Source organism: Pongo pygmaeus, chromosome Y (genome assembly GCF_028885625.2).
Source record: "Pongo pygmaeus isolate AG05252 chromosome Y, NHGRI_mPonPyg2-v2.0_pri, whole genome shotgun sequence".
Lineage (NCBI taxonomy): Eukaryota > Metazoa > Chordata > Mammalia > Primates > Hominidae > Pongo > Pongo pygmaeus.
The window spans coordinates 33,194,995-33,267,083 of record NC_072397.2 but is presented as its reverse complement, the minus strand read 5'-3'; the positions used below and the strand labels follow the sequence as shown (position 1 = coordinate 33,267,083).

At 36.7% G+C, this 72,089-nt stretch overlaps 1 non-coding gene across 1 annotated transcript; it reads left to right on the top strand.

The window, feature by feature from the left end:
* The first annotated feature begins 50,661 nt into the window (after positions 1–50,661).
* Positions 50,662–50,821, top strand: LOC129026010 (U1 spliceosomal RNA). Its single transcript, XR_008497395.1, has one exon. It is a non-coding gene; the product is annotated as a U1 spliceosomal RNA (small nuclear RNA).
* The last annotated feature ends 21,268 nt before the right edge of the window (positions 50,822–72,089 follow it).

Genomic DNA, 72,089 nt, shown 5'->3' with positions numbered 1-72,089 from the left:
AGACCACTTGGCTCCTTGACCTCATCACCTCTCTTCAGGAGAGCAAACGGTTCTGTCTCCTTAACATTCCAGGCACCACTAGTATATGAAAACAAACAAAAAACCAAAAAAATTCCTCCAGCTAGTTTAGCGTTTGCTCTAACAGCTGCCCATTTTTGTACTTGAAACGCACGGCATTCATGATGTAGGCACCAAAGGGAATATCCTGGTCTGTAGGTTGTGAAGACCACAGGAGAAGCACGTATCTGGAACATGGCCCTTGGTTTCTCAGGCTTTCCAGGTGAGGTGATGCCCCACTCTGCTTCATCTCACACTCCATGTTCTGCATCCACTGTCTAACCATTCCCAGTGAGATAAACAGTGTGTCTCAGTTGGAAATGCAGGAATCACTCACCTTCTTCATCAATCTATCTGGGAGCTGCAGTCCGGAGCTGTTTTTATTGAGCAATCTTCCCAGCAATTCTCATTCATTTTTTTTTTTTTTTTAATGGGGAAGGAGCCATTAACTGGAAATGCAAAACTATGCAAATTCTAGAAGAAAGCAAGAAACAAATTTATGTGATCTTGTATTTGGTCATAAGTTTTAACAAATGACAACAAAGCCTATCAGTAACGGTAAAAAAATAATATTAATAATAACTAAAGCTTTCTCATATTAAAAGTTTATACTCTGAGTAAAATTTTGTTCAGGAAATAGAAAGATAAGCAACAGACTGAAAATAACCATCTGCAAAATACCGATCTGGGCAAAAACTTGCACTGAAAATACACAAATCTTGAAACTCAACAATGAAACAGACTACCAAATTAATAATGTATAGAAAGCTGAGCTCACCAATGAAAATACAAAGATGGCAAGATAACAAAAAGATACTCAAACTCATATATCTTTAGTGACTGAAAATTAAAACAACGAGTTAGCATGGCCCATCTATATTTGTTGGAACTGCTGAATCATTTTTGAAACATGACAACTGATTTGCTGGAGGAAAAACAGCAATTCATTTATTGCTTGTTGAATGCACAATGGTACAGTGAACTCTTTCAAACTCTCATATTAACCCGCAAGCCTGTTTCTCTCCTCTACCACACACAGAGGTGCTATGTGGTCTACCTTTGATTACAGACTCGAGATCCAATACAACCTGTGCATCTGTAAGCAGCAGTTGGGATCCAGGCAGAAGGCAGATGGTCCACACTGTCAAAGTCATCTAAGAACTTTTTAATAAAGAGTGACTTATTCAGGGTACCCACAAAAGATGGTGGAGTTCCCTGGGATAGTAACAGGACCATACTCTTAGTACTCCTTGGGAATGGAGATTTAGGGGAGAGATAAATTCTCAGCACTGGAGAGAGGTAGATGGTTCAGAGCACTTGGAAGATGTCATCACAGGCACTATGACCTCACTGGCCTTGAGATGAAGCAGCCAGTCTGGGGCCACTGTATGTGGAGGCTGGTGTTCCCACTGGCCAAACCCAATCAGGAGGCAGAGGGCAAAAAATGACTTGTTACCACCTAGAGGCAGGTTAGCAGAGTTTAATCCAGAAAGCAGAATTTTATAAATCTTTCCAATTTAAGCCTCCTTTACAAGTACAAAACATAGTTTTCTGACACTGACTTAGTATGAATCACTAATACATGCAAGCCGTGCACAGTGTCTCATGTCTGTAATCTCAGCTATTTGTGAGGCCAAGGCTAGTGGAACATTTTGGTCAAAAGATTGAGACCAGCCTGGCCAACATGGTGAAACCCTGTCCCTATTAAGCATACAAAAATTAACTGTGTGTGGGGGTAAATTCCTGTAGTCTTACCTACTTGAGAGGAAGAGGCAGGAGAATTGCTTGAATGTAGGAGGTGGACATATGGTTTAGGAGGTGCATTTTTTTAATTCTCTCCCAGTGTTTCTTCCTTTAGTAGTAAATAATCACTTATCTCTTGAACACTTTCATTCAGCATATATTTGTTTTGGTATTGCCAAAGGCTGTGCTTTGACAGACACTAACTCAATCTGAAATTTTAAAAGGAAAATTTACATTTGAATGATGACTTTATAGTACTGCAAAAGTAAAAGCTGGAAGGCTCCTTTTAGCATAGCATCACAATTTAACTAAGGTCACAGAACAGATGTCTGAATCTCTGTAATAAGACCCAAACTACAGTAACAAAAATTGTCTTCTGCCCTACAGTTGGGGCAGAGGAAGCTTTATGGACCACATCCCATGAAGCATGCCCGTCTAAGTAAGATCATCACCCCATTTTGCATAGGCAATGAAGAACCTATCAACAATCACTCATCATAGCAATATAGATTAGTTTTAAACATGAAAAGGTAAGGTAAAAATGACCAGGCATGGCGGCTCCCACCTGTAATTCCAGCAATTTAGGAGGCCAACATGAGAGGATAGCTTGAGCTCAGAATTTCCAGACTACCTTGGGCAACAAGGAAAAACCTGGTCTCTACTAAAAGTACAGCAGGTCACTATGGCTCAGGCCTGTAATCCCAGCACACTGGGAGACCATCATGGGCAGATCACTTGAGGCAAAAAATTTGAAACCACCCTAGCCAACATGGTGAAACCCCATCTCTACTAAAACTATAAATATTAGCCAGGCATGGTAGCAGGTGTCTGTAATCCCAGCTACCAAGGAGGCTGAAGCAGGAAAAATCACGTGAAAAGAAAGGAAGTGGTTGCAATTAGCCCGGTTTGCATCATTACACTCAAGTCTGGGCAGCAGAATAGACTCCATCTTAAAAAATAAAAAAGAAAAGAAGTGAAAAAGAAATACATAATTTGCTTGGTGTGGTGGGGCATGTATATAATCTGAGCTTCTCAGGAGATGGAGACACAAGAATTGTTTTAACCTGGGAGGTGATGATTGTAGTGAGCTGATATCACACTAGCACACTCCATGCTTAATGACAGAATGAGACTCAGTCTAAATAAAAAAAAAAGGGGGGGAACATTTTGTTTAGAGCTTTTCTTTCCCAGTATACTATATCTCATATTTGAATAAGAAATCATAGAAAGTTTTTACATAAGTTCAACTTGCAAAAATAAACTTTATACTTAAAATGTTTCAAGTGCCTAAAGTTCCAGCTTCATCTTCAGACAGCAAGCACAAAAATAAACAGAAAAGTAAGCAAGTATTGGCATGTGATAAATGCATTGCATTTTGTTTTAATATGTGACATAACACTATAATGTCAGAAATTTTTAGCTGCTGCTGACGGAAAGAAAGAACAATTTAATGTAGAAACAGAACAATAATAATATTGGCCACCTGCTATGAACTCAGCACATAAGTTAACTCACTGAATTCCCTCAACAACACTATAATGTGGAAAACATCATAGAGTTTATAGCTGAGGAATCTGCAATCAAAGGACCTGCCGAAAGGCACACAAGCAATTAGGACACAGATAGGATTCAAGGAGGACCCTAAGACTCAAAACACTGTCTACACTTTCATATATGATGTTGATTGAAATTAAGAACTATTGAATTAACTTTAGTCAACCCCCCTTTGCCATAGAAATGGCAGTTTAAACATCTTGAGAGAAAGACTTTGAATAAATTATATATCACTAAAATTTTATATATTCAGTAAAATCGGCTTCAAAAAATATGCTAAACAATTCCTCAAGTTCTTGCATGCAATATACAGATTGATTGAGTTCCTTCTCTTTTGCATTAATAATGTGAGCTCCTCTTGCAAGTAAGCTTTTTCCTGAAAGAAAGATCCCCTTAAACGCCATAATGTTTTCCTTGTGGATACAAAAGCTATTTAATATTTATGGCCAGTATGTCAGACCTAACGACCATTATTTTATAATATGAAATAGCCTGTGTAGGGGACAAAACTTTCACAGGCAAGTAAGAAATAAGCCCTGTTACCTAACAGGTGATGTGAAGCTATAACTGTGATGTGTGTGGTGAAATTCCACCGTCTACACATGCTAACCAGAGATGTTTTAATTTCCTTTAAGAAGAAGATCAGTCTGTTACTATATTGTAAAAGACAATATTGTCATTGTATTGCAGGTATTACTATTTCATTTTCATTTTATTTAACTTGAGTCTATGTAGATGTATTATCAAGGCATAATTTGTTACATAGATGATGGTACTAATTTATAAAAGAATTGTTAGTCTGCACAAAATAGTAGTTAAAGGGGAAGCCACACACTGGGTGTCTGGACAACATCAAAGAACTACCCTTGCTATACTCTCAAGAATCTATTTGAAAATTCCATGAAAACTTCACTTCTCATTACAGGCAATTTCCTAAAAATATATTGAAATATAAACATCTAAAGATTGAGACATTACTCATCTTCCAGTCTCAAGGGCAATATACACAAGAATTCAGGAGGTTATATGTAAAGTAAAAATATTATAAATAAAAATATATATTAGAAGGCAACAAAATAAGAAGCTATGTCACAGGAAACAGAGAAGTTAAAATTTTTCCATAAGTGCAAAGTAACGTATCTCATGGTTAAAAATAATAGGTACCAGAGACAATAAGTTGCTGCCAACTTCTTGCTAATTGCAGATTTATCAAAATTTATTGAAACAAAGTTTAATAAAATATCCAGAAAAAAATCACTGTCCTTTCTGTTTATATAAAATATTAAAAATAATGGTTTCTCAAAAGGCGGGAAGACAACATATTTTTTTAATTTTACATAATTAACATTACACAAAAAAGTATACTATAAAAAAGAGAAATAGTGTAAGCTTTTTTAAAATATAAAACAGACTCAACTAGGGAAGCTAATATCTTGTATCAAAACTGAAAACTATGGCTTGTGGCTCCACCCAAACATCACCTTTATTCTTCCTTTCCTCTCCAATCACTCAATTAGTTCTAATGATGTAGTCATCCGTTTGTTCAAGTTGATATCTGAGAATCAGAATGAGTAAATACAAGTCTCACAGTTGCCTTTCCAGAAAGATGCTTATCAATGCAGGACCTTATCTATGGTACGGATACACCTGAGGACACTGAACACGACATTGCGGGATTTCAAAGTCCCTCAGTACTAAAGCCAGGGATATGACTTTCAAACATAAAATGTCCAACAAAACCATGCCTTGATGTTATAAAGCACAATCATACAAAAAGCAGGGTTGTGTTTTCATAAGGTTACTGAAAGCATTACTTTCCAGTTGGTCTCAACTGGCCCAAACAACAGGGAAGGTAGTTAAATTTACACAGCACACAACAGGCTCAATCCCAAAAGACAATTAGACAGTCACTTTCAGCCCACCTGTACTATCTGCCCAGCCCAAACAAATGTAAGGACTTTGGGCCCAGGGACCAAGCCCAGTCCAGGGAACCAGGTGCTAAAAGCATTGTATCTGAATTAGCAATATCCAAAGGCACATTTTCACATTTTTACTTTTCTTTCTCAGCTTTTACAAGTTGACTTTTGATTCCAAAACGATCAAGAAACACTCCTGTTGTGAACAGTCCCCAAACTCCAAGACTTGCCAAACTCATATGAGACGGCCCAAAGCCAGAAAGACACCATGCAGGCCATGCAGGCTGTCACAATGGTACCAAATAGTTCACTAGCTCTATAACTATATAAAATTAACATACCTTAATAAATGTATTACTAAAAATTACTAAATGTGAAACTAAAAATTACTAAAAAATACTAATAAATGTATTACTAAAAAAATTACAGAAACTTCATGTCAGCTATTTTAATATAGAAACTGACAAAAATTCCATAAAATACTTCATTTTCATATGGAAAAATAAAGCTTCTCATGGTTAGAAGTAATATGTACCAGAAGCAATAAGCTGCTGCCAACTTCTCGACAACTACAGATTTATGAAAATATATTGAGAATATCTTGGGAATTCAGAATCTATAAAGAACTGTTCTATTTTTTACAAGTAGAATGTGTTTATAGAGTAACCTCAGGAAACCTTTCCAAGTTCTGTGTAATGGAATATTGATGATAAGTTATGAGGGAGGCAATTAAAAACAGGTCAAATAAATACCCAGAGCACCTAAGTTGAGTCATTTCCTCTGGACACATTAACAGCAAATATTAACTGAGCATATTTTATGTGTCAGATGCTTTCGAACACACTGAAAACTTACAACATTGGCATAATGTCTTAGAACTGAGGTATTACTCACTAATACACAAGGTGAGAGTAAAGCAAAGCCAAAGTAATCACAGTTGCCCATATTTTGATTTCCTTTATCAATTTTTGCCCCACATACTTAATTTTAGCTCTTTTCTTGTGATTATGTCTTTCCAGAATCATGAAAGAATAGAAGACACACATTCACTGACAAACAATCTGACTAGTAAGTGTAATTTTTTTTTACAGCATGATAAGCTTTTTTTAAGTTGATTTTGTTTAATTTTAATTTTGATCTTATTTTACTTTATTTCATCTTTTTAAATCTGGTCTTAAACCTTTTTTTTAATTTTATAATTTATGTGTTTTAGATATCCCCATCTTTGTGGCAGTATGACTGTGGTAGAGAAAAAGGAACTAAAAGTTAGTATAATTCAAACTTTACAGCTTATTATCTATGCAAACTGAGCAAGTCACAGTATGCCCTGAAATTTAAAACAAATCACAGCCCTTGATAAATATTTGAGAAGCCATGAATAAGAAGAGAGGATGTGCTTTTCTACACCTTATCTTTTAATAGCTACCCTAACTCAAATGCAGGAATATATTGGTTATTGATGAACGTATGTATTTTTTTGAACACTAAAGTTTGCATAAAAGATTGACCATAGACTACTTCCTCGGCTTTTGTTATATTTCTACCAATGTAATTTAAACATATTACTTCTTCAAATGTGCCAAACAATTACTTTAGAAGTTCGTTTTTTAGGTTTCAGTCGCAGGTTTCCTCAAGACACTTTGTAATCTGCTCCCATCTCCTAAGTCCTCAGTCATGCTTTTATGTTTTTCTTTCTGGAGTTTCTGGGTTCTGAAATTAGCAAAAAACATAAAGTAAATCAACTATAATAGCTGAGTTAACAAATTTAGGAAAAACATAAAATGACACGTTTTTAGTTCAACAGACTAAAACTGCTACGTGACCTGCCTGGACAACATAGCAAGACCCTGTCCCTTAAAACCAAAACAACACCAACAAAAAATCCCTACAAAACACCAACAAAAAAACTATTGATTGAATATTGATCAAGTAGCAAAAGAGACGGCAACAGATAGATGGGTCATTCAAGGCTTCCAAATATTTAAGAACAGAATGCTCTTCATAGGGAGAGATGAAGTCACCCGTTACACCAACTCCCCAGCCAGGGAGGTGGATTCACAGAAGATGAGATCCAGCCATCCTGAGAAGTACTGCAAAACACTAACTAGTCTAAGAACAGTTAAAAGCTCCAGTTATTAGCTCCCTCTTCTGGTAATCTGGAATGCCATGGAAAGGTAAACTACATTGATTGTGTATATATATTCTGAGAGAAGTGAAAAGGAGTAGAGAAAATGGAAGTTAAAAAAGTGACACACACTCCCTACCGTAATGTTTCTCTTTTTCTCTCTCTCTCTCATATAATTTACCTTTTTGTTATTGTCAAAAAGAGAGTAAGGTACACAGTAGGCTGAAATAAAAAATCAAACCTATAGAAGTGAGAAAACAACATTAAATACAATGGGGACAAATTCTTTAATGAGCTAAAAGCCCTAAAATATCTATGGGGGTCAATTAACAGACTATTCCCAATGGAAAAGAAGGCTTCTTGTGCAAACTATAGACAGGTGAGCTTGCTGTCAATCCCAAGTAATATATGAAGGATGAAACATTTGTGAGCACACAGAAAAAGTGAACAGCATTGAGAAATAGTTTCATCCAGTACAAGTCAAACCACAATACTTCCTTTTTTTGAGCACAGAGCAGGTAAAAGCCACAGGCCTGGATATTTGGAATTCAGTTACAATATATAAACACAGAAAAATATCAGACATGTAGGTCTGAAGTTGACTTTAAAACATATGATCTGCTCAAGTATTAACAGCATCTCAAAATTTTTTATTTGGTGTTACTGTAGCCTAGTGATAGCATTTCATGTTAAAGTTTAATGTTTCAAAAACACAGCCCTGATGTTTGTTTCTGTTAATGTGTAACTTCTATTACTGGGTGATACCACCTTTATAAGAAAGAATACTACTCGTCAATAAACATTACAACATTTAGACATATATTTAGAAATCCTTTTTAATCTCATCATTCTGAATATTCAAAATAAACTTGAATACATATAATTCAAAAGCTTCAACTCACTGCTTCAGCTTTGCTTTTTTTTCCTCTTAACAAATCTATATCTTTTAGTAAAAGAAGCCTTTGAACATAAACTTCCTTGTTTCAATCTGTAAAAAAGCATTAATTTTGGCCGGTTGTGGTGGTTCATCCTTGTAACCCCAGCATTTTGGGAGGCCGAGGCAGATAGATCACGAGGTCAGGAGTTGAAGATCACACACGCCAAGGTGGTAAAACCCCATCTCTACTGAAAATACAAAAGCTACCTGGGCGTGGTGGCAGACACCTCTAATTCCAGCTACTCAGGGGGATTGAGGCAGGAAATTGCTTGAACTTGAAAGGTGAAATTTGCAGTGAGCTGAGATCACGTCACTGCTCTCCAGCTTGAGTGACAGAGACACTTCCTCAAAAAAAAGTATTAAGTTTTAGCAAGAAAGTTAACAAAAGTAGAACAAATTGAAGTAAATATACTGCTTACTACAGAAATTAAGAATACAATTTCAGAGGCAAGATGCCCGAATAGGAAAAGCTCCAGTCTACAGATCCCAGCATCAGTGACACAGAAGACGGGTGATTTCTGCATTTCCATCTGAGGTACCAGGTTCATCTCACTAGGGAATGCCAGACAGTGGGTGCAGCACAGTGGGTGCAGTGCATCCTGAGTCAGCTGAAGCAGGGTGAGACATTGCCTCAATCAGGAAGTGCAAAGGGTCAGGGAGTTCCCTTTCCTGGTAAAGGAAATAGGTGGCAGAGGGCACCTGGAAAATTGGGCCACTCCCAAATGAATACTGCATATTTCCGCCTGGTTTGGGAAATGGCGCACCAGGAGATTATATCCCGCACCTGGCTCGGAGGGCACTATGCCCATGGAGTCTCACTGATTGCTAGCTCAGCAGTCTGAGATTAAACAGCAAGGCACAGCGAGGCTGTGGAAGGGGTGCCCGCCATTGCCCAAGCTTGCTTTGGTAAACAAAGCAGTCCAGAAGCTCGAACTGGGTGGAGTCCAACACAGCTCAAGGAGGCCTGCCTGCCTCTGTAGACTCCACCTCTGGGGGCAGGACACAGACTAACCAAAAGACAGCAGTAACTTCTGCAAACTTAAATGTCACTGTCTGACCGCTTTGAAGAGAGCAGTGGTTCCCCAGCACACAGCTGGAGATCTGAGAACGAGCAGACTGCCTCCTCAAGTGGGTCTCTTACCCCTGACCCACGAGAAGCCTAACTGGGAGTCACCCTCCAGTAGAGGCAGACTGACACCTCACACGGCTGGGTACTCCTGTGATACAAAACTTCCAGAGGAACGCTCAAACAGCAGCATTAGCAGATCACGAAAATCCGCTGTTCTGCAGACACCGCCGCTGATACCCAGGCAAACAGGGTCTGGAGTGGAACTCTAGCAAACTCCAACAGACCTGCAGCTGAGGGTACTGTTTGTTAGAAGGAAAACTAAAAACAGAAAGGATATCCACACCAAAATCCCGTCTGTATATCACCATCATCAAAGACCAAAAGTATGTAAAATCACAAAGATGGGGAAAAAATGAGAGTAGAAAAACTAGAGTCTCTAAAAAGCAGAGCACCTCTCCTCCTCCAAAGGAATGCAGTTCTTCACCAGCAATGAAAAAAAGCTAGACAGAGAGTGACTTAGATGAGTGGAAATAAGAAGGTTTCATATGATCAAACTACTCCGAGATACAGGAGGAAATTCAAACCAAAGGCAAAGAAGTTGAAAACTTTGAAAAAACTTTAGATGAATGTATAACTAGAATAACGAATACAGAGAAGTGCTTAAAGGAGCTGATGGAGCTGAAAGCCAAGGCTCGAGAACTATGTGAAGAATGCAGAAGACTCAGGAGCCAATGCGATCAACTGGAAGAAAGGGTATCAGTGATGGAAGATGAAATGAATGAAATGAAGCAAGACGGGAAGTTCAGAGAAAAAAGAATAAAAAGAAATCAACAAAGCCTCCAAGAAATACGGGACTATGTGAAAAGACCAAATCTGCCTCTGATTGGTGTCCCTGAAAGTGACGGGGAGAATGGAACCAAGTTGGAAAACACGCTGCAGCATATTATCTAGGAGAACTTCCCCAACCTGGCAAGGCAGGCCAACATTCAGATTCAGAAAATACAGAGAACACCACAAAGAAATTCCTTGAGAAGAGCAAGTACAAGACACATAATTGTCAGATTCACCAAAGTTGAAATGAAGGAAAAAATGTTAAGGGCAGCCAGAGAGAAAGGTTGGGTTACCCACAAAGGGAAGCCCATCAGACTAACAGCAGTTCTCTCGCCAGAAACTCTAGAAGCCAGAAGAGAGTGGGGGCCACATTCAACATTCTTAAACAAAAGAATTTTCAACCCAGAATTTCATATCCAGCCAAACTAAGCTTCATAAGTGAAGGAGAAATAAAATACTTTACAGACAAGCAAATGCTGAGAGATTTTGTCACCACCAGGACTGACCTAAAAGAGCTCCTGAAGGAAGCACTAAACATGGAAAGGAACAACCAGTACCAGCCACTGCATAAACATGCCAAATTGTAAAGAACGTCAAGGCTAGGAAGAAACTGCATCAACTAATGAGCAAAATAACCAGCTAACATCATAATGACAGGATCAAATTCACACATAACAATATTAACCTTCTATGTAAATGGACTGAATGCTCCAATTAAAAGACACAGACAGGCAAATTGGATAAAGAATCAAGACACATCAGTGTGCTGTATTCAGGAAATCCATCTCACATGCAGAGACACACATAGGCTCAAAATAAAAGGATGGAGGAAGATCTACCAAGAAAATGGAACACAAAAAAGGCAGGGGTTACTATCCTAGTCTCTGATAAAACAGACTTTCAACCAACAAAGATCAAAAAAGACAAAGTAGGTCATTACATAATGGTAAAGGGATCAATTCAACAAGAAGAGCTAACTATTCTAAATATATATGCACCCAATACAGAAACACCCAGATTTATAAAGCAAGTCCTGAGTGACCTAAAGAGATACTTAGACCCCCACACAATAATAATGGGAGATTTAACACCCCACAGTCAACATTAGACAGATGAAGGAGACAGAAATTTAAAAAGGATACCCAGGAATTGAACTCAGCTCTGAGACATCTATAGAACTCTCCATCTCAAATCAACAGAATATACATTTTATTCAGCACCACATCACATCTATTCCAAAATTGACCACATTGTTGGAAGTTAAGTTCACCTCAGCAAATGTAAAAGAACAGAAATTATAACAAACTGCCTCTCAGACCACAGTGCAATCAAAATAGAACTCAGGATTAAGAAACTCACTGAAAACTGCTCAACTACATGGAAACTGAACCACCTGCTCCTGAACCACTACTGCGTACATAAAGAAATGAAGGCAGAAATAAAGATGTTCTTTGAAACTAATAAGAGCAAAGACACAACACATTAGAATCTCCGGGGCACATTCAAAGGAGTGTGTAGAGGGAAATTTATAACACTAAATGCCCACAAGAGAGAGCAGGAAAGATCCAAAATTGACACCCTAACATCACAATTAAAAGAACTAGAAAAGCAAGAGCAAACACATTCAAAAACTAGCAGAAGGCAAGAAATAACTCAAATCAGAGTGGAACTGAAGCAAAAAGAATAAACAAATCTCTTCAAAAAATTAATGAATCCAGGAGCTGGTATTTTGAAAGGATCAACAAAATTGATAGACGACTAGCAAGACTAATGAAGATGAAAGGAGAGAAGAATCAAATAGACACAATAAAAAATAATAAACGGGATATCACCACCTATCCCACAGAAATAGAAACTAACATCAGGAATACTACAAACCCCTCTACACAAGTAAACTAGGAAATGTAGAAGAAATGGAGAAATTCCTCAAAATATGCACCCTCCCAAGACTAAACCAGGAAGAAGTTGAATCTCTGAATAGACCAATAACAGGATCTGAAATTGTGGCAATAATCAATAGCTTACCAACCAAAAAGATTCCAGGGCCAGATGGATTGACAGCCAAATTCTACCAGAGGTACAAGGAGGAGCTGGTACCATTAATTCTGAAACTATTCCAATCAATAGAAAAAGAGGGAATCCTCCCTAACTCATTTTATGAGGCCAGCATCATCCTGATACCAAAGCCTGGCAGAGACACAACAAAAAAAGAGAATTTTAGACCAATATCCTTGATGAACATTGATGCAAAAATCCTTAATTAAATACCAGCAAACCAAATCCAGCAGCACATCAAAAAGCTTATCCACCATGATCAAGCGGGCTTCATCTATGGGATGCAAGGCTTGTTCAACATATGTAAAACAATAAATGTAATCCAGCATATAAACAGAACCAAAGACAAAAACCACATGATTATCTCAACAGATGCAGAAAAGGCCTTTGACAAAATTCAACAACAACCCTTCATGCTAAAACTCTCAATAAATTAGGTCTAGATGGGAACTATCTCAAAATAATAAGAGCTATCTATGACAAAATGACAGCCAATATTATACTGAATGGGCAAAAGCTGGAAGCACTCCCTTTGAAAACTGGCACAAGACTGGGATGCCCTCTCTCACCACTCTTATTCAACATAGTGTTGGAAGTTCTGGCCAGCTCAATTAGGCAGGAGAAGGAAATAAAGATTATTCAATTAGGAAAAGAGGAAGTCAAATTGTTCATGTTTGCAGACGACATGATTGTATATCTAGAAAACCCCATTGTCTCAGCCCAAATTCTCCTTAAGCTGATAAGCAAATTCTGCAAAGTCTCAGTATACAGATTCAATGTACAAAAATCACAAGCATTCTTATACACCAATAACAGACAAACAGAGAGCCAAATCATGAGTGAACTCCCATTCATAATTGCTTCAAAGAGAATAAAATACTTAGGAATCCAACTTACAAGGTATGTGAAGGACCTCTTCAAGGAGAACTATAAACCACTGCTCAATGAAATAAAAGAGGATACAAAAAAATTGGAGAATATTCCATGCTCATGGGTAGGAAGAGTCAATATTGGGAACATGGCCATACTGCCCAAGGTAATTTATAGATTCAATGCAATCCCCATCAAGCTATCAATGACTTTCTTCACACAATTGGAAAAAACTACTTTAAAGTTCATATGGAACCAAAAAAGAGCCCACAACGCCAAGTCATTCCTAAGCCAAAAGAACAAAGTTGGAGGCATCACGCCATCTGACTTCAAACTGTACTACAAGGCTACAGGAACCAAAACAGCATGGTACTGGTACCAAAACAGAGATATAGATCAATGGAACAGAACAGAGCCCTCAGAAATAATGCCACATATCTACAACTATCTGATCTTTGACAAACCTGAGAAAAACGAGCAATGGGGAAAGGATTCCTTATTTAATAAATGGTGCTGGGAAAACTGGCTAGCCATATGGAGAAAGCTGAAATTGGATCCCTTCCTTACACCTTATACAAAAATTAATTCAAGATGGATTAAAGACTTAAATGTTAGACCTAAAACCATAAAAACCCTAGAAGAAAACCTAGACATTACCATTCAGGACATAGGCATGGACAAGGACTTCATGTCTAAAACACCAAAAGCAATGGCAACAAAAGCCAAAATTGACAAATGGGATCTAATTAAACTAAAGAGCTTTTGCACAGCAAAAGAAACTACCATCAGAGGGAACAGGTAACCTACAGAATGGGAGAAAATTTTTGCAACCTACTCATCTGACAGAGGGCTAATATCCAGAATCTACAATGAACTCCAACAAATTTACAAGAAATAAGCAAACAACCCCACCAAAAATAGGTGAAGGACATGAACAGACACTTCTCAAAAGGAGACATTTACGCAGCCAAAAAACACATGAAAAAATGCTCATCATCACTGGTCATCAGTGAAATGCAAATCAAAGCCACAATGAGACACCATCTCACACCAGTTATAATGGCAATCATTAAAAAGTCAGGAAACAACAGGTGCAAGACAGGATTTGGAGAAATAGAAATATTTTCACACTGTTGGTGGGACTGTAAACTAGTTCAGCCATTGTGGAAGTCAGTGTGGTGATTCCTCAGGGATGGAGAACTAGAAATACCATTTGACCAAGCAAATCCCATTACTAGGTGTATACCCAAAAAACTATAAATCATGCTGCTATAAAGACACATGCACACGTATGTTTATTGTGGCAGTATTCACAATAGCAAAGACTTGGAACAAACTCAAATGTCCAACAATGATAGACTGGATTAAGAAAATGTGGCACATATACACCATGGAATGCTAGGCAGCCATAGAAAATGATGAGTTCATGTCCTTTGTAGGGACATGGATGAAATTGGAAATCATCATTCTTAGTAAACTCTCCCAAGGGCAAAAAAACAAACACGACATGTTCTCACTCATAGATGGGAAATGGACAATGAGAACTCATGGACACGGGAAGGGGAACATCACACTCTGGGGATTGTTGTGGGTTGGGGGGAGGGGGGAGGGATAGCATAAGGAGATATACCTAATGCTAAATGGCGAGTTAATGGGTGCAGCACACCAGCATGACCCATGTATACATATGTAACTAACGTGCACATTGTGCACATGTACCCTTAAACATAAAGTATAATAATAATAAAAAAATACAATTTCACGTTCAAGTGATTCCTCCTCAGCTGTGAATGGTGATTCACTGCTGTAATCCTAGTCTTCTGTGTGGCCAAAACAGGCTCATCATATGAGGTCAAAACTTGAGACCCGCCTTTCCCAATATGGTGAAACCCCATCTGTATAAAAATTACAAAAATTAGCTGGGTAAGGTAGTCAGCACTTTTATTCCCAGCTAACTGGGAGGCTGAGGCAGAAGAATCACTTGAACCTGGGAGGCAGAGATTTCAGTGAATCAAGGTAGTGCCATTGCACTCCAGCCTGGGGAAAAGATTAAAACTATATCTCAAAAAACAAGAAAAAATCCAATTCAATGTATTCCTCAACTAGCTATTCCAGCTGCACAAGAATTTCCTCTCCCAATTTCTGTTACAGTAAATTTTCATATATTTTTAACATCCCCATTCAATTTATGCTACTTAATTAACATATCTCAGTCCCTTAGGTAATTTTAGGTAATTTTTGTTTTGAGACTCGGTTCTCCTCTGTTGCTCAGGCTTGAGTGCAGTGTTATGATTTTGGATAATTGCAACCTCTGCCTCCCAGACTCAAGGCCTCATCCTACCTCAGCCTTTTGAGTAGCTGAGTTAGACTACAAACACAAACCACCAACTTCCCTTCATTTTTTTGTAGAGATGGGATGGTGCCATGCTGACCAGACTGGTGTTGAACCTCTGAACTGAAATGAGATCCCCATCTCAGCCCCTCAAAGTCCTAAAACTACAAGCATGAGCCACCAGAACTAGCTCCCTTAACTAAAATTTGGGAAGTTCTTCAGGAAAATAAACAAAATGTACTTTCAGAAATAAAACTCCAAAGGAATAAAATCCTCATGGATTTTAGTGGTGGTGTTGCCTAAATGTTTCTGAGTCATATAAATGTTCATGAGTCATTGTGATTCAGAGTTAGTAAGCTCATATGAACTTGTAAATGAAATGAGCCAACATTCCACTTTTGTCTTCACGGAGCAAGAATTTACTATCAATCATATATCAAACCGCATACTAGGAAATGGATATAAAAATGTAGACAGATGTAGTCCTCATCTCTGAAGACCTCACAGTATAATCAGGGAGAAACAATCACACTGAGAGAGGATAATTTTATAACTGAGGTAAATAAAGACTGCAGGCAGGAATAAGGCCCAAATGAGTTGCTCAGTGGGAGTCAGGGAAGGCATCTCAGGGGTGACATCAAAGCTGGGACTTGAATGACCGTATGTTTTATCAGGGAAAGAAGGGGGTTGATATTCCAGGTTGGGAAATACAGGCATGGTGTTTTTTATGAGAATAACAATCTTCCTCAAAGTCTTCAGATATTCACAGTTGAATAAACAGAAATTTAGTCAGCCACCTATCTTGAAGATGAAGTTATTAGTCTAAACATAATCTAATCATCTGTAAGATCTTTGCATCCAATGTCCAGTTTTGTAACTGAAGTAAGCTCAATTTCCAGAAATGCTATGGAAAATTTTAGAGCGAGTGCCCTTAGCATTAAACAACCACGTCTCATTGAGAAGATCCAAGCAAGAGTGGGCACTAGGGGGAAGACTTCATACTTTTAACATCTGGCAGCAGCAGTTTTAGATGTATGTTTGAAATACTGCTGTGAATCCTGTGTGCTCTAAGACACACACATGCAAAAGGAATACAATTTCTTAAAGGAGTAGATCCAATCCAACTTGCCAACACAATCTCCCTGTCACTCCTCATCCCCTTGATCTCCTTCAAGTTACTTTCCTGGTGACGAGATCAAATGGCCACATGGGAAAAAAAGTTGGTGGAGGGAGCCAAGGTGGCCAAACAGGAAGAGCTCCAGTCTACAGCTCCTAGTGTGAGCTAGGCAGAAGACCTGTGAATTCTGCATTTCCATCTAAGGTACCAGGTTCATCTCACTAGGGAGTGCTAGACAGTGGGCGCAGGACAATGGGTGCAGTGCACCATGCATAAGCTGAAGCAGGATGAGGCATTGCCTCACTCGGGAAGCCCAAGAGGTCAGGGAGTTCTCTTTCCTAGTCAAACAAAGGGGTGACAGAAGGCACCTGGAAAATTGGGTCACTCCCACTCTAATAATGCACATTTCTGACAGGCTTAAAAACAGCGCACCAGGGGATTATATCCCGCACCTGGCTCAGAGGGTCCTATGCCCACGGAGTCTTGCTGATTGCTAGCACACCAGTCTGAGATCAAACTGCAAGATGGCAGGGAGGCTGGGGGAAGGGCGCCCGCCATTTCCCAGGATTGCTTAGGTAAACAAAGCAGCTGGGAAGCTCCAAATTGGTGGAGCCCACCACAGCTCAAGGAGGCCTGCCTGCCTCTGTAGGCTCCACTTCTGGGGAAAGGGCACAGACAAACAAAAAGACAGCAGTAACCTCTGCAGACTTAAATGTCTATCTCTGACAGCTTTGAAGAGAGCAGTGGTTCTCCCAGCACCCAGCTTGAGAACTGAGAATGGGCAGACTGCCTCCTCAAGTGGGACCCTGACCCCCAAGTAGCCTAGCTGGGAGTCACCCACCAGTAAGAGTGGACAGACACCTCACACAGCCGGGATCTCCTCTGAGACAAAACTTCCAGAGGAATGATCAGGCAGCAACATTTGTGGTTCACCAATATCTGCTCTTCTGCAGACACCACTGCTGAAACCCAGGAAAAAAGGTTCTGGAGTGGACCTCTAGCAAACTCCAATAGAACTGCAGCTGAGTGTCCTGTCTGTTAGAAGGAAAACTAAGAAACAGAAAGGACATCCACACAAAAAACCCATCTGTACATCACCATCATCAAAGACCAAAAGTAGATAAAACCACAAAGATGGGGAAAAAACAGAGCAGAAAAACTGGAAACTCTAAAAAGCAGAGTGCCTCTCCTCCTCCAAAGGAATGCAACTCCTCACCAGCTGGATGTATAAATCATGCTGCTATAAAGACACATGCACACGTATGTTTATTGTGGCAGTATTCATAATAGGAAAGACTTGGAACCAACGCAAATGTCCAACAATGATAGACTGGATTAAGAAAATGTGGCACATATACACCATGGAATACTATGCAGCTATAAAAAGTGAAGAGTTCATGTCCTTCGTAGGGACATGGATGAAATTGGAAATCATGATTCTCAGTAAACTATCGCAAAGAAAAAAAACCAAACACCGCATGTTCTCTCTCAGAGATGTGAATTGAACAATGAGAACTCATGGACACAGGAAGGGGAACATCACAATCTGGGGAGAGTTGTGAGGTGGGGGGAGGGGGAGGGATAGCATTAGGAGATATACCTAATGCTAAATGGTGAGTTAATGGGTGCAGCACTCAGCATGGCACATGTATACATATGTAACTAACCTGCACATTGTGCACATGTACCCTAAAACTTAAAGTATATTAATAATAAAATAAAATAAAATGAAACAAATGGGCACATCGATGACCCTTGGGGGCCTGGTGACTCCTTCACTCCAAGGATCTTTACTTTTGCTTATTTCCAGGCTCCATCAAATGGCAGCACAGTGCCTTTGATTTCCACTCTACCTGAAACCTCATTCTGCGATTCTGCACTCCTGGACCATCCTTATTCTTCCACCTGCCAGTCTCTCCAGATCTAGTTCTTGATCACTGAGACTACCAGTCAACCCTCCCTTTCCCCCTAGGTTACCAGCCACCTGCCCTCTCCTCTGCTTACCATTACTACACAGGAGATCCACGGAATCTTCATGAAATAGTCAGCCTTTCTCAAGGACATTGAGTTATGTTCTGCAAATCTCCACTTCCCAAGCATCTCCATCTTTACACCATCACTGAAAGGGGCAGCAGAGGGAGACCCTTAAAATTCTTCCCCTGAGGTAGAACAGAAAACTCACCTACAAACATGAGGTTTTGTCTCTCTCAATTCCAAGGTTACCCCAACCACAGCTGGGCCTTCAGTACAGGTAATCAGTCTGCTCTGCTTTAAAGAGTTGTTCATACATTACCCACATGAGCTACTCTGCACCTCCAAGCTGCTCCTGAAGCCTTTCATCTATCTCCTTAATTTGCCTGACAAGATGAAGTTTTTTAGGGTGTGTTTCCCATAATTTCAACTTGACTGGTCACCTCTGCAAATCTTAAATTTCCAGAAGTCTCAAATAATGCAAATCTGTATCCTTTACAAGGCCCATCGTTCTTTAACTTACAATCGTGGCCACAGTCCCTACGGCTCTTCTGGGACCCTGTTCCATCATTTGTAACATCTCATTCCTTGAATCAATCTAGAAATAGCTGTAGGAAATAGCCACCCAGTAAAATACTTGTAAATACCACCTATTGGTGTTTTTTTTTTTTTTTTTTAAATATATACTTGTTCTCCTTTTTTTTTTTTTGCTAATTTTTTTTTCTTTTTATTATTATTATTATTATTATTATTATTATTATTATTATTATTATTATACTTTAGGCTCTGTGGTACATGTGCGCAACATGCAGGTAAGTTGCATATGTATACATGTGCCATGCTGGTGCGCTGCACCCACCAACTCGTCATCTAGCATTAGGTGTATCTCCCAATGCTATCCCTCCCCCCTCCCCACACCCCATTGGTGCTTTTGATGTCTCTCAAGGATACTCTACTTCCAAAGACTAAAGTTTCCAGATTCTGCTTGACAAACTTTCTCAAAATCATTTCAGAACGTAGCAAATTCCTTCTCATACTCTCTTATAACTTTCATAAAAAACTTCAATTGTGAATTGATTACAAATGTAAAAGTTCCAATCATTATATTATATGTGCAGTAACAGATTGTCTCTCCACAGCTAGGCTATACATTAGTGTTTAGTCCAAATATGTTATATTTATTTAATCTATCATTTTATACCATTTGCGATATTTGTAGGACTGAATCAAAAAGGATAAACAAATCTCATCAGAAAAAAATTGATTTGCAAAACAGTGAAGTACCCTATTTTTATTAAAAATTCCAGGTATTTTTTAGTATATCTAAGCTTAAATCTTTAGATGACAATCAAAAACATGACTTATTAACTATAACAAGATAAAGATTACCTCCTGAAACATTTCTGCCAGAAGTTGCCTTTCTATTTCTCTCTTATCTTCATTTAGTTTTATTTCTAAAAAGTCAAACTTTATATGCTGAGGAAAAGCATCTTCCAATTGACCATCAAAAAGCTGAAGCTTTTCAGCTATTTAAAAGTAACAGGTCAAATTGGGACACAGAAGCATGATCAGGTGTGTAAGAGGCCAGACTTCTGGTTCAAAAGTAGAGCATACCTAGGGGAAAGCATAGGTGTCTGTAATTTACTTTGAAATCCAAAAAAAAAAAATAGTAAGATGGATGAATAGATGGACAGATTAAAAATGATGAAGTATACATTATACAAATGTAATAGTGAAATCTAGGTTGTAGGTATGTGTTGACTACAATTGTTTCAACTTTTCTATATGTTGAAAACGCTCAGGAATTTACCACCATCCATCACGCTGAGATAATTTATTTATTATTATTATTTGTATAGACAGGGCCTTCCTATGCTGCCTGCCCTAGCTGATCTCAAACTCATGGCCTCAGGTGATCCTCCTGCCTGGGCCTCCCAAGTTGCTGGAATACCAGGAATGAACCTCTTTGTCTGGTTATAGCTTTTAAAAGTAAATCTGGAAAAAGTCCTTCCCAAGCATGATAAGAAACCTGGAAGCAATAAAGAGAAATATTTATCAATCTCACTACATAAAAATTAAAAGATAGTGTCACAGTGTGAGAAATGTGAGAACTGCTACCACAGTTTCTTTTATTTTATTTCTTTCTTCCTTCTTTCCTTCCTTCCTTCCTTAACATTATTACAATGAAGCTTGGCAATTAATACACAGAAACAATGGGTGGTAGAAAGTATATAATCAAATGATTAAGTTCTGAATGAATGGATGAATGAATAAATATCTCTGTGGGGATTACAGAAATGCATGTAACAGACAAAATCCCAAGGGGGTAGCAACACAAAAGGACCATTACTCATTCACAGATTATTTTAAAAGACCTAAGGGATAACTACGCATAAAAAGGCAAGTTTCCAGGTTATGTTCTTGCTACAAAGCCCATTATCAAGTCTAACCAATGGTGTGAAACCCACAGTAGTTACAAACTTTATAAAAGTTTTGTATGAAGGCCAAAATTAAGGCAATTATTCAGGTCTGCATAAACATTTAAGAACAAAAGTTATAATACACTTTACCAAACACATATTCTATTCATTAATGATATATTAATACATTTAATACTCTATCAGTTGTATTTGAGAGGCATACCTAGTATACAAAGACAACTGATCTAAAAGGCAGGATTTTGAATGTTTTTGTTTTTTTAAAAAATTTTGCCAACAGTGGATATGTTTACAAACAGTATCTTTTAGTGTGTCTGTAGGACACTTGATACTGTCTGAAGTTTTATTATTTGACTATATAAAGTTACTACAAAAATGAAAATATGGGAATAATGATCTGCAGAACAGGTGAACTATTGTTTACAAACTAAGATGTGGTGAGCAAGGAAAACCATGTAATTTAAATGAAATTAAATGTCTTACTCTTCTCACTAAAAATTAGCTTCATTCTTTTATAAGGAAAATTACAAAGAAAAACCTTGCTATAGCTTACAAATACATAGGCTCCTACATTTTTGGTGTTCTTTATCAAGTCCTGAGACCTGTTGAAAAAAATTTTTGCCTTTATAACGCTATTCAGTTATAATTAACAAACCAAAGTAGATTATAGAAACGAATCTTACCAGTGATTTCTAGAAACTGGAAGTATGATGATTTTTTTTTGAGTGCAATAAATCCTGCATAATAAATACCTTAAGAAAATAAAAAGTAGCTTGATGGGGATGGCATTGAATCTGTAAATTACCTTGGGAAGGATGGCCATTTTCACAATATTGATTCTTCCTACCCATGAGCATGGAATGTTCTTCCATTTGTTTGTATCCTCTTTTATTTCCTTGAGCAGTGGTTTGTAGTTCTCCTTGAAGAGGTCTTTCACATCCCTTGTAAGTTGGATTCCTAGGTATTTTATTCTCTTTGAAGCAATTGTGAATGGGAGTTCACTCATGATTTGGCTCTCTGTTTGTCTGTTATTGATGTATAAGAATGCTTGTGATTTTTGCACATTGATTTTGTATCCTGAGACTTTGCTGAAGTTGCTTATCAGCTTAAGGAGATTTTGGGCTGAGACAATGGGGTTTTCTAGATATACTATCATGTCATCTGCAAACAGGGACAATTTGACTTCCTCTTTTCCTAATTGAATACCCTTGATTTCCTTCTCCTGCCTAATTGCCCTGGCCAGAACTTCCAACACTATGTTGAATAGAAGTGGTGAGAGAGGGCATCCCTGTCTTGTGCCAGTTTTCAAAGGGAATGCTTCCAGTTTTTGCCCATTCAGTATGATATTGGCTGTGGGTTTGTCATAAATAGCTCTTATTATTTTGAGATACGTCCCATCAATTCCTAATTTATTGAGAGTTTTTAGCATGAAGGGTTGTTGAATTTTGTCAAAGGCCTTTTCTGCATCTATTGAGACAATCATGTGGTTTTTGTCTTTCGTTCTGTTTATATGCTGGATTACATTTATTGATTTGCGTATATTGAACCAGCCTTGCATCCCAGGGATGAAGCCGACTTGATCATGATGGATAAGCTTTTTGATGTGTTGCTGGATTCTGTTTGCCAGTATTTTACTGAGGATTTTTGCATCAATGTTCATCAAGGATATTGGTCTAAAATTCTCTTTTTTTGTTGTGTCTCTGCCAGGCTTTGGTATCAGGATGATGCTGGCCTCATAAAATGAGTTAGTGAGCTACCAATGACTTTCTTCACAGAATTGGAAAAAACTACTTTAAAGTTCATATGGAACCAAAAAAAAGCCCGCATCGCCAAGTCAATCCTAAGCCAAAAGAACAAAGCTGGAGGCATCACACTACCTGACTTCAAACTATACTACAAGGCTACAGTAACCAAAACAGCATGGTACTGGTACCAAAACAGAGATATAGATCAATGGAACAGAACAGAGCTGTCAGAAATAATGCCACATATCTACAAGTATCTGATCTTTGACAAACCTGACAAAAACAAGAAATGGGGAAAGGATTCCCTATTTAATAAATGGTGCTGGGAAAACTGGCTAGCCATATGTAGAAAGCTGAAACTGGATCCCTTCCTTACACCTTATACAAAAATCAATTCAAGATGGATTAAAAACTTAAATGTTAGACCTAAAACCATAAAAACCCTAGAAGAAAACCTAGGCATTACCATTCAGGACATAGGCATGGGCAAGGACTTCATGTCTAAAACACCACAAGCAATGGCAACAAAAGCCAAAATTGACAAATGGGATCTAATTAAACTCAAGAGCTTCTGCACAGCAAAAGAAACTACCATCAGAGTGAACAGGCAACCTACAAAATGGGAGAAAATTTTCGCAACCTACTCATCTGACAAAGGGCTAATATCCAGAATCTACAATGAACTCCAACAAATTTACAAGAAAAAAACAAACAACCCCATCAAAAAGTGGGCAAAGGACATGAACAGACACTTCTCAAAAGAAGACATTTATGCAGCCAAAAAACACATGAAAAAATGCTCACCATCACTGGCCATCAGAGAAATGCAAATCAAAACCACAATGAGATACCATCTCACACCAGTTAGAATGGCAATCATTAAAAAGTCAGGAAACAACAGGTGCTGGAGAGGATGTGGAGAAACAGGAACACTTTTACACTGTTGGTGGGACTGTAAACTAGTTCAGCCCTTGTGGAAGTCAGTGTGGCGATTCCTCAGGGATCTAGAACTAGAAATTCCATTCGACCCAGCCATCCCATTACTGGGTATATACCCAAAGGACTATAAATCATGCTGCTATAAAGACACATGCACACGTATGTTTATTGCGGCATTATTCACAATAGCAAAGACTTGGAACCAACCCAAATGTCCAACAATGATAGACTGGATTAAGAAAATGTGGCACATATACACCATGGAATACTATGCAGCCATAAAAAATGATGAGTTCATGTCCTTTGTAGGGACATGGATGAAATTGGAAATCATCATTCTCAGTAAACTATCGCAAGAACAAAAAACGAAACACCGCATATTCTCACTTATAGGTGGGAATTGAACAATGAGAACACACGGACACAGGAAGGGGAACATCACACTCTGGGGACTGTTGTGGGGGTGGGGGGAGGGGGGAGGGGTAGCATTGGAAGATATACCTAATGCTAGATGACGAGTTGGTGGGTGCAGCGCACCAGCATGGCACATGTATACATATGTAACTTACCTGCACATTGCACACATGTACCATAAAACCTAAAGTATAATAATAATAATAATAATAATAATAATAATAATAAAAAAAAGATTTGGCATGTAGAACAAATCGTTACATGGTCAATATTTGTGCATATTCAATATGTCCTATTAAAATTGTATTCTGTAGTTGATGAAAAAAAAAAAAGAAAATAAAAAGTTCCTATTTAGACACATGTTTATAGCAGTGTTTATATGACACATTATAATATACATATGAATATGAAATTAATACACATCCTTCAAAAAAATAAGATTACAAAGCAAAATTGAAGCTCTTTCTTACACTGTTAGATAAATTACAAAAACATATTGAGGTCAAAATAATAAAATATCTTTTTTGATCAGGTAATTAAACTCTAAGTATTTTACATCAAATGTCATTCAATTACATTTTTTTGAAAGTAGGGCTTAAAAATGTAAATAAACTAAATTTTCACTGTCTTTACAATCATGATTAAAATGCACTTAAAATACCCTCAAACAGACATTTTGGGCAGCTATTTATATCTGTTTCTACTACACTGTGTATCAATTATGTCTACTCTGTGAACACTGACATGTTTTCAACTGGATTTCCTTCAAAGAAAACATTTAGCATTGTCATTTTCCATTAGGAGAAACCACTAAGTTGTTTGAGTGGGATGAATTCCTGTCATAAGAATTATACAACTGGTAATTACACAATAAGTAGAATACAGAGTGATTAGGAAATTAGAGAGAAAGATATATGAAAAATGAATTCCAGACAAGGTACAATGTCTCACAGTTGTAATTACAGAACTTGGGCAGGCTAAGAGGGCAGATGACATGAGCTCAGGATAGAAAACAACACTGCCCACCATAAGAAATCCAGGATCTATTAAAAAAAAAAATAGCAGAATGTGGTGGTGTGTGCCTGTAATCCCAGCTGCTTAAAAGGCTGCAGTAGTATAATTGCTTGAACCCTGGAGGCAGTTATTGCTGTAAGCTGGGATTATGGCACTGCCCTTCAGACTTTAGTAAAAGTGAGAGATTATTAGTAAAAAATAAATATCTAAGTAAATACATTTATAAAACCGATAAGTAAAATTTGGTTGCTTATGAAGAAACTCAACATATTTAAAATTCTCATTTAAATGCTGTACTAAGGCCAGGCATTGTGGCTCACATTTGTAATCCCTGAACTTTTGGATGCTGAGGCGAAAGGATCACTTGAGATCAGCACTTTGAGACAAACCTGGCCAACACAGAGAAACCCCACCTCTACTAGAAATACAAAAATTAGCCAGATGCCTGGGTGAACACCTGTAATCACAGCTACTTGAGCGGCTGAGATGGGAGAATTGCTTCAACCCAGGAGGCAAAGCTTACAGCCTGAGATCATGCCACTGCACTCCAGCCTGAGCAACAGAGTGATAGTCCATCTCAAAGAAAATAATTACAATACCAAGCTTCTTGTGTCCTTAAAAATTTGCAATATGAAATGTTTAGATAACTATGGACAACATAAAGAAAACAAAGACATATACACACCACCAAGAGTGAAATTTAATGTAAACGATAGACTTTGGGAATAATGACATGTCAAGATAAGTTTATCAATTGTAGAGAATGTACCAACTTGATACAAGATGTTGACAGTGGGAGAGACTGTGCATGTGTAGGAGCAGTGGATGTATAGTAACTCTTTATACTTCTCCATCTACCTCGCTGTGAACTAAAAACTGCTCTAAAAAACAAAGCCTACAAACACCACCCTGCTTCCCCACAACATACACACATATTCACAGGGAAACTTTGCTGCATCTAGCTTTAAAATAATAAACTGGGATGAATGTTCAAAAATAATGGTGGAGAAATATGGTTAAAATAATTATAAATGTACTAAAAAATAAAATGAAAGTATCTTTATTATTTGGAAAGTTTACAGATTTTTCAGAATTACATCACTTAAGTTACTTGATTCACCTCTCCACGGTCTGGTTCCTCATCTGTAACATGCAAAACATCTGTCATGTGTTTATCACAGTGCCAAACTCAGAGCAAACATTCAGCAGATTGGGAAAGTCTTATTAAACAACACGGAAAATAGATAAACCAGTTTTAGCTCTTAAAGCTTTAGAGATTGTAGATCACAATTTTACAAAGACTAAATGGGATACCAAGAAATTAATTTCAAATTTAGTACCCGCTTGTTATATAACAAATGTATTATGTGCAGGTATGATGTAAATTCAAAGAGTAATGAGAAACAGAACTAGTTTAAAAGCAGTTAGCTATAATGCAGAATTTACAGTCTGCCGAGAAAAAACTGTTAATAAAAAGTTCAAAACAGAAAAGGAAATTCATTACATTTTTTTTTTGCTAAACCAATTTCTGGAAAGAAAACAGAAAGTGAAGACTCATAGCCACATCTTTGTTAGCGATCGGCCACTGAAGAGTTAGAGGCTACTAATAAGAGGGAGTTCCCTTGCACTGAAATGGACTGAGGTTGCAATTCTTCATTCAATTCAGGGTGCATCTACTCACGAATTAGCTGGTTTTGAATTTGTGTCTTGCAACGGCGGAAGGAAGAAAGAAACGAAAAAAAATAAGAAGGAAGAGGACGAAGGAAGAAATAAAGGTAGGGAGAAAGGGAGGGAAAGAGAAAGGAAGGAAGAAAGAAAAGAAGGACGGGAGGAAGGAAGGGAAGAAGGAAGGAAGGAGGGAGGGAAGTCAGACAAGTTAAAAAAATCTTCAGTAGGATTTTCTCAGTATAGGTATACAGAGATGTGTTATATTCATTAGAAAACTTCCTTTTATTTCCGTAATGTTTCTAGATCTATGGCCAGAAGTTAGGAACCTTCCCTTGCAAAAGTCTTACCACATGAAACAAGAAGGTCAGTGTGCTCTAGAAAAATGTCTATTTCCTCAGCTTCCAAGTGAACCTGGTGATTAGCCAGACACATTTGCAGACTCTTCACTTCACTTCCTAGAAGCCCATTTCAGTAAGCTTATGCTTGAGATATGAAGTATAAGAAAAAATTCTGCCATTTCTTCGCACCTCTGTGGACCGTTGGAAAATATAACCAAAATATTCAACAAGGGACTGCTCCTGTGTCACAAAAATATCCAAAGATAAATCTGTTACCCCTAAAAATGAGGATTTCAAGAAACTTTTCAGGAAATAGAGAAATGCTCACACCATATAACTTAAATTTAAAAAGGATATATACACAGGATATATCTACATATTTTAAATGTAAAATATGCTTTTGAAATACATATTGCAATGAAAGCACATTGAGCTAATGCTATTCCTAGCTGTTAATACAAATATAAAGCATACCTACAGATACTTCCTGCACAAATTAAATAGGCAGGCAGATCAATATAGATTAAAGATGAAAGTGTTCATTCCCAAACTATTAAAACAGCACACTAGTGTTTTCTATAGGGTGTCAATATTCCTCATCCAAATGTATTACACACCCACTTGTTAGTTTAGCAACCAGTAGGCCAGATTTATAAAACAGGCCTCATCTTACTAAAATGTGTTCATTATATAAATGCTTTCTGCTCCTATCTTATTGTCAGTTCAATTAATTATTTGAACATTCTCCTTAAAGTCGATTCGAAGGCAACAATTTTCTCAATGGATTCAAAGAGACTGTAATATTTCAGGATAGAGTTTTGAAACCCAAACTTTGGATGAATTTAAATGTGCACGACTTGTTACGGGTTACACTTTTAAAAGTTATATAACAGATAAACCTAAATCCGATACTTGAATGTGCCCTGTGTTCCCCAATCCATGAGGCAGGACTGCCAGATTACAGCCCTCACATCCCATCCTGCGCCTCCTGGAGACCTACAAAGTAAAGTCTTCCTGTTCTGAAGATACATGGCGCACGTTACTTGGTTGACTAGCACCCGACAGACACTCCACCCACATCTCGCCAGAGCACGTCCAAGGTATCCAAAGAACTGCCCCCAGCATACTAAGCTGAAGCAGCAGCAGCGCAGGTCTCCACAGCGGGACAGAGAATTCCTTTCCCTCCTTGACCTCTGGCTGCAGGTAGGAGGATGGAATGAGACAAAACAGGCATTTTGAGACCCTGTGGGACTTTACTGGCCCTACATGACAATGCAGGCTGGTGCTGTACCTCCACTCCTCCCTGGGGTAGCCAGATCAGATCTGCCCACGCCCCAACAGGTTCATCCGTGCACTGTGCACACTTCCACCTGCAAGTGTCTGCTCTCTCGGGGGCTTTGCTTTCACAGTTAACAGGGTCATTCAGCTGACCCAGGGTTTCTTAACGGAGCCACTGTTGCCTTTGGAGCCGGCAGATTCTTTGTATTCCGAGGCTGTCCTGTGCATTGTAGATTTAGCTGTATCCTCGTTCTCTATGTTGTCAATAGCACATTCTCCCCAAAGTGACACAACCAAAAATCTCTCCAGACATTGCCAGATGTCCTTTTGGAAGCAATATGGCTCAGGGTTGAGATCCACAGAATGAAATATTTTTTAATAGCCACCATTGTATGTTGTGAGCAAAGGAGAGACTGACCTCATGATGCTTATATGTAATTAAAAAGAAATGGAGCAAAAAGTCTCAGAAGCAATAATGAAAAATTTATGGCCAGAGCATTGAACAACAGCTAAGAAAATATTACAAACTGAGTAAAGAGTTTAAAGGAGAGGTGGCTGAAGATGGAAGTGATCAAGATCATCTCTCAGAAAAAGTCATCAGGGACTTGATGCATAGGATTTAGGTGGGGGGTAAAAGAAGAACATTGCAGGGAGGGGAAAAGTGAGCAAAGGAACAAAAACGAACAAACAAAAATCCAGGACCTTTTTGGGGGCAGTGAGGAATCTAACCTGAGTCCAGAGTTGTATGTTGAGAAAATAAGCCTGAAAAAGTATCTATGTCCTATGAGGACAAAATTTGATCAGATTCAGCTTTGTACACAATATTGAAGAAGTGTACAATGAGTTCTCATCATTAGCTGTGAAAAAAAAGACTTGAAGAGGCAATATGAGTGATAGAACTTCTTAGGATGTGAAGAATGTGTAGGTTTTTCTTGGAAATAATTGAGGAGGGGGAGAGATTTAGTTGGATTTTTAAAAATAGGTAGGGGTTGCAGGCAGAATAAGGGAGAAGATTCTAGGCATGAGAAGAGAAATAAGAGTAGTTCTGAAGTGGATACAGTCAACGTGGATTTGGGAGAAAAACAGTGAATGACAAAACTCTACCACAGGTGGTAGATGGCCGAATAGGAGCAGCTCCAGTCTACTGCTCCCAGCATGAGTGACACAGAAGATGGGTGATTTCTACATTTCCAACAGAGGTACCAAGTTCACCTCACTGGGGAGTGCCAGACAGTAAGTTTAGGACAGTGGGTGCAGCGCACCGTGTACGAGCTGAAGCAGGGTGAGACATCCCCTCACCCGGGAAGCACAAGGGGTCAGAGAATTCCCTTTCCTAGTCAAAGAAAGGGGTGACAGATGGCACCTGGAAAATTGGGTCACACCCACCACAATACTGCACATTTCCAATGGGCTTAAAGAATGGTGCACCAGGAGATTATATCCCACACTTGGCTAGGAGGGGCCTATGCCCATGGAGTCTCATCCATTGCCAGCACAGCAGTCTGAGATCAAACTGCAAGGCAGCGGCAAGGCTGGGAGAGGGGGCCCACCATTGACGAGTTAGTTGTTTGATTAGGTAAACAAAGCGGCCAGGAAGATCAAACAGGGTGGAGCCCACCACAGCTCAAGGAGGCCTGCCTGTCTCTGTAGGTTCCACCTCTGGGGGCAGGGCACAGACAAACAAAAAGACAGCAGTAACCTCTGCAGACTTAAATGTCCCTGTCTGACAGCTTTGAAGAGAGCAGTGGTTCTCCCAGCACCCAGCTTGAGATCTGAGAATGGGCAGACTGCCTCCTCAAGTGGGACCCTGACCCCCAAGTAGCCTAACTGGGAGGCACCCCCCAGTAGGGGTGGACAGACACCTCATGCAACTGATTTCTCCTCTGAGCCAAAACTTCCAGAGGAATGATCAGGCAGCAGCATTTGTGGTTCACCAATATCCGCTCTTCTGCAGCCACCACTCCTGAAACTCAGGTAAAAAGGGTCTGGAGTGGACCTCCAGCAAACTCCAAAAGATCTGCAGTGGAGGGTCCTGTCTGTTAGAAGGAAAACTAACAGACAGAAAGGACATCCACATCAAAATCCATCTGTACGTCACCATCATCAAGGAACAAAGGTAGATAAAACCACAAAGATGGGAAAAAAACACAGCAGAAAAACTGGAAACTCTAAAAATTAGAGCTCCTCTCCTCCTCCAAAGGAATGCAACTCCTCACCAGCAAGGGAACAAAACTGGTTGAAGAATGACTTTGATGAGTTGAGAGAAGAAAGCTTCAGACTATCAAACTACTCTGAGCTACAGGAGGAAATTTGAACCAATAGCAAATAAGGTAAAAGCTTTGAAAAAAAAATTAGACAAATGGCTAACTAGAATAACCAATGCAGATAAGTCCTTAAAGGTTATGATTGAGCAGAAAACCAAGGTATGAGAGCTAAATGATGAATATAGAAGGCTCAGTAGCCAATGTGATCAACTGGAAGAAAGGGTATCAGTGATGGAAGATGAAATGAATGAAATGAAGTGAGAAGAGAAATTTAGAGAAAAAAGAATAAGCCTCCAAAGAACAAAGCCTCCAAGAAATGTGGGACTATGTGAAAAGACCAAATCTACATCTGATTGTTGTACCTGAAATTGATGGGGAGAATGGAACCACGTATGAAACACTCTGCAGGATATTTCCCAGGAGAACTTCCCCAATCTAGCAAGGCAGGCCAACATTCAGATTCAGGAAATATGCAGAATGCCACAAAGATACTCCTTGAGAAGAGGAATTCCCAGAAATATAATTGTCAGATTCACCAAAGTTGAAATGAGGAAAAAATGTTAAGGGCAGCCAGAGAGAAAAGTCGGGTAACCCAAAAAAGAAAGCTCATCAGAATAACAGCAGATCTCTCGGCAGAAACTCTACAAGCCAGAAGAGAGTGGGGGCCAATATTCAACATTCTTAAAGACAAAAATTTTCAACCCAGAATTTCATATCCAGTCAAACTAAGCTTCATAAGTGAAGGAGAAATAAAATACTTTACAGACAAGCAAATTCTCAGAGATTTTGTCACCACCAGGCCTGCCCTAAAAGAGCTCCTGAAGGAAGCACTAAACATGGAAAGGAACAACCAGTACCAGCCACTGCAAAAACATGCAAAATTGTAGACTGTCAAGGCTAGGAAGAAACTGCATCAACTAACGAGCAAAATAACCAGCTAACATCATAATGACAGGTTCAAATTCACACGTAACAATATTAGCTTTATATATAAATGGGTTAAATTATCCAATAAAAAGACACAGACTGGCAAAATGGATAAAGAGCCAAGACCCATCAGTGTGCTGTATTCAGGAAACCCACCTCATGTGCAGAGACACACATAGGCTGAAAATAAAGGGATGGAGGAAGATCTACCAAGCAAATGGAACTCAAAAAAAAGGCAGGGGCTGCAATCCTAGTCTCTGATAAAACAGACTTTAAACCAACAACGATCAAAAGAGACAGGGAAGGCCATTACAAAATGGTAAAGGGATCAATTCAAAAAGAAGAGCTAACTATCCTAGATATATATGCACCCAATACAGGAACACCCATATTCATAAAGCAAGTCCTTAGTGACTACAAAGACACTTAGATTTCCACAGAATAATAATGGGAAACTTTAACACCCCACTGTCAACATTAGACAGATGAATGAGACAGAAAGTTAACAAGGATACCCAGGAATTGAACTCAACTATGCACCAAGCTGACCTAATAGACAGCTACAAAACTGTCCACCCCAAATTGACAGAATATACATTCTTTTCAGTAACACACCACATCTACTGCAAAATTGACCACATAGTTGGAAATAAAGCAGTCCTCAACAAATGTAAAAGAACAGAAATTATAAAAAACTGTCTCACAGATCACACTGCAATCAAACTAAAACTCAGAATTAAGAAACTCACTCAAAACCACTCAATTACATGGAAACTGAACAACGTGCCCCTGAATGAGTACTGGGTAAATAATGAAATAAAGGCAGAAATAAAGATGTTCTTTGAAGCCAAAGAGAACAAAACTATAACATACCAGAATCTCTGGCACACATTCAAAGCAGAGTATAGAAGGAAAATTATAGCACTAAATGCCCACAAGAGAAAGCAGGAAAGATCAAAATTGACACCCTAACATCACAATTACAAAAACTAGAAAACCAGGAGTAAACACATTCAAAAGCTAGCAGAAGACAAGGAATAACTGAGATCAGAGCAGAAGTGAAGGACATAGAGACACAAAATCCCTTCAAAAAATTAATAAACACAGCAGCTTGTTTTTTGAAAAGATCAATGAAATTCATAGACTGCTAATAAGGCTATTAAAGAAGAACAGAGAGAAGAATGAAATTGATACAATAAAAAATGATAAAGGAGATATCACCATTGATCCCACAGAAATACAAACTATCATCAGAGAATACAATAAACAGCTCTGCACAAATAAACTTGAAAATCTTGAAGAAATGGATAAATTCCTCGACACATATGTCCCCCCAACACTAAACCAGGAAAAAGCTGAATCTCTGAATAGACCAATAGCAGGCTCTGAAACTGAGGCAATAATAAATAGCTTACCAACCAAAAAAAGAAAAGGAACAGATGGATTCACAGCCAAGTTCTACCAGAGGTACAAAGTGGAGCTGGTACCATTCCTTCTGAAACTATTTTAATCAATAGAAAAAGAGAGAATTCTCCCTAACTCATTTTATGAGGCCAGCATCATCCTGCTACCAAAGCCTGGCACAGAGACACAACCAAAAAAACAGAATTTTAGACGAATATCCCTGATGACCATTGATGCAAAAATCCTCAATAAAATACTGGCAAGCTGAATCCAGCAGCACATCAAAAAACTTATCCACCATGATCAAATGGGCTTCATCCTTGGGATGCAAGGCTGGTTCAAAATACACAAATCAATAAATGTAATCCAGCATATAAACAGAACCAAACACAAAAACCACATGATTATCTCAATAGATGCAGGAAAGGCCTTTGACAAAATTCAACAATGCTTCACGCTAAAAACTCTCAATAAATTAGATATAGATAGGACATATCTCAAAATAATAAGAGCTATCTATGACAAACACACAGACGATATCATACTGAATGGATAAAAACTGGAAGCATTCCCTTTGAAAACTGGCACAAGACAGGGATGTCCTCTCTCACCACTCCCATTCAACATAGTGTTGGAAGTTCCGGCCAGAGCAGTTAGGCAGGAGAAAGAAATAAAGGGTATTCCATTAGGAAAAGAGGAAGTCAAATTGTCCCTGATTGTAGATGGCATGATGGTACATGTAGAAAACCTCATTGTCTCAGCCCAAAATCTCCTAAATCTGATAAGCAACTTCAGCAAAGTCTCAGGATACAAAATCAATGTACAAAAATCACAAGCATTCTTATACACAATAACAGACAGACAGCCAAATCATGAGTGAACTCCCATTCACAATTGCTTCAAAGAGAATAAAATACCTAGGAATCCAAATTACAAGGGATATGTAGGACCTCTTCAAGGAGAACTACAAACCACTGGTCAATGAAATGAAAGAGGGTACAAACAAATGGAAGAACATTCCATGCTCATGGGTAGGAAGAATCAATATCATAAACATGGCCATACTGCCCAAGGTAATTTATAGATTCAATGCCATCCTGATCAAGCAACCAATGAACTTTCTTCACAGAATTTGGAAAAACTACTTTAAAGTTCATATGGAACCAAAAAAGAGCCCACAACACCAAGTCAATCCTAAGCCAAAAGAACAAAGCTGGAGGCATCATGTTACCTGACTTCAAACTACACTACAAGGCCACAGGAACCAAAACAGCATGGTACTGGTACCAAAACAGAGACATAGACTAATGGAACAGAACGGAGCCCTCAGAAAAAATGCTGCATATCTAAAACTATCTGATCATTGACAAACCAGACAAAAGCAAGCAATGGGGAAATTATTCCCTGTTTAATAAATTGTACTGGGAAAACTGGCTAGCCATGTGGAAAAAGCTGAACCTAGATCCCTTCCTTAAACCTTATACAAAAATTAATTCAAGATGGATTAAAGAGTTAATTGTTAGACCTAAAACCATAAAAACCCTAGAAGAAATCGTAGGCCATACCATTCAGGACCTAGCCATGAGTAAGAACTTCATGTCTAAAACACCAAAAGCAATGGCAGTAAAAGCCAAAATTGACAAATGGGATCTAATTAAACTATAAGCATCTGCACAGCAAAATAAACTACCATCAAAGTGAGCAGACAACCTACAGACTGGAAAACAATTTTTGCAGCCTATTCATCTGACAAAAGGCTAATATCCAGAATCTGCAATGAACTCAAACAAATTTACAAGAAAAAAAACAAACAAACCCATCAAAAAGTGGGTGGAGGATATGAAAAGACACTTCTCAAAAGAAGACATTTATGCAGCCAAAACACTCATGAAAAAAGGCTCACCATCACTGGCCATCAGAGAAATGCAAATCAAAACCACAATGAGATACCATCTCACACTTGTTAGAATGGCAATCATTAAAAAGTCAGGAAACAACAGGTGCTGGAGAGGATGTGGAGATATACGAACACTTTTAAACTGTTGGTGGGACCGTAAACTAGTTCAATCATTGTGGAAGTCAGTGTGCTGATCCCTCAGGGATCTAGAACTAGAAATACCATTTGACCCAGCCATCCCATTAATGGATATATACCCAAAGGATTATAAATCATGCTGCTATAAAGACACACTCACATGTTTGTTTATGGTGGCACTATTCACAATAGCAAAGACGTGGAACCAATCTAAATATCCAACAATGATAGACTGGATTAAGAAAATGTGGCACATATACACCATGGAATACTATGCAGCCATAAAAAATGATGAGTTGATATTATTTGTAGGGACATGGATGTAACTGGAAACCATCATTCTCAGCATACTATCTCAAGGACAAAAAACCAAACACCACATGTTTTCACTCATAGGTGGGAATTGAACAATGAGAACACATGGACACAGAAAGGGAAGCATCACACAACGGGGACTGTTGTGGGGTGAGGGGGGGAGGGAGGGAAAGCATTAGGAGATATACCTAAAGCTAAATGACGAGTTAATGGGTACAGTACAACAACATGGCTCATGTATACATACATAACAAACCTGCACATTGTGCATATGTACCCTAAATCTTAAAGTATTATAATAATAATAAACAAAAACTATCAGAGGTGGAACAATAGGCACTGTAACAAATTATTACAAATTTAGTGGCTTAATACAAGACAAGCGTATCATCTTACACTTCTGTAGCATAGGAGTCCAATACAGGTCTTGTTTGGCTAAGATTGAAGTGTGCACCGAACTGTGCTCCTCTTGGAGGCTCTGGAGGATAATTTGTTTCCTTGTACTTTCTAGCTTCTAGGGGCCTCCTTCATTCCTTAGCTAGAACCCCTTCCTCCATTTTCTAAGCCATCAACATCACATTGATTTTACCGTTCTTCTGTCATTTTCCCCTGACTTTTCTCTTTTGCTTCCATCTTCTACATTTAAGGACGTTGTAATGGCATTGATAAATCTGTATCATCCTGGGCAATCTTCCTATCTTAAGGTCAACTGCTGAACAATCTCAATTTCTCTTTGCCATGAGCCCTCACATGCTCACAAGTTTTAGAGATTTGGATGAGGGCATCTTAGAAGAGGTCATATTCTGTTTTGTCCCCTCAGCTGGACATTTGGAAACTATCCCAGATTCTCCTCTTGTCCTCATTTTCCCAATTTAATCTGTCATCTAATTCTGTGTAGCTACCTCATCAGGGCCTCTGGCACAAATGTTCCTTGGAGATTCTTCAAAAGCCCCTATTTAAAGCAATGGAAAAATCAAGCAGACCATGAGTGCACATTCATGCCAATCCCGGTAAGTCAGTAACGGCCGTTGCTTTATTTGTATTATATATTGGAATACTAAGTAATACGTGTTTTGTTGGTGAAGGGAAGTTGGAGGATGTCACACAAATTTTATATAAAAAAGTTGAAATTAGGTTGGGCATGGTGGCTCTTGACTCTAATCTCAGCACTTTTGGGGCTCTAATCTCAGCACTTTACAATCTCATGACTCTAATCTCAGCACTGCTGGGGTCTGCCGATCACTTGAGGCCAGGATTTCAAGACCAGCTTGGGCAATATGGCAAAACGCTGTGCCTACTAAAATTTCAAAATTTACCCTGGCATAATGGTGCATGCCCTTAATCACAGCTACTCAGGAGGCTGAGGCAGGAGAATCTCCGGAACCTGGGAGTTGGAGTTTGCAGTGAGCCAAGATCATGCCACTGGCTGGGAATCTTTGATCTAGACCTGTGCTGCCTATTACATAGCCAGCATACACATGAGGCTATTCTTGTTTAATTAAAAATCAGTTCTATAATTACAGTAGCCACATTTCTAATACTCACTGGCTTTCATATTGGACAGCACAGAGGTACAACATTTGCATCCTTGGAGAAAGTTCCACAGATTGGACAGTGCAGAATAGTAATGTCTGTCTCACCTTTTCCCAATACCCTCAAGTGTTTGCTAAGTGATTGCAGCTATTGCCTTCCCTTCCTGTGGCAATAGGGCCATTTTCTCCCAGGGTTTCCAATTCTTCCCCTTCACCTGTCAGTTTTCCTTTGTCAAAATTGAATGAAAAATTACAGCCTTCTTGCTTCTTCAGCTGTTTACAAAAGGAAAACAAAATTAGCAACTCACAATAAGTACGGAATGTATATAAAGTAAGCTCTGTCTTATCTTCTGCCCTTCTGTGTAGTTGGTAACAGCTACCTCATGCAATTTTTCTTTGAATTCCCTTCTGTCTGTACCCCTGCTGAGTTAGCACCATGCTGCTCACACATTTGTGGCTTTTCATATAGGGATTAGTGTGGGGAGGTATGTTATCTCCCTTACACACACACTGACACAACCACACTAAACCACACACACCCAATCACACACATTTGCCCACCCTTTTTCAGTGCTGTTGCTGTTTCAATGTTTGCACTGAAGAAAGTAACAACCACTTCTTTTGGCTCTAAAATTTAGCCCAGCAATAATTCAAGACATCATTGTTTAGCTTATTCAATTTTCTACTGCCCATCCTTTCTCCCATCACATTCTCTGGAGAATTATTGCCAGTTCCTGTAGTTTTTCATGGCTTTTGTATCATTCCTTTGTTACTCAATTTTTCTATCTCATCTATTTTTCATTTCTTTTCTAAAGCAGGAGCTGAGGTTTTCTTTGGAAGACCAGATAGTGAATATTGTTGGCTCTGCAGGTAACCCTGATTGCAGTTACTTAACTGTGCCATTGAAGGGTCAGAGCAGCTTAGATGGTAGTGAGAAAGTGGACAAGGCTATAGTCTCCCACATCTCAGTGTGTATTTGGCCTTTCCATGTTATTGTAGATAATATTAATGGAGTACATCCTGTGAGTCAGACATTGTGCTGGGTAGTTTACCTTGAAGTGATACAAAATTACTACATAAAGGAAAAGACCAATAGTAGATTAAAGACTCCCTCTGTTCACATTGCAAGTAAGTAGCAGAGGTAGACAGAATCCAACTTCGTTTGATTTCAAATCCTTCTTGTTAAAAACACACACAGTGGGGTTACCATTGCGTATATCCATCCATGTTCCCACTCATCAGTCATTCATCTGTATTTTAATTATCTGTGCTAGAAGCCATGGAATTGCTTATGTTTTTTCCACAGTTTCTCATATGTTCATTTCTTTTGTGAATCTGTTGAATTTTTTTGTTTTTTTTTTGTTTTGTTTTGTTTTGTTTTGAGTCAGAATATTTCAGCTTTTTGCCATGTCAGGTAATTCTCTCCTGTCAGCCTCCAAAGTAGCTGGGACTACAGGCACACACCAACATGTTCAGAAAGTTTGAGTATTTCTTTAGGGAGGTATTTTTTGTAGAGAATTATTTCTTCTTCCATGCTGTTGCCTTGGCTGGTCTCAAACTCCCAGGCTGAAGCAGGCTGCCTGCCTCAGCACTCCAAAGTGCTGCCATTACAGGCCTGAGCCATTACACTTGCCCCAATCTGTGAAACTTCATTGTAATTTCTCTCAGTACCTCAAAATGTCTTCCTTTATGGAATATTTCTTTCATCTCTTATAGCATACAAGATTTCCTTTCTTATAAATTAGTGCATCAAGAGGCATATCATAGTCTCTATTATTTGCAAGGACATATATTATAGCACACATTGTTCAGGTAGAAAGAAGAAAAATAGAGCACAAAGTGCTACATTGCTTCTCTTTTCTAAGTGACATGAGGGAGACTTGGTTTTAGCTTCCCCCAATGGATACCTAATGGACATTTCTAAAGCAAGCTAATTAATTCCTTGGTCTTCTCATCACTCTCTATGGTCCTTAACTTACTGTCTACCTCCATTAAATCTTCTAAATTTCAGTGCTGGTGCTAACTGTTCCAGTCCAAGTGAAGCCTAGCTTACTCCACCAGACATTGAGGGTCCCGTGGGCTGAATGTTCCATACTTGCAGATCATGAGAACGTTGTCTGTGATTTTATGTTAGAGGCCTTCTTGTTTTCTAACAGAAATACAAAGGATTCTACAAGAAATAACACAGTTATATCATTTGTTTATTCCAGAAGTCATTCATCTTCACTAGTACGTAGGAAATGGTGACAAGCTTACTGGCATCTTCCAAGTTTAAGTGAGAAAGCAAAACAAAAGAAGAATTTTACACTTCTCATTAGTCATCTTTGAATTTCAATATTAACTGCTGAAAATATGCACTATTTTTTACTTCATCAGTAGGCACACATTTAAGACCATGTCTAGCAGCTTCAACTTTGTAATTGTTGGCCACCATGATAATCCAGTTTTTGAAATGGAGTTTTTGCCAGCTCAGAAGTCAGAATCCAAAGTGTATGTAGAAGCTTACATTTAATGAGAATTTTTATTATATTGTAATAATATAGTGTAATGTGATTTTAGAACTGGAAAATTGGAACAGAGGAGGTAAATGAAATCCAACACAATTAAATGAGGCTTCCTCTGGAGTTCCAGAGACTGATAGAAGCCAGCTAGTGAATATCCTGGGAGTTGTTTATTCATGCTTTAATTCAGCACAGACTAGCATGACCTCTGACTTTCCTATGATATTCAGTTCACTATGTCATCCACCCTGAATTGTTGCTGCTTGAGCACTTAAAAGCCTAGTTCACCTGTAGCAAGTTGGGGCCTTGAAATATCATCCATGAGTGTTCATGCAGTTTTCATGAATCACATTTTTCATCAGGACCTACTGGGTTTCATCCATTAAAATTCAGACAGTTTCCATGAATCATGTTTTTGATGAGGACCTACGGGGTTCAAAAAGACCCTGTGACCCCTAGTGGCACTTCCTGGCTGGGTCATACATGCATGCTTTCCTCCCCAGTGACCACCTTGGCCATGCACAGGAAGCTCAAAAGCAACACCAGAGATGATGCCACCTGACTTTCTTGTCAAGAATATTTCCAGAAACAAGGCTTGGCTCGAGAACATGATGTCATTCAGAGCAAACAGGCCAATAGATTTTTGTCATGAGAAGAGACCAGTCCTTTCCAATTTATGTTTCTAATACATTTCTGGAACATTTGCCCTGTTTCTCTCAAGCACCCAAGTCAGCTTTAATGACTTTTGAGGAATTCATATTGTAAGTTGCTTGTAATGTATAATGTTTAATTGTGTGATACTTTTCAACTATTCAGGACTTGTCACCAAAATATGATAAACAGGGTTATGCAACAGGTGTTGTTGTGACATTATTTTCTCATATTATGAGAACAATACTCATTAAAAATTGTTTTGCGTACTTGTAGCAGTACTGCTTCCTGGGATGCAGCTTCTTCTGTATAGTTTCTGTGCACTCCACTGGTCCTGTGGTGGACAAAGGATCACACATAAAAATAATTTGTTGCATACATTGATTTTAATTCTTTCTCCTGCTACCATTCACCTTGTTAAGGCACTTTCACAATTTGTTCCTAAGCTTTCAGGATTGATCATCATTGTAAAAGAAACTACTGCTTGACTACACACAAAAACATCCATTTATCTAAAGATTCACTTAGGTTTGTCATGACAACATGTGTGAAGTAAAGCACGCTTTAGATGTCAGAGACATTTTGAGAAAATGGGCCACACTCCTCCAGCTCAGGATTGGGAACAGCTTCCTCAACAAGGAGGCTGTCTCTGTTTCCTGAGGCAGTTGTTAAAAAGTACCAAAAATTTGGTGGCTTTGGACAGCAGAAATGTATTGCCTCATTTCTGAGACCCACTGTCTACAATCAAGTTGTCAGTGGTGCCATGCTTCCTATGCAGGTCTTAAGGTAAGAACCTTTTTGTTTAATCTCCCAGTTTCTGGAAGTTCCCTGGCTTGCAGCAGTGTAACTCCAGTCTTCCTGTGTCATTTTTCTCCCTGTGTATATCTCCAAAAGATCCTTTTTTCTAAATACACTTGTGGATTTGTTAGGGGCCTACCCTACTGTAAAATGACACCATTTGAAATAACCATGTCTTCATGTAACCTTTCCTTCCAAATGAAGACAAATTCTGTGGTACTGTTCACTTGGGATGTCAACAAAGGAATTTTGGAGAGAATACACTTCAATGCATAACTGAGGTGTCATTTTAAAATTAGGTTTTGAAAGAAAGAATTAGATATAATGAGAAAACAGACCTTTTGTATGTCTCTTGAAAATAACAAAAAAAGCAAAGTCAAACTTTACTATTTCTGCACAAGAAAACCATCCACAGAATTTACAGAATTAAATGTTTACTGTCTTCATTCCTTGTGGGTAAGTTAATCCGTTGTTGCTCACACAGTCATTTATGAGTATCATCATCTGCGGCAGTTCATAGTTCATTCTGCTCTCGACCTCATAGATGAGAACATGTGGCTTTTGATCAACATGTTCTTGAAAAGTGGGGGCAACTCCAGCAAGTGGTTTGTGTCCGCATTCTTTATTCAGGACATAATTTTACCTTTTTAGTAAAGTTATTTAACTAATGTTTGGGTTCACAAACTAGAAGATGATGGAAGACAGGTGCCAGGCTCTGAGATTGTACACTTCACAATTTGTATTAATATAAATGTTTCCATTCATGGGACTACTTTTGTTTTGTTAAGGACAAAATATTTTATTGAATAGCTAATTTTAAAACTAAGTCTCATATCGACCAAAAAGTTCATCTGAATAATATCAAGGGTGATGCTACTTTATTTTGTAGTTAGTTTTTCACTTAGAATGCTTACATTCTCTTTCTGGTAAAAGTAAGCTAATTTTAAACCCAGTTAAAGTATTCAAATCTTTCATCACAAATACATGGCCTTTGAATAATTTGAGGAATATCGTATCAATGACCTGGTTGCTTTTTTAAATTATTATTTCTAAGAAAACCATTGCCTTAATTACGTCACATATGAGAATTATTATCCTTCATGGCATAAGGCAAGAGGATGGAATAAATCACTTCTGTACTGATGTTTATGATTTACATATGAAATTAGGGCATGTTCTATAATTTTAAAAATCTGATGATAGAAAAAAAATTTGATCTTTATCAGGAAATTGGCCTTTTGAAGTAACTCCCTTAGGCTGCACAGCTTACCTTTCAGGCCACATTTTCTCATCATGCAAGGAAGCAACTTGATAGAAAAGTAAATAAAAATGGAATCTGAAATGTTTCCATCTACTTTCCATCTACTTTCAAATAAAATGCTGTGCTAAAAATAGAGATCATGACCTGGAAGGAACTAAGTTTTCTGTGATCAAATAGTCATTCAAGAAGAATGTTGCAAGTTGTATATTTGGTTCGGTTTTTTATTTATGATTTTATTGTTGTTGTTAGGAAGTCTCACTCTGTTGTCCAGATGAGTTCAATGGCATGAACCTGGCTCACTGCAACCTTTTCCACCAGAGTCCAAGTGGCTCTTCTGCCTCATTGCCTGTAGTATATGGGACTACAGGACCCAACACCGTGTGTGATTTTTTTAGTATTTTTAGTAGAGATGGGATTTCACCATGTTAGGAAGACTGGTGTCAAACTCCTGACCTTAGGTGATTTACCTGCCTCTGATTTCCAAAGCCCTCAGATTACAGGCATGAGCCATGGCGACTGTCCCAGGTAGTTGATTTAAATGTAACAATCCAAAAATAAATGTCACAGTCAAGATATGATAGATAGATTTAAAACTAACATATTCTGCAGTTGGAAATGAAATGTGATAGCACATACATTCACATTAATTCTTTTATACATTTAGAGATATTATAAAAATGTATAGGCAGTGTACACAGGAGTATTTAAGAAGCCAAGGAAACACATGTATGGTGCTAAGTGTTGCATATATGCTTCTGCCAGTGGTTAGGAATAGTGGTCCTTCTGATTATTTCCTTTCCGTCAGAGAGTAAACCATTGATACGTATACTTGGAAAAAGTTGTCAGTCAGTTTTCAGGAGAGTTGTCAGAAAAAAGCCAGGATTACATTAACATTTGTATTCATCCTTTTAGATGCATCAAAGGTCTCTGTTAAAGCAATAAAAAAATGAACAGACCATGGATACGTATTCATATCAATGTAGTACTTTGGTCATGGCAGTGCTTTATTTGTATTATATATTGGAATTCTTAGTAATGCTTGTTTTGTGGGTGAAGGCAAGGTGGAGGAAGTCACAGAACTTTTATAAAAAGTTTAGAATTGCCCTGGGCATGGTGGTTCATGCCTCTAATCTCAGTATTTTGGGAGACAGAGATGATACACCACAGCAGGCTGGGAATCATCTCTTTGTTCCTATAACAAGATCTTACTGTAAAATAGGTAATGTCCATTGAAAACCAGGTTATACAACTGTTCTAATGCTAAGCACTTGAATAATTTTGTTCCATTCTGAATTAACGTTAAGCATGTAATTCTAAGCTTTTGTCTTGTGTCCTTGTGTGAAATAGCTACCATCATTTTTACCCCACTTATTTAATTTTTACAATAAAGTATTTGTTCAAGGTTGTGGTGGTTTAACATTCATTTTTAAAGTGCTGCCAAACACAGCAGTTTTGTTCTATTTCCCTTATTGGTAGTACCCAAACTAATATGATGTCTTTACCTGTTAGGTAGCACTCATATTAAAACAAACTAAATCCCAGAGCTATGGGTGCAGAAAAAGGTAAGACTCATCTAGAAATCTGGGAGTAATTTCAGGAAGCACATATTTTTTAATATGGTTGTTCCTGCCCTCAATGAGCATATAATCCTGAGGATTATGATGAAATCCAACCAAGAGCAGCAGGGTGAGTGAGAATAGGAAGACATGGCCCAGCTGCATGACAGTGGCACTCTGAAAATAACCTTTCCTCCAGGCTAATGTAGGTGATGTAGGAGCTAGTAATCCACATCCTGGATGTATATTAGTAAAGTTAAGTGACAAATTTCATGTGTGGCCAATTCTTTGAAGGAGCTGGAAGGAAAGTGGAGTATTAAGTGAGACCTCCTATGTTGGCTGCAGAGAACAGTATTACTGGCATGAAGCTGCGAAGAAGAGCACTGCCGCACATGAGTAGAAATATCAGCTGGTAGATAGGAGCTGATCATGAGGAAAAATAAGCTGGCAAAGCTTGGATCTAGTAGGCAATGTCCTTTGAAGGCTCTTTAACATGAGGAAAGAATGAAGTCAGTATTAAAATCAGGCTCCCTTAGCACATGTACATTAGCACAAAGTTTGTTGTCTGCTTTAGTGCTCCAAAAGTGATCCAGAAGAAATGTGCATATGGAGTTTCATTCTCTTGTCATAGCTGAAATTTCCTAGGATACTTCCTTTGGCATGGACAGAGATATTGTCAATCTCTGTTTTCCTCATGCTATACTTGTGATCTTTAACTTTTCAGTAACTTCAACACTTCCTGGTTGTTGGTCCAGAGTTCTAGAAAGCACTGACTGTCCAGACACCACCTTTCACTGGGTACCACACTGGGGCATTTCTCTACTTATCAATTTACTACCCGGCATGACTTGTTTATTGCAATAAAAGTTACATGGTGTTGTCTTAATATAAAAGTGAAAACTTAGGTTTGTACAGAAACCTAAATAGTTTTGTTCTAAGATAAGAAACAGTAGGAATGTTTTATCTTCAAGTAGGAAACTTTCCCCAAATATGAAAGTTAACAAAAATATTTATTTAATTGGAATGGTATTGTTATTTTGTATCCTCTACTCACCACTCTATAATTATTACTTATGTTATTAAATGCACATTTGTCTATTCTTCAAGATCTGTAGCTAGCCTTTTTCCATAAACTGAACTCTCTCTATGGAAAAGCTTTCCATTCTTAGCTTGCAACTAGCTGGATATATGACAGATTGTATGGAGCAACGTCTGTACCACTGGGAACTACACTTCCTTCAAACTGTGGAGCATCATCTATGGTTCTTCTGTTCAGGGTGACTCTGCAGCTGCTTCTGACTGCTCCTGTTGCCACACTCACCACCTGCTTTGTTCTCCTACCATTTTCTATTTTATTTTTTATCAAATGTTTCCAGATGACAATATTGGGTGGGGCCAGGAAGAGAAATGTTTTGATGTAAGTGTTCAAAACTCCACTCCCTATATGACAGCCACTTCCCCTCACCCAGCATGTCCTTTGATACCTCTGTCACTCCCCAGTGGCAAGTCTCATCCACATTCAGTCCAAGCTTCGGTTAGCTTCCATAGAATCAGATAGTTACCGACTGCACAGAATGTGAACATCCACAAGAGGCCACAATTTGCTTTATTAAGTCTGACCATTGTAGCAAGGACTTTTTTGAAACAAACATAAATTCCTTGAGAGTAAATCACTAAACAATGTTCAGTAATAGAGGAGACACTAAGTAAATACATGGCCTAATAAAGATGTCTTGATTTACCCTCTGACAAGGTACAATCCTTCTTAGTATTTCCTCTGAGAGTGATAAGTTTAGCTTGTGTCTTGTGTGAAAAAGGAATGTTTTAACTTCAACTAGTAGGCTTTCCACAAGGGTGAAGAAAGTAACACAAATATTAACTATCCCATTAGTGGAATTGTAACTTTGTATCCTCTACAGACACATTATATTTCTTAAATAAGTTATCAAATGCAGATTTGTCTTCTCTCCATGTTCAGCGGTTAGCCTTTTTCTTAAAACTGAACTCTGGCTATGGAAAGGCTTTTTATTCATGGAGAGCTTGAATTTAGCAGGAAGTGTGACAGACTGTATGAAGCAACCCTTGTGCCACTGTTGGCCCTCCCTCCTCCTGGGGCTCTGAAACATGATATATGGTGGCAGAAGCTCATGAATGGCATACAAATGATGGAGTAATTGCTACTGAGAATAATTCTAATGATATGTAGAATGAAAGTAAACAAGGCTAAGTCATTTTGAAAAGAATAAAGAAGTAAATTAAATAAGAATGCATTACAAATATGGTAGATTCTAATCTTTCGTATCTAACATTATTGTTTCACCAAGAATACAATGCTAATTGCAAAAAACTCATGTACACATAAAAAGTATTATCTGATTTTTCCAGGAAAAAAATCCGAGTATAAATTCTATCATAGTCAATTTTCTTATTTTAATTATAATTAAAGTCTTGGTCATCTCATTTATTAGCTCCCTAATTTACATACGTAAATCAAAGAAACATTTTCAGTAAACCATTACAGTTTATAAATGTAAGGTGCCACTATTGAGAAAATATATTCCTCCTCCACGAGTGGATTTTTCCCATCTCCCATCAACTAATGACAGCCATATACACTTGTTGAATTTTATTAGTAAGTAATACACTGCTACAAACACTAATTCTCTTCTCCATGTCCATGTTGATTTTGTGAATATGTGTGAGTTGGTTAGAATGCATCAGCCTTATCTCTAACATTCAACAGCAAGATGAGCTAGAGATCACATTTATATGAATGATTGACTCTGACAATTAGCAAATCATTTTAAGTAACTTGTTAAAATCTCAAATATTTTATTATCTAAAATTAAATTCTATGGTCACACATTTCTGTAATGAAAGTATTTTTTGTATTATTAATATACACCTTCAGGAGAAAATAAATTTTACCTTTTACTCTTCCTGCTCTGACCACCTCTGTACTTTCTTTTTCTCAGCCTAGCCTGACTACATCTGAGATGTTGGGATAATTTTATTAGAGTAGGAGCATATATTATACAACATAAATACCATATTTATTTTAAATGTAAAAGTATCAAACCTAAGAATTCACAAAAAAATTGTTTTGCACAATTTAACTTGAGATTTTAGTTGCTCATACACAACACATGGTTGATTTATGATATAACCTAAGTTTAATTTTAATTGCCAAGGTTCAGTATACATTTATACATCTTAAGGCATTTAGGTATTGTGTTTTAAGTTTTAGGAATTATGGCGTTTGAGAAAACTGAGTCAACACATTTGCATCACTTTGTGTACCATTCCCTGTAAGGCCCGCAAAAGTACTCAAGAATCAAACATATTAACGTTTCTATAAGAGAAATGGTTATTCCCTTTAAGGGTGAAGTGTACATGAATGCAGACTGAAACAGCATCTCTCAATTAAGTCTTTATTGCATCAGATATAGATTTACATACAAATCTTATTTTAAAAAGTCTTGCTTAATTGAGCTTTTTGAATTTCAGATAAAATAATTTGAATCTGTCTTAATTATTATTTTGAAAATACTGTACTGAATAAACAGCCCAGGTGGGATACATAGCATCATAATAAACAAAAAAAAATACAATACAAAGTGATCTTCTGCCTATTATAGGGCATATGTGACTTAGATTTGGAGAGTAGAAAGCATCTTGCAGTTGAAAAGGGTTGCTTTGTTAAGTTGATTTTTTTTTTTAAGTAGACAGTGGGTACAGACTAAGTATTGACATAACTTGGCTTTTTAGCAATTTTGTGAGATATTCAGTGTGACTTGATAAACCATCAGAGGATAACAAGTGGCACATATTAGTAACATCTCACTGGCTATAGCATAGAAAATTTCACAATAGACCACAGGAAGGAAGTGTTCAAAATTATCTGTAGCAAAAGATTGTGGGTGGTCTATATTAGAAAAGCTGGCAATGTAGAACTTATGTGTGCACAGATTTGTGAGCTCTTAATGAGTTAGAATAGGCAGGTGTTAGCAATTGGATATTTGAGAAAGTGGAGTAGGAAAGAGATGTTAACACCTATGTCCTGGATGTGATTTGATAAGCTAAGAGAATAGTAATGCCATTTACTGATAGAAAAAAATGAACCCGTTTGAGCAGATTGCCTTTTAGAAACATATGGGACACCAAATAAAAAATTGTAATGGGGAGTTGGATACATATGTCCAGAATTTGGAATCATCTGAAAGCATACATGTGTTGCTACAGAAGTAACAATGAAAAACAGTCATAGAAAGTAATGTCCCAGAATGGAAACTTTTTTAAAAAGTTAATGTTATCATGGCAGACAATATTAAGTTATCCAAAAGCAATCCATAGCCTCTAAGTAGTTAGTTTAATCAGTATGTAAGAAGAGTTTTTTCTTTTTTATTTATTATTACTATTATTTGTGTGTGTGTGTGTGTGTGTGTGTGTGTGTGTGCATTGTGTGTAAGAGGAATTCTCGCAGTCACCCAGGCAGGAGTGCAGGAGTGGAATCGCGGCTCACTGAAACCTCCGCCTCCTGGCTTCAAACAATTCTCTGCATCAGCCTCCTGAGTAGCTGGAATTAAAAGTGACCGCCACCATGCCTAGCTAATTTTTGTATTTTTAGAAGAGATGGGGTTTCGCAATCGTGGCCAGACTGGTTTCAAGAAAAATGATAATTTTAAAGAACTATGTTTATGCTAAACACAGATCTTGAGCATTCTTCTAGAATTCTTAGTTGCATCATCTGCAGTAAAATAAACCTAAGAACTGCACCAGAATTAGTGTTCCAACTCTGCCAGGAGATTCAAAGTTTTACTGTTATAGGATTCTAGAAACAATCATACTATATATTGGGAAGCTCTATACACACATACCCACACAAAAACACACAATTTTCACTCAATAGACATTATAATAAGCACAATGAAAACCTGATAATAAAATAAAGTTATTATGAAGCTGTAGAACACAATAATTAAAGGCAAAAGTTAATTTTAAATTTCAAACAACTGAATATTAAATTTTAGCAATTAAATTTTTCTAATTGTTCTTTGGTCCACCATCATAGATTTCAAGCAGATAATAAATGTTGTATGAAAGACATTGAGTTCCTATTGATGGAAATTAATTTATACCATTTTAAAAATTGTTTGTAGTCATATATTGTTTACTATGTAACTTCTTGTATTTGCTTAAAGTAAAGCTAAATCACGTCTTAGTCTCATCTCATCCAGGGAGGTGATTACAGTAAAGGTATACAGGTTGGGTTAATGTGGAAAATAGTCGATATGGATTAATGTGGGTTTCATGTATAAATTTATTATTTTCTTTATTAAGATAAGCTTGAAATGTTTTGTCTAATGAACATTTAGTCTATTCAGTAGGCAGTATTCAACAGATATATATCAGCATCTGCTGAGTACCAACACTGTTCAAGGCAGCAGATAATAATATAGGCAAAGATCTTATTAATCCAAATTTCACAAGAAAACTTTTGATACTATTAATAATGTGGCAAAGGACATGATTTTCACTTTATGAAATTTTTTAAGAGAATAAGATAATGAAATGTGTACTGTTTAAGTGTTACAAGAAGCCTATCCATGTTATTCTTTACCTGAAATTAGATTATAAAAATTACCTTTTTCAAAAGAAATTTATATTATAAATGTTCCTATGGCAAAAAGAAAAAAAACCTGGCCTCTGACTTGGAATAAAATATTATTTTATTAAGTAAAATACATGGTAGAAAGAAAAAAACTATTTTATTTATCTGTCATGTTAATGTCAAAAAAGACAGAAGTCTTTTGTGTGGGATTTTTAATTTTGACTTCTAAGAACAGTAAACAGTTGGCAGTTTAAATATGTTGCATCTTAGCCCACTCTGAAAGAAAATGACTGATCATTAGCAAATCAGGCAAATTTTATTGTTGCCATTGAAAATTGCTTTACTCATCGTGTGTGTTCATTTACTATCAGAATTGAAATCAATTTTGTACTGCCAATTAATATTGCTGTTCTATTATCATGAGATTCTTGCTTTACATTCTAAAATGTTGTCTCTGAAAAATGAGTGGACACCAAGCAAGTTTTGCTTTTTCTTTAAAAAGATAGTCATAAAATGCTACTCGTATTTAGTAAAAATAATGAGGTGAGTGGGACATGGTGGTGCATTTCTCTAATCTCAAGTAGTTGGAAGGCTGAGGCAGGAGTATTCCTTGAACCCTGGAGTGTGAGGCCTCATTGAGTTATGACCTATCATCTTGTCACTGTGGTCCAGCCTGGGCCATGGAGCATAATCCTAAGTATAGAACAAAAAATCGAACTATGAAAAGTAATATAGCATTACAGCTTTTAATTTGTTTGCAGTAATGCATGGATAGTATATTTAGCCAAAACATTTTAAATTGGTAATACACCAAGAGGTCAGACGTTTGGGACAGATTGCTAGCTAGCTCCTCAACTGGCTAAATCTGTAAGAATTGGCAAATTATTTATCCTAACAGCAATTGATTTTTTATTTGTTACATTGATTTACTAATGCTACCCGCTTAGGAAACTAACTCTGATATTAATTACATTACCTCAATAACTTGTTCTTAATGGCACATATTAGACAGTAAAATATTAGCTACTACTAATATTATAAGTTATTTTCATCTGCTTATTTTTAAAGCTCATAGTGCACACGATAAAATTCCAGAAGACCGAGAATGGCTGTTAGATACAATAGAATGCTCTAAGAGTCACTATCAAAAATGAGCATATCAGTGCATAAAATGTATGGTAGGTTTATTTGGCAGTCATTTCATTGTCTATCATACTGTTTTTTCTTATAATTTTGTAGAAGCCTATGTCAGAATTAAGCACTTTTTTAGAAGAGAATAATCATGGATGACTGAAATTAACATTTTAAGCTGATACTGAAAATTATTCTAAATTCTATTACATTTATATTTGTATTTTCTTTCAAAGGCTAATGGAAGTATTAAAAAGAAAATGGATACTTCCCTGCCAGAGAAAATACCATGATCACGAAGGTGGCTTTCCAAGGGAAAGGCCGATCTATGGCACTCTAGATGTGCTGACACATGAGATTTCCCCGAATGTGGGAAACTCAGCTGCATAATTTGCAGAAGTGAAGGACTGTGTTTGTGCTTTCACATGGGAAAAAAAAAAAAGAGAGAAAAGAAAATTGAGTCATTTAGTGGATATAGAAAATGGAAAGAAAACCATATACTGGAAACAATTCTATATGCCTACAAAAATTGGTGACCTCCAGTACAAAACAATAAAACATCAAATGGTTATTTCTTAGAAAGATCACATAGTGCTAGGATGACTCTTGCAAATGCTTGAGAACTTTGTCCAGATGAGGTGTCTGGGGGAAGCCTCCAAAAGGCAGCAGATAAATCTGGGAAAAAGAAAAGTAATTTTTAAATGCATAAGCCAATGTTTGTGTATTAACATTGCCCTTAAAAATATTTATTTTGTGAAATGATTAGAATTGGTTTGTTTGTTCTTAAAAAGTAGTTTCCTTTTGGAAGCAACTTGTGTGAAATGGCCTAAAAATTATGTAGCTAAAATAATTCAGATTTTTTCCTAAATTCTAAATCATTTGCAGGAATTGTAAAAATGTTATACATATCAGCTTTCTTGCATTTCTTGAGTTTATTCTAATGAAGAAAATAAAATATAAGGTATAAAGTTACTTTTATAATCAAACTGTCAATCTTTTTAAATATTTATAATTTGGAGACAGTTGACCACGATGTTTAGATGGGCATAAGACCTCCCCAACAGAAGATGCTCCATTATATCCTCATTCAACAGGTGCTATGTATCAACAGGCTAAATAATAATAACAATTTTCTTTTTGAAAACTCATTTTGATGATTTACTTATATTGTCTTCAATTATTATTTTATTACATATTTTGTAACACATCAGCTGTGACTGAAAATTTAAAAAAAAAATTTCTAGGACAGCTTTGGCAAGATGATTGGAAGAAGAATAGTTTAAGTAGGGTCATGTTTTATTTTACCCTTGTGATATTTTCTTTGTAATTAGGTACAACCTTGTCCTAGTTCATAAAAATGTGTGATATTTCAGTAAGAGCATAAAGTAATTTATTTAGTCTTTCTCAAATTCCAGTGGCAGTAAAACTTAACAATTTTACCAACTTTAATACAAAATTTACTGTAAAAAACAAATAATGAGCAAAATATATATAGAATCAATTTATGAGCTCTTCTAATTTAAAACAAATATTTGTGTTAAAATATTCTGGGAAGATTAGCCACAATGTGAGTAATGCAGTTTTCTTTTCTCTTTTCTCTTTTCTTCCCTCTTTTCTTCCTTTCCCTTTCCATTTCTGTTCCTTTCTTTCTTTTTCTTTCTGTCTTTCCTTCTTTCCTTCCTTCTTTCTTTCTTTCTTTCTTTCTTTCTTTCTTTCTTTCTTTCTTTCTTTCTTTCTTTCTTTCTTTCTTTCTCCCTTTCTTCTTTTCTTTTGTTTGCTCTTTTGATAGAGTTTCACATTGTTGCCCGGGCTGGAGTGTAATGGCTGTGATCTTGGCTCACTATGACTTCCACCTGCGGAGTTCAAGTGATTCTCCTGTCTCATCCTCCGAAGTAGCTGGGATTACAGGCATGCATCTGTATTTTTGGTAGAGACCGTGTTTCACTGTGTTAGCCAGGGTGGTCTGGATCTCCTGAACTCACAATCCACCCACCTCGGTCTCTCAAAGTCCTGGGATTACAGGTGCTGAGTCATTGCACCAGGCCAGGTTAATCATTTAAAGCCTGTCTTGTGCTGTAACATATAGCATGACTTCTCATCAAGTTCATGTAGCCAAGGGATGAAATTACCTAAATTACAGCAGTTGCCCAGAATAACAGCTGTATTGCTCAGAAACCTTATTTTTTATCACCAGAAACAATACAAAGTGGGGGAAAATGTAAAAACAAGTAGATTTTCATGGTACACGTTCTTCCCATTTAATGTTTAATAGTTTAATTTCTTGTTGAGATAAAGATTATGGACATATTTTTAATAGAATGTCTGAAATATTAAAACCAATATAAACAATTTTCATATGTCACAATGTGTGGAGCATAGTAGATTACATTTTTGTGCTTGGGGCACTTTTGTGGTAGAATTTATTAAGTGATGCTTCTAAAATTTGGTTTCATCTAATCCCAGTGAAGTGCATATTATCAGAATCCACAGTACCTTCAAGTACCTTTGCGCCAAGATTTCTGACTGCTTTGCTAGCCAGTCACAATTTTCCTTGAAAGCAGTAAGTCTCCTAGTTTATTTCTATATTATGTTAAAGCTTTTGTTGTTAGATGTAGGGTTTACTGAAGATATAAGAACCTTCTCATTTTAAATAATTCATATAATTTTTTATTTGATTTAATATCTCAATGCCCATTGTGGGAAACAATACAATATGAAGTGTGTTGCATAGCTTGAGGAACAGCAATTTGTTCAGATTGGTTAGAATATACTATGTTTTTAATTTTTTATAGTACATAAGCAGTAGCATCAACCACTATGAATGCAAAATACAATCTACATTTGTCAAGACCTATAAATATACCATCAGGTCTACTGATATTGGTACATTGTAATCCAACTATGTTATGGCCCTTCCTATTTGGCCTATTGCTGTTTGCAGTCTATGTTTCTCTTCTGGCCTAGACTTTGATTCTGGAATTTCTGTCCCTTAGAGAGTGTAAGAGAAATATGTGTAGATTAATCTTATCTCTGCATTACTGCAGCATCTCTATAAGTTTGCTACCTCAAGTGATTGCATCATGTTGTCCAGGTTCTAATAACCTCCCAATCATCCTGGAGAGGATTCTTCAAATGGAAGTCAACATATCCTTCTTTAATGTACCACTTAAATTATTACTATTAAGCAGATTCCAGGATGTGACTCAGCCCATTGAAAGTCCATGTGTCACATACTGCTATCTGCTTGAAAGTCCAGTTTTCTATTGTTCAAATGGCCAGAATATTGACTACTACTTACTACTAATGAATTCAAATATTTGCCTCTATAAATTAATGGTTTAATGTTTTTAATCATTCATTTAAAAAAAACAGCATGCAGTTTAATCATTGAGCTAATTTGCTCATTCCATCTTCAATTTGTCTTTACATTTCTGTTCTCTATGAAAGCCTGCCAATAGGACATTGTTCATCCACCTTGAAACTTCCATTCATCAACCAAGCATGTTGTTGTTGTTAATCAGGAGCTTTTTAAAGGGCATTGCCCATCTAAGAGTGAGATCCAGTAATCCTGAGGTGGTTCCAAACTTGATGCTAGAAACTACCAGACTACTTGCTCTTGAACAGGATGAGCATCTCCTTCCCTGGTAACATTTTACCCTATAAGGCCATCTTTTATGGCATTTTTGAAGTCTTCTGAGCACTTCCTCATTAGATTATTTCCTTAATTTGCCCAACACATTATAGGTGTTGCAAGATTTATAATTATTATATGATCTTCAGTCAAAGAAGCAGTCTCAACACCAAGGCAAGACAAGCTAGTAATTATCTATCCAATGGTGCATATTGTTTCATGGCATCCAGGAGTGCCCTGGACCACAATTTCCAGCTCATGCTAAAGCATGTGTAGGCTTTCTGCCATGACCTCCATCTGCCCAAGAACATGTTGAAAGTACTTCTAAAACCAGAATTTGGATCACAAAGACCCAATGTGTACAGAGAAAGAGCATTTTACCATTCAGAAGTGGTCAGATGTAGTGAAATTTCTTATTTAAATATACCATAATTTATTGGTTTTTAAATTAGTAAATTATAATTTTACATATTTACAAAGTAGAACTATCATTTTTATGCATGCACACAATGAGTTATGATCAAATTTTTAAATAGCATATTGGTAATTTCTATATTAATAATTTGGGACATTTATGACATATTTGTTTAAACAACTTTCCACATCTAAACTTCTAGTTATTTTGAAATCTATAATAAATTATTCATATCAATATTCTCCTTCCTATACAATCAAACTTTAGATCCTATTCCTTCTAACTGTATTTTTACCCATCAACTCACTCACTTATTTGTTTGCTCAATATCTTTCACAGCCTATGATAATCTGTCATTCTATTCTCTACCTCCATGAGATCAACTTTGTTATTTCTCACATATGAATAAAACCACGCAATCCTTGTCTTTTATGTTACCTTTGACTTAACATAAGTCCCTTATATGAAGCCTTTTTCTGAGTAATGTTTAGTTATTATATTGAGGTTTTTATAAAACTGAAATAGTCACTTACTTAAAATTTACCTTAACTGTTACCAAAATTCCTTGGGTATATAGGACTGTAGTTTGTAAACAGCTAAATGAACAAAGATGTCTTGAAGCCATCTTAGGACACTAACATTGTGCTGTTTTCTATCTCCTGTCTTACTTAAAGACCAAAAGAAATCAGTAATGCACTAATTTAAATTTATAAATACAAGGGCAGAAGTTACAACAAATACCAAAAGTTAATGAATAAAATGATATGCTGTTTATACTCCTCATTTTAAAAGCACTTAATTTATTTTTTAATTTTTATGATTATTGCTTATTTCAAACATGGGCTATTATAACTGAGTTGACATAAAAGTTATTATAAAAGAGCAATAAAATAATAATGTACACTGGACGTAATATAGTAAAGTTTGGTCAAGTAGGCAGGAGTAAAGACAAGTGAGTCTTCTGCCATGAGTAACTTTGGGGAAATAAGTACATTTTGAGGAATAAGTTACTTAGTCTTTCTAGGATTCAGTATCTTCTTTTGAGAATAATGCATTTTCCAAATAACATAAGATTATTTACATGATTAAATCAGAATTATTAACACTCAATAAATGTACCTATTAACCTCAGGTGTGGATGGAAGGCGAGCATAGACAGAAGCTCCAAAAGTCAAAGCATGGTTATAGCCATAAAGCAAAATACAGTTTGTATTTCAAGTATCTAAGACACTTCTGCATGCTTTTAATTGTGTCTTAGGTTTGTGACAAAGAAAGAAACAATACCCACTTCCTGCTTTGGAGAAGCTGATTGCATAGACAAAGAGAATTGAACAATGAGAACACATGGACACTGGAAGGGGAACATCACACTCTGGGGACTGTTGTGGGGTGGGGGAAGGGGGAAGGGATAGCATTAGGAGATATACCTAATGCTAAATTTTGAGTTAATGGGTGCAGCACACCAGCATGACACATGTATACATATGTAATTAACGTCCACATTGTGCACAAGTACCCTAAAATTTAAAGTATAATAATAAAAAAAAAGAAAAAGAAACAAGGCAGATATACGTGCCACAGTACGTTGCCAAGACAACATAAAGCACAAGCAACCAAGTCCAAAAGTAAGATATCTAATTTGCAATTTTATATTCTGCCTATTTCATTTGCTTCTTGCTGGTATGACTAAACATCGCTATATGTGTTAAATTCAACACCCTACGGGTCATACGGGATATAGTACAAGAACTTACATTACAATTTTTCTTCCAATAGTGGCTGTTAACCAAGTATTGGTGAACATCCCATATGAAGACTAATAAAAGTAAAGCTACCACGACTGTGATGCTTGGATGATATAATTTACTGGATCTAGCAAAGAGAAAGAAAGTGTGCATTTTGTAATCCTATAAATGATAAGTGATGAGAAACTAGTAGCTGAAAGACACATGATTTCTGCCCACTTAAAGGAAAAAAATGAAGAAATTGTAGGAGAACCATTTACGACACTTAAAATATTCTAATTTTTAAATTTAGTTTGTATCAATATCTATACAGAAAAGTAAAAAAAAAATCATAACTATAATAAAGAGCTTCAGTATAAACATTACCAAAATTTAGATATCCCATATTCTCTGATTTGGAGGTGTATCTTAAATAGGTCACCTGCCACTATGATCTAACTTTTTTACCGCTTTATTTTCAAATGAATACTTTTCATAGGCAGTTTGATGATAATTCTTAACTAATATTTTTTACAAGTTCCCATAACATAATTTGAAGTAGAAATTGGTTTCTTTAGCAGAAAAAGTTCTCATTTGAGAAAAATATAGAGAGAATTTTTAAAAAGCACAGCTTATGAAACAGATAAAATAAATATGTCAGTCATAGTATCTCAGAGATTTTAGCCATATTATGAAGAAGAACTTCCGGCATAATTCTTTTAAAGTACAGTAATTTCTGAGAGAAAGCAGTAGCTGCTATCCAAATCTTCAAAGTAATAGTAATTAATAATTAGAATTTACCTAATTGTTCTGCTTCTCATCTTTGAAAAATCATTGTCTATATTTTTACCTATGCATTCAATTGCAAGAATACTGTTTCTGGTGGAAACTATTTATATATATAATATATATATATAAGACTATACATATAAAATAATAAACTATATTATATATAGTTACATATATTATTTATAACTATATATAATATATAAAACTATATATATTATATATAGATATGTATATATAATTTATATAATATATGATAGATGCTTATATATTATATATAATATGCATATATATGTGGCTGTTGGATCACAGAATTCATATGACAAGTAGCACCAGTGTTTTTGAGTCCCACAAGTTTTTCTGGTGGGTGAGATATAAGAGGGAGCAGATATTCCCACTCAAAAAGTGCTCACAACCTGGGATAAGAAGGAAAAATAATGCTTGTAGTAAGAAAATAATTCTGTTCACTTTCCTTTCCATCAAGTGACAAATTAATATTAACAACAACTCATTTATCAATACAGCCATTTTGGAAGGAATATTTTAAATTTTGATATTAACAACAATTCAAGTGACTATACCGATATTTAACTACAGAACCCCTAGGTCCACATTTTAATGACATTATATCTGTTTGTTTTTTTAAAAAATGTTTTGTTTAGAAAATATCTTTTGATTATATACATTTACTATGTCAATGCAACTGTAAATAAATTAACAAAATATGTGTTTTTATAAAGGAAACTCTTCGTTCTACATAGATCCCTCAAGACAAATAAAGATCTGACCTTTTAAGCAGTGAGTTTGTCTAGAAACTTCTGCAATTTGCTAGAAAATACACTCACACAGATAAAAACATAAACAAATACAATTTCACCATTTTCCAATTAAATATCTGTACAGAATGTGTTGTTAATTGTATTCTTAACCCCCAGTTTTCTCTTGAAATGAACTAAATTTTATCATTTGTTAATTTACTTATATGACTTCCCACCCTGAGTTTCAGTTCTGTGTAAGATTTGAACATTACTACTTACTTTGTTGGACAGAGGGGGACATTTAGAAGTAATAAAATTCACTCAAAATTTCTCTTCTCACATTATGATTTTTAAAGCCATACTTCTCTTAGACTTTAAATAAAATAACATTAAGCAACTTCAAGGCTTGGTTTATTCAAATATTTCTCATGAATACATTTTAAATATAAACACTTTGTACCCTTAAATTCGGCTTCTTTTTACACTAAGCTTTCAGTATTTTTCAACATATGATTCAATAAAACTCAGTTTAGTGACCAACACCAAGTATAAGGGAACACTTAAGAAATGCATATATTTTTAATTTAATATTGTCTGACATAAATGATTTAAATATATACCTGATGGCTACAAAATATTAAACTAGTTGATCGAAAACAAACAAAACAAAAATGAGATAATTTTTTTCTAAATGAAAATAGACTTTCAAAGTAAACTACTATTAATGAACAAAAACAGCTTTATAATTTAAAAACTCACTAGATATTGCTTTGTCTATGTAATATATTGCATTCAATTTCAGGAGTTTTAGACCAGGCTATCCAACATGGCAAAACTCAGTGTGTGTTAAAAATGTCAAAAAAAAGAAAAAAAAAAAACACTGCCAATTGGGCTGGCAGGTGCCTGAGGTCCCAGCTACTCAGGAGGCTGACTCAGGAGAATTGCTCAAACCCGAGAGGCAGAGGTTGCAGTGAACTGATATCCTGCCACTCCAGGTTGAGCAACAGAGCAAGATTTAATCACATCCCAATCACATGCCAAAAATAAAAAAAATAAAATAAGAAAAGATCAAATTAACGGTGAATGCATTAGTTATTGTTTATGCAGGTTCACCTGAGCAAAGAGAAAAATCCATGTACTGATGGAACTTACATTTTCACTTTAGTGGAAAGTAATGACAACATCTAGTGATTTTATTTTTATGTAAGAAGGATAAGGATTTTGGGTTCATTTATAAGCAGGTGAATAGTATAAGCTCAAAGGAGATTTGAGCAAACTTCTTGAAACAACAAGGAGCACAAAACCGCTGAAGTCATAGTATATACTGAGGCTCTGAACAAGAAAGAGGATGGTAGAAGAAGATATGCAAAAGAGAATGAGAAGAAAATAATATATGGTTGTTTGTTACATTATAAAGACCATGGTTTTAACTTAGGAAAAAGGGAAGCTGCTATTGAATGCTCATAGGTGGAGTTACTTTTTAAGGTAAGGGCAACATTCTATATTTAAATAATAGTGATAGTTGCATAACATTGGGAATATCCTGCAAATCACTGAATGTGTACTTTAAAATGGTTAATTTTATAGTATCTGAGATATACTTCACCTAGTTGTAATAGTGGTAATAGTGTAATACTTGTAATAGTGGAAGGTGGGAGATCAGTAAAGAGGCTGAGTTAATCAGATGAGAAATGTGGATAACCTGTATCTGGGTGACAGCAGGAAAAATAGGGAAAAGTTGTTAGGTTCTGGACCTCTTTTAAAAGGAAAACATGCAGAATTTGAGGATTAATAGAAATGAGGAGATGAAAAGAAAAGTGTCAAGAATGATCTTACAGTTTTAGGCCTTTGCAACAGGATGTAATTACTATCAGGTGAAATGTGATACACTTGGGGGAAGTTGTTTGGAAGGAGCATCTGAATTCAGTGCATAGCCTTGACATCAAATTGCCTGTTAAACATGAGTATGTGCAACACAGTCATATATGATTTGGTCTTTGGTAAGAGGCTGGCTGGAGATAACCATTTGGGATTCATAGTACCATTCAGAAATCCATCTTACAGGAAGAGATAACTGGGAGATTGAGAGCAAATTCATCAGGAATAGCTCAAGGAAGAGGGTGACTAAGAAGTAACTTATATTTGGCCAGGCCTGGTGGATTGCACCTCCAATGCTAGCACTTTGGGAGCCTGAGGCAGGCAGATGGCTGGATCCTAGAAACTCCAGTGCAGACTGGGATACATGGGAGAGACTCCGTTTCTACCAAAATTAGATAGACTGGGTGGCATGTAGTCACAGTCAACCAGGAGGCTGATGTGGAAATATCACCTGAGCATGGGAGTTTGAGGCTGCAGTGAGTTCTTGATCACACCACTGCACTCAAGCTTGGACAACAGAGACAGACCATGTCTCAGTAAACAAACAAACAACAAAGACAAGAAATTAAAAATTATATATATTATATTTGACAAAAAAAGGTGATTATTTTAAGTATAGTATATTTGGTAGACTGTTGGGGAAGAGGGCCTGACTGGTAAGGTAAGTGGAATTTTTAAATGAGAGCATATTATCAAAGGAAAAAATATTCACCTGAAATTCAATGTAACCTTTTAAATTTAGCAGTTAGGGTGTCACTCATGGCCTTTGAGAAAGGACTGTGACTTCATTGTTGTGGGATAAAACCTGAGACAGAATATGAACTGATGGAAATAAAATAGCTAATAGAATTTCTCTGTTAAAATTAAAAGTAGAGAAAAATGTCAGTACCAAAAGAGACAGTTTCTGTTGTGGATCGTAAAATATGGAGTTTTTATATATGTGTGATAAAGAAATCAGGGCAGTGAAGAAGAGAATAAAATAAATTACACTAAAGAGGAAAAAATCAATCACATTGATTGATTGGGTCCAGGAGGATGTATTTTAAAATGTGATAAAGGTTTTGTCTTTGAATAAATACATGCATGTATTTAAAGGTGTGATTTAGATCAGAATAACAAACAACAGAAGTTGAGGAATTTAATACTCTACTCTAAAACTTAACAAATTGGAGGAAAGGATGTTTATGGTAAGTTATGAGAATAAAAGCAATGCAAAGAAAGTTCAGGAAATGAACATCTTATCAAATAAAAATAAAATAGATAACTTCTTGATTCTTCCCTCCCAATTTTTTAAACTACTACGTCTATTTTTCCCATTGATATTTTAACAAATGACCAGCATCTTCTGGGGAAATATCATGTTCTCTCTCTAATAATTTGCGTTGTACTCTTACACATTTCTTGTCTTTTTATTATATTAACAGAATTTTTAGTCAGAAAAGTTTTCTGCCTAAATTCCATTCCAATATTTACTTGAATTAAAAGTACTGTTGCCTTTTGTCTTCCTTCCTATTCATTTCTGTTGAATGTTGCTTCCCACCCATAATGACTAATTGACCTTCACAATATATCATTAATTTCTCTGATAGTTTGTCTAGAAAGAACCTATTATGACCTGCTTCACACAGCCCCACAACAAAACAGAATTTACATCTTCTATAACCATGCTAAGTCCAGATTTCCATTCTATTTAAATTGAAACTTTACTTGATTAAAAACTTCAGCGCATCAAGCCAAGAAACAGTATTTTAAATGCAAAATAACTAACATCTAACAATAAGTGGAACTTAAAGGGCTCACTATTTTGTATTCCTTTCCAAATCAGAAATATCTGCTAGATAGTTTTCTTAGTGTCATGGTTGGATTTGGCTTAGACCTTGTGCCGTTTTGTTGTAGTCAATGTCAGCTGCAGACATTGGCTGCAGAGCACAAAAAGAAAACTTATGAGAAATATATCCCTTTCTTCTTACTACTTGAAGAGAGGAGTATCATCTTGCTGTTAAGAGGTAGTTAAGACCTCATAGAAGTTTTATTGTCTATTTCCTTGAAACAATGTTTGCTAAAGAAATAATATGTCAAGATATTTGACATACTGACTAAATTATGTCAAATGCTTTAATTGACTGCATTATGTCAAGTCGTGGTTCAATATTTCCTAAACCAGATATATGTATTTTTATTGTGATTAGTGATCCATATTTACCTTTTTACATTTTCCATGTATAGTGAATTATACAGAATCTTGTTTTCTTCTGTTTGGATTTGATATGGAAATATACTGGATTCACTGACAAGAAGGGTTTGATTTAGCAGCATGCTGAGAATGGACACCATGTTTGAAGAGACTGATAAATAAATTACAGGAGGAGTTTTATCTTTGGAAGAAAAATTGTTCCTTGGGCACAGACCCCATATGAGCTTTGCTTCCTAATGTTTTCCAGCAAAGACTTTAGAAGAAATAAAGCTGCATTACTTTTTTTGGCACGTTCTTCCTTTAGGACCTACAGTGAGGTAAGTGACACAAATATCTCCCATTCTGTTTCCAACAAGTAAATAGAATACAAATAGTTCACTAACAAGATTAAGGATGGGGTAATCATCATTCCTCTAACTGAAATGCATCCCTGTTCAGTTTTATTTAGCTTTCACAATTTTGAAAATTTTCCTATTTAATTTTTATCAGTCATAAGATGATAGTTTTTAAAAAATGAAAATGGGATTTAGTTAGTGGTTTTTTTCTGCTCCTTTTATTATTATTCTCATTCAGCCTAACGGGCATTCAAAATAGTAATGAAGGATACGAATACAACCTTAAATTAAGGAATGAGGGTAGAGTGAGAGAGAAGAGAGTATGGCTCAAAAATAATCTCACAAGTTTTATTTGCCAACTCATGTGATTTAACATGTTAGTGGTAGATTTTCTAGTCATCCTAAATTTGGAGCTGTGACTTGGAATATCAAAATTAGCTAAACAATTCATTTCCATATGATTTCTGTCTGCTACTATACTGATTTTCATGAGTACTATAAATTTTCTAAGAACTAATTTCATTCAGATATGCATTTAGACTTCTAACATACTAGAATGTAGAAAATATATACATTTTATAGAATTAAGTGTCACTGGGGATAAGTGTTACTTTTCTTTAAAAGGTAAGTGCAGAAGTTTATAAACACTTTCAAAAGTGTGCAATCTCACGATTTAATCTTCTATGCAAATAAAAATTAATAATAGCTAGAGCAATTGGTGACACTAGCAGGGCAATAAACACTCCTGCAAAGCCAAGGAATTAATATCAGTGATAATGCATGAAGTGATTTCGGGCCATACCCTGGAGATAATTTAAGTTTAATTGACTGAGTCTCCTGAAATAAAAGGATTTAGGCAGAAACAAGAAAAAAATGAACAATACATTAGCCAGAAAACTCAACAGATAAATAAAACACCTGAAAATATAAGAACCAATAAATCCTCATGTAGTACAAACACACCTAGTTTTGTTGCTTTAGTTGTTGTTGTTTGGAGACAGTGTCTGTCACCCAGGCTGGAGTGCAGTGGCATGATCTCACTTCCCAGAAACTTTCAAGTCCCAGGTCCAAGGGGTTCTCCTGCCTGAGCCTCCCAAATAGCTGGGACTACAGGCACACACCACCAAGCCCAGCTAATTTTTGTGTTTTTAGTAGAGATAGGGTTTCACTATATTGGCCTGGATGGTCTCAAGCTCCTGACCTCGTGATCCACCCACATTGGCCTCCCAAAGTGTTGGGATTACAGGCATATGCCATTGTGCCTGGCAAATTTCTTCTTTGTTACAAGGCTAATTTAAGAAATTTTATATATTTCTTAAATTTCTTGCAATAGGCTGAGCATGGTGGCTCACACCTCTAATCCCAGCACTTTTATAAGCCAAGGCATACAGATCATCTGAGGGTGGCAGTTCGAGGCCAGCTTAGATGACATGGAGAAACCACCCCTACTACAAATACAAAAGTAGCTGGGTGTGGTGACATGCTCCTGTAATCCCAGCTACTTAGGAGTTTGAGGCAGTACAATCACTTGAACCTGGAAGGTAGAGGTTGAAATTCTGTGATGATGAGAAATGCTGAGATATTTATATATAGTGTGTGTGCACACACAGCCACAGACACACACACACACATACACACTACACCTGTTAGCTGTGTATATGTATTCTTTGGTAAACAGAAGATACTTATTTTTAATTGGGTTATTATTTTCTTGTTCTTTTGAATCTGTTTTTCTTTCCTTGTACATTTTGATTAACCCCTTGTCTGATGGACAGTTTGCAAATATTTGCTCTCATTATATTAGTCTGGTGATTTATTTTATTTTATTTCTATATTTTTCTGTAAGTCATTTTTGTAGTATGATGTAACCTCATTTTTTTGTTTGTGTAATTTTTTTGGCTTGTGTTTATGAAGTCTTATCCAAAAAATATTCTTGCCCAGACCAAGGTCATTAAATGTGTTTTGTGATTTATTCTACTAGTTTCACAGATTGGTGTTGTCATTACATCTTTAATTTTAAATGTTTTTAAATATATATTCTTATAGGTCAGGCCTCACTGTATTACCTAGTGCAGTGGCATAAGTGTTTCATTCTATAGTTTGACAGTTAGGCTCAGGTGATCCTCCCTGCTGGGACCCCTCAGTAGCTAAAATTATAGAGGCACACTACTGCACTTGGCTTTTTAATTCATTTGAGTTAATTTTTGTATTCGGTGAGAGATAGGGTTCTAATTATGTTCTTCTGCATATAGTTGTCTTGTTTTCCCAGCACCACTTATTGAAGAGACTGACATTTCCTCATTTTGTTTTCTTGGCACCTCTGCAGAATATCAGTTGACTATACAGGTGTAGATTTATTTTTGCTCATTGTGTTCTATTGTATTGGTTTATAGTATTGTGACATCCCAGTTGTGTGGATTCAATCGCCAACCCCATTGACATCTTCAGGATAGCTTTGGCTATTCACGGTTTTATTTTTGTGATTTCATATTTATTTAGGTCTTTTTTTCAGTTTCTGTGAAAAATGCCATTGGTGTTTTGATAGAGACTGCACTCAACTTGTGCACTTCTTTGGATCATAAAAACATTTTAACCATATTGCTTTTTCCAGTCAATGAACATAAATATCTTTCTACTTACTTATGTCATTTTAACATTTTGTTAGTGTTTCATAGATTTCAGAATGCAGATTTTTTTATCTCCTTGGTTAAATTTACTCCATTTTATCCCCCATACATATTGTGAATGAGATTGTGGTCTTAACCATTTGTTTTTTGATATGTTGCTGTTAGTGTATGGAAATGCTATGCAACTTTATATGTTGATTTTGTAAACTGAGACTTTACTGACCTTCTGTATTAGTTCTAACTACTTTTTAGTTGTGTGTTTAAGGATTTCCATAGTATGTCATTAGCATATCTGGACAACTTTACTTCTTCTTTTCTAATTTGGGTAGCTTTTCTTACTTTCTTTTGTCTAATTGTTCTGGCTAAAGACTTTTATTGTTACATTAATAGAAGTAGTGAAAATGAACATCCTGGTCTTCCTTTATATCTTCAAAGAAAAGCTTTCAACTTTTAATTCCCTTTGAGTGTGATATTAGCTAAGGCTTTTTATATATGACGTTATCTGGTTATTTGGGTCTATGTCTTTTGTTGTGTTGACTTACAGTTGTTCCACACATAATTTGTTAAGAGATTTTATTGTGAAAACATTGAATTTTGTCAAAATTTTTTTCACTTATTGAAATGACTGCATAGATTTTGTTCTTAAATTTGTTGATATAATGTATGACATTTAATGATTCTAGTGTATTAAACCATTCCTTCATCCCTGTAATCTCACTTGATCACAGTGAATGATTTTCTAAATGGTCATTATAAGTCATTTTCCCAGTATTTTATTGAGGATTTTTATATTATGTTTTTCAAATATAATGGCCCGTAGTTTTCTCTTTTTTTCTTGTATCGTTGTCTGGTTTTGTAATGAGCATAATGCAATCCCAGTGGAATGAGTTGGAACAGTTCCCATATCTTCCTATTTGTTTTATGTTTTGACTAGGTTAAAAAAAAAAGTAGCAGTAGTTTCTTTTTGTGGTAGGTAGAATGCAGCAGTGAATACATCAGGTCCTGGGCTTCTTTTTCATAGTTGACCTTTTATTGCTTATTTGATTTCTTACTATTAATTTGTTTCTGGGTATCAGTGATGGTATCTCTTTTATGGCTCTGATTTCCTTTATTAGGGGCTTTGTTTTTTTTTTGTTTCTTTTTTTTGTTTTTTTTATTTTTTTTACTTTTGAGTATAGATTTTTATTTTCTAATTCCTTCATTGAAACATCAAGTTGTGTATTTGATATCTTCTTGTAGTTGAAGGCATTTATTACCATAACTTCCCTCTTAAAACTGCTTCGATTGAATCTCATAGGTTTTGGTGTGCTGTGTTTCTATTTTTGTCTCAAGAAATATGGTGTTTTCTCTTTAATGTCTTCACTGACTCATTGGTTATTCAGGAGCATTTTTAATTTTGATGTACTTACAAATTACGATTTCAGAAGAGATACTTGATATGACTTTGATTTTTCCAAATTCATTAAGATATGATTTTCTACCTAATGTATGATATATCCTGGAAGATGTCTCATGTATGCAGTGGAGAAAAATGTTTATTCTATAGCTCTTGGATGAATAGTTCAATAACTGTTTTTAGCATTTTCTCTACATGGCATTTTCATCCAATGTTTACTTATTAAATTCTGTCTGCATTATCTATTCATTGCTGAACGTAAGGTGCTGAAGTTTTCCAGTATTATCTTGCATTTTTTTCTTCCTGTGGATCTATTAACATTTGTATTATATATACGCATATATTACTCATATAGATGAATTTCTGTTTTAGTATGTTAGGTTTTTCTGCTGCTTAATTCTGTATCCTCTCTTTGTCTTTGATGTTTAGTGGCTTGATAATATTAAATCGTAGGGATATTTTTATTGCAATTGAATGTGATTGTAAGCCTTCGATATTCCTACAGCAGAACATTTATATTTTCTTTAAGTTTGAAGGCTTCTGTTATTATTTCTTCAAATAAGCTTTGTACTTTTTTTTATACTTTTTTTTTTGAGATAGAGGTTTGCTCTTGTCTCTCAGGTTGGAGTGCAATGGTGGGATTCTGGCTCACTGCAACATCAGCTTCCTCGGTTCCAGTGATTCTCCTGAATTCCAGTGATTCTCCTGACTCAGCTTTCTGAGTAGCTGGGATTACAGATGTCCAACAATACACCCGGTTAATTTTTCTATTATGATAGATAAACCAGTTCACCATATTGTCCAGGCTACTCTCAAACTCCTGACAACATATGATCCACCCACCTTGGCCCCCCAAAGTGCTGAGGATACAGGCATGAGCCATCACACCCAGCTCTACCACACTCTTGAATGCCAGTGTCTGATACATTTGCTCTTTGGAGATTATCCCATTAATCTTATGAATCTTATTTATGTTTTCTCCTCTGACTATACATTTTGAATTGACCTGTCTTTGAGTTTTGCTGCTTGACCACTTCTATAGTCACTGATGTCAATTGCATTTTTTATTTTGTTGTGTTTTTTTCTTCAAGATTTCTGTTTGTTTTTTCCTCCCATTTTTTTAATCTCACGTGTAAGTTTCTCTGATAAATTTCAGAATTATCTGTGTTTTGATGAAGTTCACTGCATTGTCTTAAAACAAGTATTTTGAATTCTTTGTCAGGCCATGTGTCCATGCCCATCTATTTTGGATCAGTCACCACCAGAGCTTTATTTTGACCACTTGATGATATCATATTTCTCTCATTGATCCTAATGCTTGTGACTATGCATCCATGTCTGGGCAGTGATGTAGGTGCCTAATTCAGTGTTTTAGTTTGTCTTTGTTTGGAAGCCTTCTTCCACAGTAAGGCTGTCCAGAGATTCATGGCAAGGAGAAGAAGGAAATTAAGGTCTTGTAGTCTATGATAGCTTCAGCCCTGGTAGCATGAAGGGAAATATTAATAAGCAGACTTTCATGTCTGGAGTAATTTGACTGACAAAGTTGACTCAGTGCCAAGTTGCACATGCATCACACAGTTGAGCACTGGGTGCACTCAAGGCCTGTAGCTTCCATGGTCTCCGCTCTGACCTTTATTCGGTGCCTGAGGTTACTGTAGTCAATCAGCAGGAATATTGACTGGAACTCAGCTCCATTCTGCTGTGGTCATAGTTTCTTATCTGTTGCCAGCGTTGGTCTACATGATTACCCCTGGGTATCAACCTCATAAAGTGCTGGGGTAAGGGGACAGGCAAATAAAAGTCCCAAGGCAAAATGTACTATGCCTACTTCCTTTGCCCAGGCAAGCCTCCCACCTCCATCTCCTGAAAAATTGAGACTACAGGAAAGTGCCACCATGGCTGGCTAACATTTTTGGTGTTTTGTTGTTGTTTTGTTGGGCTCAAGTGATCTACTCACCTCAGCCTGATAAAGTGCTAGGGTTACAGGTATAAGTCATCACACCCAGTTAAAATTTACTTTCTAAAATTTAACTTTTAGATCATTTCTTTTTATTCAGTCTTATTTCTCATAAATGCAGTTAAGAATGTTATTGCTTTTGAGTTTCTCTTTGGGTATTCCTGAAGGAATAAATGGACTCTTGATATTCATTTTCTAAATGGTGTTAGAAAATGAATAATTACTTTAGATGAGTAAAGACTATTTGGCCTCTTTTTGTTTTCTGGCTTCATTTCATTGTGTATGAAGACTGTGTTATTTTAACCCTCATGTATACATGAAATGAATTTTTACTCTTTCAACTGAATGTAGTAGAAGATTTTTTAAACTGATTATTCAACAACTACATAATTTTGGTTTTCTTCCTTGTGCCTATTAGTCTAATTATTGGAATAACAATGTCAAAATTAAATTAATTTTCTTCTTAAAAACTTTCTGATAAAATTACCTAAATACACACAAACAAAAACATGCCCACACATATCACTTAATTTCTAAAACTTTTAATTTTTCTACTTCTCTAGCACCTTGTATTCCATCATTCAGCAAAATCTGGCAGCACCACTTCCAGAATTTTCTTGGACTCCACAGATTATTTCTGATTTCCTGTTATCACCATTACACTGTAATTTCCTACTTTAAACTCTAACTTTCTGTTAAAAAAGAAACTACCTTTTCAAGATCTAGTTCAGGTAATTTTATTTGTTCTTAATTGAGACTTCTTTCTAGGTGCTCTCACACCTTATAGCATCAGATATGAATGTTTCTATCCAATTTCCTGTGTTCCAGTTATTTTATTTTGAGGGAATGTGTATATACGTTTATAAATTTGGGTATGTGTGTATTCACTTATTATTTGTTTTTCCCAGGTGTAGTATATGTTTTGCATGCATATATTTACTATATCCCTGATAATGTAAAGATAACAGATTTTTTTTTTCTTTTTTGTAAGTAAATTATTTTCTGAAGGAGCTGGGTTGGGAGAAATATATCTTAACATGGCAAGTTTAAAAGAGAAAGTGGCCATTACTAAAGAAAATTATTCTCTAACATTTTCATGTTTATCTTTAATAGCATTGCTGATGACATATTCCCTCTTCTCAGTTGTGTAGGTGCCATTCACTGCAATATACTGGCCATCCATTCTGTCAACGACTTTGCTGTCCTTAAGCTACAGGTGATAAAATTCATCTATGTCATGATATGGCGTTCCTTGGTGATTATCTCATGTGCAGTGACTGGCATTTTTCCCTGAATCTCTGAAACAGGGGAGCTTACACTTTCTATTAATCTTATATTTTGTGTTATTGTTGACACCACGGCTGGAGTTTTGGAAAAGTGGAGCTCATCTTCCTAGCAACACAGAAAATAATTCCAGCTTGGTGGGTAACTACGGATGCCTATCTTAATCAGGCTAGTTATATGCTGCCATCAATTCTCCCTGCTGGTCAGCAGTGAAACTGCAGCTGTCAAATGAGGAACTGATAAGAGACAGGGGTGGGCCATACAATCCTACACTACAGCTTTCCGTTTTTAGAAAATGTGATAATAATATTGATATTTAGATTCTCTGGAAGGAAAAATTTACTGAAATCTTGTGATGCAGTAACTGCTGTGTAGCTCATCATAACCTACATATAAGCCATTGGCTTTATGCTCCTCTTCTGTCAGTATTTGCAACCAAGGTGGTCAGGCAAAGTATTGCCAGGAGATACTGAAAATCATCTAGAAGCACTGTGATATTGTGTAAGCATCTGGAGAAAATTCCATTAAAAGAATAAAAGTAAGCAGCTGAGGAATTACTATCACTCATGGAGAAGGGTTAGATATGTTCAATAAACGAGTATGCAATATCCATATATACTTTCACAGAACAACGAGTAAAGAGGGTGAGTGTGACTTTATAAAGATACTCATAAAAAATTATAAACAACAAAATCTTGGAAGTAGTTTCTAATAAAATTGATTTTTCTAATGTCACTATGCATTAATAATTTCTGTTTTCTTAAATATAATTGTACAACTTATTAAACAAAACACAATCCAAACTCCATCTGGCTCCAAAAACTAAGCAGAAAAAATAATCATAATACATTTTTCACCTAGTACATTTTTGGAACCTATATCTTTAATTTAATAAGTGTTTGTAATATAGCATATACATTATCAGTGAACATTTTCTTTTCACCGTTTTCCCTCTGTGGTGCAGAAACACTTTAGTTTGATGTAATGTGATCCAATTGTTTTTTGTTTTGCTTTTGTAGTCTGTGCTTTTGGGGTCATAGAATTGAGTTTTCAAAAATACAATTAAATTAAAAATAAGAATTACCACATAATCCAGCTACTCTACTTCCAAATATTACTCAAAGGTTACAAAATTAACATGTCAATGAGATATCTGCACTTCTATATTCATCTCAGTGTTATTCATAACAGCCAAGATACAGTAACAACCCAAGTCCTCATCAATGCAGCAACAGATAAAGTGTGGCACATATACACAAGGAGATATACTGTACAGCCTTAAAAAAAGGAGAAAGACATTCTCCGTCCAGCTTTGTTCCGTTGCTGGTGAGGAACTGCGTTCCTTTGGAGGAGGAGAGGTACTCTGCTTTTTAGAGTTTCCAGTTTTTCTGCTTTGTTTTTTCCCCATCTTTGTGGTTTTATCTACTTTTGGTCTTTGATGATGATGATGTACAGATGGGCTTTTGGTGTGGATGTCCTTTCTGTTAGTTTTCCTTCTAAAAGACAGGACCCTCAGCTGCAGGTCTTTTGGAGTACCTGGCCGGCCGTGTGAAGTATCAGTCTGCCCCTGCTGGGGGGGTGCCTCCCAGTTAGGCTGCCCAGGGTTCAGGGGTCAGGGACCCACTTGAGGAGGCAGTCAGCCCATTCTCAGATCTCCAGTTGCATGCTGGGAGAACCACTGCTCTCCTCAAAGCTGTCAGACAGGGACATTTAAGTCTGCAGATGTTACTGCTGTCTTTTTGTTTGTCTGTGCCCTGCCCCTAGAGGTGGAGCCTACAGAGGCAGGCAGGCCTCCTTGAGCTGTGGTGGGCTCCATCCAGTTCAAGCTTCCAGGCTGCTTTGTTTACCAAAGTGAGCCTGGGCAATGGTGGGCGCCCCTCCTCCAGCCTCGCTGCAGACTTGCTGTTTGATCTCAGACTCCTGTGCTAGCAATCAGCGAGACTCCGTGGGTGTAGGACCCTCTGAGCCAGGTGCGGGCTATACTCTCGTGGGGCACCGTTTCCTAAGCCCGTCGGAAAAGCACAGTATTTGGGTGGGAGTGGCCCGATTTTCCAGGTGTCATCTGTCACCCCTGGAAAGGGAACTCCCTGACCCCTTGGGCTTCCCGAGTGAGGCAATGCCTCACCCCTGCTTCGGCTGGCGTATGGTGCACTCACCCACTGACCTGCGCCCACTGTCTGGCACTCCCTAGTGAGATGAACACGGTACCTCAGATGGAAATGCAGAAATCACCTGTCTTCTGCGTCGCTCATGCTGGGAGCTGTAGACTGGAGCTGTTCCTGTTTGGCCATCTTGGCTCCTCTCCCCTGAGAAGAAGGCTTCAGATGATCAAATTACTCCGAGCTACGGGAGGATATTCAAACCAAAGGCAAAGAAGTTGAAAACTTTGAAAAATATTTAGAAGAATGTATAACTAGAATAACCAATACAGAGAAGTGCTTAAAGGAGCTGATGGAGCTGAAAACCAAGGCTCAAGAACTACGTGAAGAATGCAGAAGCCTCAGGAGCTGATGTGATCAAATGGAAGAAAGGGTATCAGCCCTGGAAGATGAAATGAATGAAATGAAGTGAGAAGGGAAGTTTAGAGAAAAAAGAATAAAAAGAAATGAGCAAAGCCTCCAAGAAATGTGGGACTATGTGAAAAGACCAAATCTATGTCTCATAGGTGTACCTGAAAGTGACGGGGAGAATGGAAACAAGTTGGAGA